At 44.8% G+C, this 72,089-nt stretch overlaps 3 protein-coding genes across 3 annotated transcripts; 1 reads left to right on the top strand and 2 right to left on the bottom strand.

Annotated features, from left to right (window-relative positions):
- Window positions 1-37,463: 37,463 nt before the first annotated feature.
- LOC138369900 (uncharacterized) lies at window positions 37,464-37,862 on the bottom strand. The gene has a single exon (XM_069333648.1). The coding sequence runs from the start codon at window positions 37,860-37,862 to the stop codon at window positions 37,464-37,466; it is 399 nt and encodes a 132-aa protein (XP_069189749.1).
- A 1,274-nt stretch (window positions 37,863-39,136) lies between these two features.
- LOC138369899 (craniofacial development protein 2-like) lies at window positions 39,137-39,832 on the bottom strand. Its single transcript, XM_069333647.1, has one exon. It carries the CDS (start codon window positions 39,830-39,832, stop codon window positions 39,137-39,139), a length of 696 nt encoding a protein of 231 aa, XP_069189748.1.
- A 21,220-nt stretch (window positions 39,833-61,052) lies between these two features.
- LOC123765587 (fibroin heavy chain-like) lies at window positions 61,053-63,733 on the top strand. Its single transcript, XM_045754265.1, has 2 exons — window positions 61,053-61,174; window positions 61,351-63,733. Exons 1-2 carry the CDS (start codon window positions 61,053-61,055, stop codon window positions 63,731-63,733), a joined length of 2,505 nt encoding a protein of 834 aa, XP_045610221.1.
- The last annotated feature ends 8,356 nt before the right edge of the window (window positions 63,734-72,089 follow it).

Raw genomic sequence — 72,089 nt, 5'->3', positions numbered from 1 at the left:
TGATGAAGATTGAGCCACCCAAGAGGTGGCATGGGTATGAATAGCCCGTAATCAAGTACACCACCCAGAGACGTACGTGCCGCCAGACTAGTACCGAGCTGAGGGGTATGAGCTACGAGGAGAGACTACGGGAACTAAACCTCACGTCGCTGGAAGATGGAAGAGTTAGAGGAGACTTGATCATCACATACAAAATACTCAGAGAAATTGATAGGGTAGATATGGAAAGTTTATTTAACACAAGGGACACACGCACAAGGGGACACAGGGGGACATTGAGTGTCCAAATGAACCATAGAGACATTAGAAAGAATTTTTTTTAGTGTCAGAGTAGTTGACAGATGGAATCCATTAAACAGTGATGTGGTGGAGGCAGACTCCATACACAGTTTTCATATGTAGATATGATAGAGTCCAGTAGGCTCAGGAATCTGTACACCAGTGATTGACAGTTGAGAGGCGGGACCAATGAGCCGAAAGTCAAACCCCCCCCCCCCCCCCCCGCAAGCACAACTAGGTGAGTACACACATTGTCACAACACACACCCCGTCATATTCTGTTCCAGTCTCTCTCTCCCTCTCTCTGCTGGTATCTCTCTCTCTCTTTCTCAGCTGGTAACCTGTTCCGTTATCTCTGTCTCGATATCCTTATCCAGCATCCTTCTCCCTCACTGTCGGCCTGCCAATTTGCCTCAACAGCCGACCGACACTGGTACCCGTTCGTGTGTGTGTGTGTCGGGTGCAGATCCGTGTGTGTCGGCCCTTCCGTGTGTGTCGGCCGCCCGTCCGCGTGTGTCGGGGGCGCTATTCACGGTAATCCCTAACTGTCAGGCCTCCTCACCGGGCTCTTCGTCTCTTACAACGATCACCACACCCTTGGGCATCACTCATCCTTCATCCATCATCATATTCATAAAATGTTCACGTGTTCAAAACGCCATCGGGTGCTGCAGCAGCTGTATGTTCCATATATATAGTGACTGCTTGAGGGTTATATTATTATGCTTGCGCTTGAGAGCTATCTTGAGGTTATCTTGAAATGATTTCGGGGCTTTAGTGTCCCAGGGCCTCCACATCTGCTTCCTGGGGGGTGGAGGCCTGGTCGAGGACCGGGCCGCGGGGACACTAAAGCCCCGAAATCATCTCAAGATAACCTCAAGATAACCTCCCCGCGGCCCCGGTCCTCGACCAGGCCTCCACCCCCAGGAAACAGCCCGTGACAGCTGACTAACTCCCAGGTACCTATTTACTGCTAGGTAACAGGGGGTATCAGGGTGAAAGAAACTGTGTCTATTGTTTCTCGCCGGCGCCCGGGATCGAACCCGGGACCATAGCATCACGCGTCCAGTGTTCTGTCCGCTCAGCCACCGGCTATATCACATATGATCAATATCATTTATTAAAAAAAATAAAAATAAAAAAAGAAAAGAAGAACATACGGGGAACAGCTGAGGGCCAATATTGACCCATTCGAGGCAACACCTACTTATGTCCACCCAAACTCATGCATATCTTTGTCTAACCTGCGCTTGAAACAATGTAGTTTCGTGTAACTTTGAGCACGCCATCACACTTTCGATTGCTTATTAAGTCTGTTATCGTATCACGCTAAAGTGACCCCGGAGTTAGGATACTGAGCCCCACCAAGTAATATGGTAAAGTGACCCCGGGGCGATGATACTGAGCCCCGCCAAGCACTATCACGCTCGCTGATGAAATAAAGTAGAGAGATATCGAGCCCAAGTCAGGTCATTGACACCGTAAATCATGCTGGGGGTCGCGGCATCAGAGTGACATCCCACATCAATCACGAAGGCCGAAGTCAACGCTAGGAAGCACATGCAGCTGGACCATGATGATTCCGGTTAATATGCTGGTGTCAGAATGAAGCCATGACGGAGTACGAACATTGGAAGATAAGAATAAAGGTAACTGCAGAAGGCCTATTGGCCCATACCAAGCAGCTCCTATTTATAACCACCTAATCCCACACATATACATGTCCAACCCACGCTTAAAACAATCAAGGGACCTTCCATAAAACCACCCAATCCCACACATATACATGTCCAACCCACGCTTGAAACAATCAAGGGACCCCCCCATATAATCACCCAATCCCACACATATACATGTCCAACCCACGTTTGAAACAATCAAGGGACCCCCCATATAACCACCCAATCAGTACTTTCTGGTTTTGGGGCAAAGTACCTGATACGGCATCATCGAATTTCGGGTCCTCTATATTTGGCATAATTGCCGACAGTTCTGAAATTTAAAAGCATAAGCACTTCTAACCTTGAGAATATGTTTTCCTTCAAGCATAGTATACCTGCAAGCAATGTGGAAGCATTATGACAGCAAGCAAGGTAATTAGGGAATATTATTCAACAACAGTGTCACCCTTCCCTTTCTCTCCTCCCCCCCCCCCTCCCCTTCCCTCCCCTTCCCTCCTCCTCTCTTCCCCCTTCCCCTTGAAATCCACAAAAAAGTCACATTAACGTGACGTATCAATGAGACTTCTCAGAGTGCAAGACAATTCCCAGAATGCAATGGGTGGGCAATGCGTGAACTTGGCCTCAGTTGAAGCCTCGTTTAGGACCCCTTTGAGGATTCAGTTGAATCCCAGATTGCATTGTTTTGACTATGTCGTGGGGTAGTGGTTTAAGGTGTGTGCTTGGGTGGAGTGACCAGAGTACAGGTTCGAGTCCTCCTCGTGGTTCTTACTGATGTTCTCATAGTGTAACAGTTTGAAATGTTCTTATATATGGTATTGAGATAGTTTAAAGCAAAATGGCAGATTAGGTGAGGGTGTGTTGGGATTAAGAGGTTGGAGGAAACTGCTTCTTTTTTCCTTATAATTATAAGAAAAAATACTTAACGTTTCGACAATTTAGACAGAAGAATGGTGACAATTCCCTGCAAACACACACAACGTAACGGTCCCTATGATTCCCTTGTTACAACTTGTAATAAAGTGGTTACAATCTCGTTATAATTTTTTTATGACGTATTGGAACGTTGTTACAACTTGTTATATTGGTTGTTACAACTTGTTAGAAGGTGTTACAACTTGTTAGAAGGTGTTAAACCTTGTTCAAACGTTGTATCAACTTCGTAGTCACGTTGTGTGGATTAAAGTGTAAGAGATCTTACATTAAAAGAAAGAACTGTGTCTGTACCTCGGTTCCAAAACAGGTTACCATGGGATAGCTGACATAGAACTCTCTATGGAACACCCTTTGGATAATGTGGTTAGCTGGTGTTAAATTATAAAAGGACAACTTGGTTCCATATGGCCAGTGAGGGATTGTAAAGTTTCGAGAGGCAGAACTTAATGCTAACTTGCGAGACTTATTATGTTCAAGATGAACATCGAAAATATATATATTTTCCCCCATTATCTATTTATCAGAAATCGTCCCGTTGAAAAAGTTTCCGTTGGGGGACGTTATTAGTCCAACAGGATCACATTTTGACCTGAATCGACCGAAACATCTCCACCATCACCAGGTTTACGACCAAGGCTCATGGCTGGTTCTGTTGGTGTCAGGACACGCACAACGTTATTTTGGCAACGAGAGTTAACTCTTAGAGGACTCCCCATCCCAGTGTACCTCAACCCCCTTGTGTCCATTCACTCTGTAACTGCTACACAGGAGTATGGTTAGAGGAAACTTGCGTGCCTTCTGACAGCCTGTCATGGCGTCCCCCTTCAACTTGGAATCGTTTTTTTCTTTTGTTTTTACGGTTCTATCCTGAGGTTTTTGGTTTTATGGTTCTTTTCTATCTTTCAAATAAGGTTTTGGAGCTTTCTGTCGTTTACCTGAGTTCGGGTCTCCTGGTTCAACGATTTGAAACGGTGCTCAATTTATCAATAACTTCACTTATCGGTCCCGAAATCCTTCATATATTCTGACTAGCACTGCCTGTCAAGATCTCCTCCCCCCCCCCCTGCCTTCCCAACTCTACCAGCCCGGGTACATAAGCAAGCGTTATACCCGATACTTTGTTACGGGCTCACCATAGCCCGTGCTACATGGAAATTTGGTTCCGGTAGCTGAATCTTAAACAGCGAAAACATGCGATACTTGTATTTTTTTGTCTTGAATTTGCTTGATTAATTCTTGGGTGCTTGGTACGAAGTCCGAAACAACTTGTTGGTTTAAAGTACTTGTAATCCTTACATTCCTCCAATGACAGTGTTAAGTAAATCTCTCACTTTCTCAGTATGCCTTTAAGCCTCTAGTGTTGAGCACCGTTTAGTAAGCCATCCAAGCAGTTCCGTCCTATTCTGGAAACTATAAAATGCCGCTCTCTTCGGCTTTTAAAACTGGCAGTTCTCTTACTCTCATCCTCATTCACTCTAGTCTGCTCTACCGTCCAGCCCAACCACTTGGGCTGGACGGTAGAGCGACGGTCTCGCTTCGTGCAGGATGGCGTTCAATCCCCGACCGTCCAAGTGGTTGGGGATTCCTGCCCCCCGTCCCATCCCAAATCTTTATCCTGACCCCCTTCTAAGTGCTATATAGTAATAATGGCTTGGCGCTTTCCCCTGATAATTCAATTCACTTCACCCTAGTCTGTCTATAATCCTACTTTACACATTGATCTATCATCCTATAAGTTAGAATCATCTGATTTTTCCTTATGCTGTATCCCGAAAGATTGATCTGGCCTCTTGTGTGCTAACCTCACAGACTCCAGTTTAAAGTAACTTTCTATTAGGAGGGCTGCTGCGTTTGCTATCCTCTCTAATGGCTTAAAATTTCGTCCGTCTTTTCTCCCCCCTCAAGTTGTAGCTTCCATCTTACCCACTCCACCTACAAGTCCTACGGTTTTGACGCTCCTTATCGAACCCTGAAACGAGAACCTGTCTTTATCCAGCAGTTTGCCATTGTTCACCTGACACCCAACACCTTTCACCTGCCACTACATCCACCAGCAGTCACCTCTGCTCCTCTCAACACCGCCACTACATCCACCAGCAGTCACCTCTGCTCCTCTCAACACCGCCACTACATCCACCAGCAGTCACCTCTGCTCCTCTCAACACCGCCACTACATCCACCAGCAGTCACCTCTGCTCCTCTCAACACCGCCACTGCTATCCGATATTTAGGACGACTCCTGCCTTAAACAGCATCAATCAGTTTGATGCTTGCCACATTTTTTACCTCTGCAGATACCCACGAAGTGCTATATGCAGTTTGCTGCTACTCTATCAGTGTACATAATCGCTGCATTTGTTGTGTTATAGAATTATCTGAATTCGTCCAATGTGCCATATTATGTGTCTCTGTGAACAAGTTTACAGCTGCTTATTCTACTCTTTGAAATTCATGACACTGTCACTTGTTTGGATCAAACGGATCAAAACAGTTATCCAGTTTTCTGTGCTGGTGCTTCCTTCCCCAGACCTGTCTGCAATGACCTCCGGCTGAGCCCTCCACGAGACCTGTGACCAGCCGGCTCAGCCCTCCACGAGACCTGTGGCCAGCCGGCTCAGACCTCCACGAGACCTGTGGCCAGCCGGCTCAGCCCTCCACGAGACCTGTGGCCAGCCGGCTCAGCCCTCCACGAGACCTGTGACCAGCCGGCTCAGACCTCCACGAGACCTGTGGCCAGCCGGCTCAGCCCTCCACGAGACCTGTGGCCAGCCGGCTCAGCCCTCCACGAGACCTGTGGCCAGCCGGCTCAGCTCTCCACGAGACCAGTGACCAGGCGGCTCAGCTCTCCACGAGACCAGTGACCAGCCGGCTCAGCCCTCCACGAGACCTGTGGCCAGCCGGCTCAGCCCTCCACGAGACCTGTGACCAGCCGGCTCAGACCTCCACGAGACCTGTGGCCAGCCGGCTCAGCCCTCCACGAGACCTGTGGCCAGCCGGCTCAGCCCTCCACGAGACCTGTGACCAGCCGGCTCAGACCTCCACGAGACCTGTGGCCAGCCGGCTCAGACCTCCACGAGACCTGTGGCCAGCCGGCTCAGCCCTCCACGAGACCTGTGGCCAGCCGGCTCAGCTCTCCACGAGACCTGTGACCAGCCGGCTCAGCCCTACACGAGACCTGTGACCAGCCGGCTCATCCCTCCACGAGACCTGTGACCAGCCGGCTCAGCCCTCCACGAGACCTGTGACCAGCCGGCTCACCTCTGGTTCCCTAGCCAGCTTGACACTACCTGCTGGGTGGCGACAAGCCGGCTATCTCAGCCGGCAAGTGCACCTCCACCCACCCAGTACACATTAGAACTGTACCCCCAGGAATCGTTCACCCAGGGGGCCCATTTTCCCTCTACAACTACGATTCCTGAGACTCGAACCCTCGGTGACCCGAATTTCCCCAGATAAAACCTAGCTGCCAATTACAGTAGTGACCAGAGACATTGTATCTGGTGACGCTGTCCCCCGGACGGTCCCACACGGCCTCACAACACCTGCCTTGGTGACTTTCCTGTCCGACTTTTCTTACGTTGTAATTGTCAGACATCGTAATATGACAGCAATGGAAACGGAAGTTAATTGTTACGTACCTTAAAAATTGGCGGATTTCTGTTCCTTCAATGAGCTATTTACCTGAAAGGGTATGGATACTAATTATTAATATATTCATTTTGATACGTTTTATACATGGAAATTATCATATAGCACATGAATAATCAGACTTTAATCCCAAAATATATATATAAGCAGCGCAGGTAAAGTTAACACTTGATGGTCGAGGCTTACCTTGGGCTGAAGGTCGCTTGGGCCAGAGTCCCTCGTCCAGTGAGGTGAGGCAGGACAAGTGGCTGAGGTGAGGCAGGGCAAGTGGCTGAGGTGAGGCAGGGCAAGTGGCTGAGGTGAGGCAGGGCAAGTGGCTGAGATGAGGCAGGACAAGTGGCTGAGGTGAGGCAGGACAAGTGGTTGAGGTGAGGCAGGACAAGTGGCTGAGGTGAAGCAGGACAAGTGGTTGAGGTGAGGCAGGACAAGTGGCTGAGGTGAAGCAGGACAAGTGGCTGAGGTGAGGCAGGACAAGTGGCTGAGGTGAGGCAGGGCAAGTGGCTGAGGTGAGGCAGGACAAGTGGCTGAGGTGAGGCAGGACAAGTGGCTGAGGTGAGGCAGGACAAGTGGCTGAGGTGAGGCAGGACAAGTGGCTGAGGTGAGGCAGGACAAGTGGCTGAGGTGAGGCAGGACAAGTGGCTGAGGTGAGGCAGGACAAGTGGCTGAGGTGAGGCAAGACAAGTGGCTGAGGTGAGACAGGACAAGTGGCTGAGGTGAGGCAGGACAAGTGGCTGAGGTGAGGCAGGACAAGTGGCTGAGGTGAGGCAGGGCAAGTGGCTGAGGTGAGGCAGGGCAAGTGGCTGAGGTGAAGCAGGACAAGTGGCTGAGGTGAGGCAGGACAAGTGGCTGAGGTGAGGCAGGACAAGTGGCTGAGGTGAGGCAGGACAAGTGGCTGAGGTGTGGCAGGACAAGTGGCTGAGGTGAGGCAGGACAAGTGGCTGAGGTGAGGCAGGACAAGTGGCTGAGGTGAGGCAGGACAAGTGGCTGACTCAACACTGCTAGCAACACACTCACACACACTTGCAACAAGACGACGTAATATTTCAGCACAAGACGAGAAACACAGCGCGGACAATTAGGGTCACCGACACTTATGTAATTTTGGAACAGCAATTAAAGTCTGTTAAGGTCAAATATTTCCTCTAAAACACTAAACTATCCGGAGTCAACACTTCGCAACGTTCAGCGACGTTTTCTGTCATGATTTATCGCACATAACACAATGAAAACTACGATACACTTTTATGAAATTGGCAGACAAGAGTCGAATAATTAAGCCTTCGAAGCATTATAAATGTACTGTACACAATCAGGTATTAACATTATAACGTAAAGTCCCAATATATCACTTTCACTAAACGATTGTTTCTATCATCCATCAGAAGCGGTGAAATATTTAGGGATAAACTTTCCGTATTTCCGCGACGCTCACCACAGCGCAACACAGCACTCACTGGCCGGACATAATGACTCAGTGACCTGACAACCATTCCTCTGGTGGCGCTGGTTCAGGCGGCGGCCCACCACTTAGACGCGTTTGTTAATTTTAACGAAGCGTGTAGTCAAAATCGGCGTTTTCTCAAATATAAATTAACATTGTTATATGTTAGTACTTGCTGTATAGTCAAGTTTAGGTTAGGTGTTTAGGTTCTATTGGAAAATGTGGGTGAAGCATTTCCAGGTGAGATTCGAACAGAAAACGGTAGCAAAGCACTGTTCGAGAAATCCTCGACCGTCATCTGTTGTGAGTCGAGTGTAAAATGCTTTACGTTCGTAAACAGGGAGTTTAACTACTAAATTAATGAGTATTTGGTCTTTGTTTATGAGGACGGCTGGGACTTGACCCGCGGAGGTAAAGGCTTCAGTTCGCCCTTTAAAGGCTATAATGAACACGCTCAAACACCCACTCGAAGACAGGCGGTGCTTCATCACAGTGTCTCCTCAGAACATTGATCAAATGCATCACTCACATCGTATTATTTTCCAAGCCCACATTCCCTAAATACTTCACCAACGGTAATTTAACGCATATAATTCAGTTCTTCCTCATAATCACGTCCTTATAAGCACCGACACACTGCTCATCCAAGCTTCACCGACCCCTAAAAACACATTCATTAATTTTAATGTATTATGAAACAATAACCGATGTTTTCGCGAATAGAAATGAACATTTATGTGTATTAAAATTTCATGTATAATTAGGCCAATGAGAGGCTATGTTGGGTATGTTAGCTCTGAAGATAATTACATGTATCTGCAGACCCCCAAGCTGAAGTAATGATGCCACCGTCTCCAAGACGTATTCAGGAAGTTTAATGTGATGTTTATTGAATATTGGCAGTTTCTCAAGCATAATAATAATAATATTATTATATATACATGTGTAAAGTGTTTTGAAGTCATAAACAGGGAAGGATCTGTAAACACAGACATTAAAGAGTTTCATTTATCGAGCAGGTCATTTGCCAGAGTCCGGAGCAGAGGACTGATCCTTGTGGAACACTTCATATCTCTTTCAATTCAGATTCCTCCTTTCTCTCTCTCACGGCGACTTTCTGCTTCCTGTCTATTAGACATTCTCTCACCAAGTATAGTGTGTTGATGTTCTACTCACGTGGAGGACAGTATCAAAGGCTCTGACAATCTCGAAGAAAATACACTCTGCTTATCCAACCTTTTTCTCGTTTTAGTTGTTTTAGTTGATAAATTATAAAATGTGGGTTAGGCAATATATTTCTTCTTTAAACGCGTGATAATGCATTCGTTTCAAATTATTTTCTACAGTTATTTATCTTGGCTGTATCGTGGTGTTATGTAATTGCAATACAGGGTACACAAGTTAAGGACACTTGTCAATAGTATAATGCTTCCTGACGCTGCATCCTGTCCTCACACTTACTGCAAAAGCAGTTTTGACGCTATTCGCAAGACGGTCAAAATGTCGATGTTTTTTTGTAATGTTTGAAGGAAAGAAAACTGACGCTGCCTCGACAGGTTAGACGGATTGCCGAGGCTCGTGCTCTTCTTCAGGGAGGGAGTGGGAGGGATGGATGGAGGGAGGGAGGGAGTAGGAGGGAGGGAGAGGGAGAGAGGGAGGGAGGGAGAGGGAGAGAGGGAGGGAGGATGATGCCCAATCACTCCTCCTATGTATCCGGACCAAAGCCATTAACATTTGAACGAATGCTCAATCAACGTCATTTACTTTGGTTCAACGGAGTTCGTGTGGATATTTGCTTCAACGTTGTTGTAAAGTACATTGGTTCAGCATTGTTCTAGAGTGCGTTTTTTTCAACTTTTCTCTAGCGTAAATTGGTTCAACGTTGCTTTAGCGTAAGTTGGTTCTACGCTCCTCAAGCATAAGCTGGTTCAACGTTGCTCTAGCGAACCCGGGTTCACAATTTCTCCCTTTTCGTTATCATATTCCCTTCCACATCCCTCCTTTCTGCGTTCCGCCTTTCCCGTCAGATTCTAACTATTCTAACACATCTCCTCTCTCCTCTCTTTCGTCCTCCCACCTCTCCCTCTTACTCTCGTTCTGTTTCTTCTTCTCTAGCTCTTCCTTCTTCCCGACCTCAGCTTGGCGGCTAGATATTGCTGTCCACTGGATACGGTGGGCATGAAATATAAGGAAAGAGGGTCGTGGGAGGCACGGGAGTGGGCTGATTATGTGAAAGGGAGGAGAAAAGCCATGTTGAGACTTGCATGGGAGTACAGGGGAGAGAGTGAGAGAGAGAGAGAGAGAGAGAGAGAGAGAGAGAGAGAGAGAGAGAGAGAGAGAGAGAGAGAGAGAGAGAGAGAGAGAGAGAGAGAGAGAATAAAGTGGACTGTTTTCCCCATCCTTCTCTCTCTCTCTTTCTCTCTCTCTTTCTCTCTCTCTGTCTCTCTCTCTCAAATACATCCCTTCCCTTCCACCATCCTACACTCCTTCTATCCCCCATTCACTCACCCACTATCCTCTCCAACCCACCCACTCACTCCACCCATCAATCCCCCCCCCCTCACACACTCCCTCAACCCCCCCCCCCTCCCCTCCCCCTCCCGGTTAAACCCTCCCTACCTCCCCCCCCCCCACACCCATCACAAGGCTGTCACAGTGTCATTTGTCTATGTCTGAAGCAGAGGCAAACACGAGTCTGTCCAAACATTCACTACCTGTTTGTTTTGTGATATCTTGTCGTTTTCTAGCACAAAAAAAAAATAAAAAATCCCATCCTTGTCAAGTGAGTTTAAAGCTGTACAAAAAAAAATTGACATATATTTTTTTTTTATTTAAGGCGTTGGTCTAATTGCCTATTGTTTACTACGTGTAAACAATTGTGTCTGTTTAACTGGCGAACGTGACGGTGTTGCCACATCCAGAGGACACATATTGCAACCCTGCTATCTTCCCGATTGTATTCTGGAGCAAATACAGCTGTTGTGTTGGCATTGTATTATGGGGCACTGGTATTGTATTGAGGTGTTAATATGTAAGACTTTGTCATTCGCAGACTTTTTTGTGTGTGTGTGAAATATGCTGTTATTACATAGATATTATTATGGTATACTTTTATTGCAACTCACTTATTGTTTATGGTACAGTGATGCTGGGTAGATATCAATGTGGTTTTATGTTATTGTAAATATATATTCCACTTTTACTACCTACTGACCCCCTACTTTCGCTATCTCACTATCTACTGACCTTCCTACCTTCTCTATCTCACTATCTACTGACGCCCCTACCTTCTCTCCCTCACTATCTATTGACGCCCCTACCTTCTCTATCTCACTATCTACCGACCTCCCTACCTTCTCTCCCTCACTATCTACTGATCTCCCTGCCTTCTCTATCTCACTATCTACTGACCCTCCACCTTCTCTCCCTCACTACCCTACCAACCCTCCACCTCCTCTCCCTCACTACACGTATGGAGAAGACAGATTTAGCGAGTGATCACCTCATGTTGCGTTAATACTGATCCCATTGTGAGTAATGGTTTCTTCCAGAGACGCTGGCATTATAAATGGTGTGTGTGTGTGTGTGTGTGTTTTACGTTCTTGCCATACTTCCTTCTTGAAGATACTCAGTATCCTTACGTTGTTTAGAATTAAGTGTTGGTCTTCCATAGGTTGTAAAATAACATTCTTATATACTTCTCTGTCTGCATATCTGAGAGCTACGAGGATATATATATTAGCTACGTTCTTATATGTATGTGTATATGTATATGTATGTGTATATGTATATGTACGTGTATATGTATGTGTGTATATATATATATATATATATATATATATATATATATATATATATATATATATATATATTTATTTTATATATATATATATTATATTTATTTTTATAGAGATATTTTACCTGCAACCCTGAGGGATTCAGCAGGAATACACGATCCTGCTTTCACTGAATGTTCAAATCAGTGGAATGTTCTTGCAGCCCCAGCAACCATTATAGAGCCAACAAAACAACACAAACAGTCCGGCTGGGACCACCCTCTAGTGGAAAAAGTAGCTGATGCCATGCTCAGCGTCGCAACATCAGACAAGGAGAAAGCCCGCCTCAGAGCAGTGCGTGCCCCCCATGCAGGAGACTTCCTCCTGGCAGTACCCATGTCAGCAATGGGCACGCGCCTAGATCCAGAATCCCTTCGTGTAGCAGTAGCCCTCCGCCTTGGTGCCCCAATTCACACTGAATACAAGTGTATTTGCAACAGGGTGGAAGCAGACCAATACGGACTGCATGGGTTGCATTGCGGAAGCACAAAGGGCTGGCATGCAAGACACAACGAGGTCAATGACATCATCAAGAGAAGCCTCGTCTCAGCTGGGTGCCCAGCGGAGAGAGAACCTCGCATCCTAGGGGTCCAAAACCCGGATTTCCCAGCACTTCGCCCTGATGGCATCACCATATACCCATGGAAGGAGGGTAGACAGTTGGTGTGGGACTACACATGTGTATCCACCCTGGCTGACACCTATGTACACTTCGGAGCTGATCAAGCAGGTGGGGCGGCCAACCACAGGGAAACAGCAAAATCACTCAAGTACAGGCGACTGGAAGGTCAATACCTCTTTGTTCCCATAGCGTCTGAGACGCATGGCCCCTGGGGCAAGAGTGCCTTGGGATTTCTCAAGGAATTGGGTTCCAGGCTCATTGACGTCACCAGAGACCCAAGGGCTTCCAGTTTTTTATTTCAGCGTCTCAGTGTGGCGATCCAGAGGGGAAATGCTTGCTGCGTCCTCGGTTCCTGTCCAGAAGCGGAGGAGCTTCAAGAGATCCATAACCTTTAGGCATTTGTCTTGTATGTTTTGTAACCTTTAAATACACAATAAAGGAAAAAAAAAAAAAGGGAAGGGGGTGGTAGGAGAAAAGCACACAGAAACTGTATTGGAGGGGACCTACATTCCCTCCAATGCGTTATGTGTGGTTTCCTCCGAGGCTATGGGTCCCCCTTCTTCCAGCCAGAGGTGGTACTCCCTTCCATATATTAAAAAAAAAAAAAAAAAAAAAAAAAAAAATATATATATATATATATATATATATATATATTTTGTGAGGGTACCACCTCTGGTGCCAATGTGGGGACCCATAGCCTCGGAGAAGAAAATAAAAAGTATTCAGAGGAGACCTTGTGGTTTCTCACTGAACACTAATATTATCTTCTCCTACCACCCCCATTCTTTTGTATGTACACATATATATTTACTTTATTTGAACTTTGTTACAAAAAAGGAGTTACATATGGGTTACAAAGATGGTTGTCATAGGATGTCGAGTTCCTCCAGCTCCTCAGATGGCGGGCAGGAACCCTGGATGCAGTGCGCATTTCCCCTCTGTATCGCCACACTGAGGCGCTGGAAAAGAAAGCTTGCAGCTCTCGGGTCCCTTGTTGTTTCAATGAGCCTAGAACCCAGTTCCTTCAAAAAACTGGTAGCACTTTTACCCCAGGCGCCGAGCGTCTCAGAAGCAATGGGGACAAAATTGTAGTGGTGATCCAGTTCTCTATACTTACGGGATTTGGCTGCTTCCCTGTGGGTGGCAGCGCCACCTGGTTGTGCAACACTGAGGTTAATGTAGGTGTTAGCCAGGGTTGATACGCACGTGTAGTCCCATACCAACTGCTTGCCATTCTTCCAGGGATTCACTGTGATACCATCCGGGCGACCAATAAGAGCATCAGAGTTACGGGGCGTTAGGTAACGGGGCTCTCTTTCAGCTGGGCATCCAGCTGCGGTGAGGCTCCTCTTGATGATGTCGTTAACTTCACTGTGCCTCGAGTGCCATCCCCCTGTGTTTTGGCAGAGTAGGCCATGGTGACCGTACCTGTCAGCCACCACCTCGCCGCAAATACACCTATATCTGGTGTGGATTGGGGCAGCAAGGCGGAGGGCCACAGCAATTCGGAGGGCGTGTGGTGTGAGACGCGTGCCAGTTGCCGACATTGGGGTTGCTAACAGGAAATCCCCTGCATGTGGTGCTGCTACTGCTGTGAGGCGAGCAATGTCGTGTTGTGTTGTTGCAGCACCCAGGCACTCTGCAGCAACTTGGTCTACAATGGGACCATCCCAGCTGGATTGCTTGTGGGATTTTGGGGATGGTGGTTGAGGTGATTGGCCTGCACGAGAGGCCCACTCTGTGGCACAGCGTGTAAAATTGGGATCATGTACACCTGCCAGCTGATGTAAGTGGGCAGGTAGAATTTCCTTCACAAGGTCGTCGGATGCTGATAAGGAGGACAGGAAGGCTGGAACAGCGATTTGCGTTGCTGTTCGAACTCCGAGGCCCCCAAGTCTTACGGGAAGAGAGGCTTGTTTCCACTGTAGGTCATCGAGAGAGAGGTTAAGGGCTTTTTCTAGCATTGATTTCAGTAACCGGTCATACTCACTTAGTTTTTGGCTACTGTAAGATGGTGAACACCTCAGAAAGTAGGTTAACCTGGGGAGGGACAGACATCTGGTGATGAGGTAGAGTGCATCATGAGCATCAATATCCTCAATCCTCCCATCCATCCTCTTAAGGTCGGCGATTTTCTTATCAAGGACCTCATCGATGGCTTTCAACCCCAGGGGAGCTCCTAGGAGTGTGCTGTCTTCAGGTTTAGTTTTATGGATATTTGGCAGAAGACCCTCTATTCTCTCTACGATGCCCTGGTTGGAACATATTATTTCACATTTAGAAGGGTTCAGGGTGAGGCCTAAAACTGCACCTTGCTCCTGGATTTTTTCTGATGTCCTCCAGGAGGGAGTCTTGGGAACCAGCTAGGGTACCATCATCCAAGAACCAGATGTTAAGCTCGCTGGACAGGACCTCTGTGACTTGTTTGATGACTAAGCAGAAAAGGAGAGGAGCGAGGGGGTCACCCTGTTGGACGCCTTCTCGCGAGTCAATTTCATGTTCGCCAAAAAGTAGCTTAAGATCCATACTGTAGCATGAATGTACAAAAGGGTAGAGGGAAGGGAAATGACTATGAACCGCACGGAGTACAGCATCCCTCCGCACCAAATTGAAGGCATTTTTGAAATCTAGCTTGATAAGGGCCTTTTCGTCTGTGATGTTGGCGATGAAGGCTCGAGCTGCATTATATATATATATATATATATATATATATATATATATATATATATATATATATATATATATATATATATATATATATATTTATATATATATATATACACACACACAAAACAAACAAGATGAACAATCAAATTCACGTTACGTTAATGTGCAAATAAAATATGGTTCTAGAATACTATGAGCCAGACTGAATAACTCTGTTACCATACCAAGATATGTCAACAGGTCTACTCAGCAGAGCACTCAGGAGTAATCATAGTGGGCTAGGTAGCCCTATATATACACACGACGATGGCCGTCCAGATGGCGCTGATGACTTAGGTAACTATGAACCGGCTCACTTTTAACTGCTTGTTTGAGATGGCGAGAGCTCCCAGCGACCCAGGTGCGAGGAGGGGGTGACGGGCAGTGGGGTAAGGGGGGACTGGAGGTACTGTCTAGACGTCTGGAAGTTGTTCTTCTTCTTCTTCTTGTGGCTGCAGTACTTTAATATATAGACGTGTTATGGGTAGAATAGGTGATGATGGAGCAAGCCGAATCTCTTCCTAGAGATTTTACTGTGGTCTATATATATATATATATATATATATATATATATATATATATATATATATATATATATATATATATATATATATATATATATATATATATATATATATATATATATATATATATATATATATATATATATACTGCAGACGTTATTAAGATGCGGGACCACAGCCATACTTCACTCAATAGACAGCTTGATGACGATGGTCGACAGTGATGAATTACCTAAAATTGGTGACAGACAGAATACGCGGATGGGCAAGAGGGGTAATCCAAAGTTCTGTCGTATCCCCTATTTGTATAGGTAGAGGGGGAAATGTAAATAACTATATAAAAGGTGAGAGAGAGAGAGAGAGAGAGAGAGAGAGAGAGAGAGAGAGAGAGAGAGAGAGAGAGAGAGAGAGAGAGAGAGAGAGAGAGAGAGAGAGAGAGAGAGAAATACAGAGAAAGACAGGGAGAGTAAGAAACAGGAACATTATGACACTTAATATAAATGACAATAGATGTGCTGATTGTTTAGCACACCTCCTCTCCCACACAGGGTGTGGGTATGGCTGTGGGTGTGGGTATGGGTGTGGGTGTCGGTGTGGGCATGGGCGTGGGTGTGGGTGTGATTCGAGGTATACCCATTTAAACTACACGGCTTCCTATTTCCTGATCATTGCTCCATCAACAGCAAATTTAATTTCCAAAGCTCACAAACTCTCAAAGGAAAAAAAATATTCAAAACTACATTGTAGCTTTTCACAAAACTAATAGTCCAAAATTGTCTAAAGAAAATTGTCACTTAGTTATGAGCAGGCAAGGCATATTTCCCGGAAACATCATGATCCACTTGCTTGTGCTTTCTAGCGTCAACCTCGCCCTTGGTGATTTATGTGGGATGTCACTCTGATGCCACGACCCCCAGGATGATTTACGGTGTCAATGACCTGGGCTCGTTATCTTTTCACTTTATTTCATCAGCGAGCGTGATATTGCTTGGTGGGGCTCGTCACCCCGGGGTCACTTTAGCGTGATAGTACTTGGTGGGGGTCAGTATCATCACCCCGGGGTCACTTTAGCATGATAGTGCTTGGTGGGGGTCAGTATCATCACCCCGGGGTCACTTTAGTATGATAGTGCTTGGTGGGGCTCAGTATATCATCACCCCGGGGACACTTTAGAGTGATAGTGCTTGGTGGGGCTCAGTATATCATCTCCCCGGGGACACTTTAGCGTGATAGTGCTTGGTGGGGCTCAGTATATCATCTCCCCGGGGACACTTTAGAGTGATAGTACTTGGTGGGGCTCAGTATATCATCACCCCGGGGACACTTTAGAGTGATAGTGCTTGGTGGGGCTCAGTATCATCACCCCGGGGTCACTTTAGAGTGATAGTGCTTGGTGGGCTCAGTATCATCACCCCGGGGTCACTTTAGAGTGATAGTGCTTGGTGGGGCTCAGTATCATCACCCCGGGGTCACTTTAGAGTGATAGTGCTTGGTGGGGCTCAGTATCATCACCCCGGGGTCACTTTAGAGTGATAGTGCTTGGTGGGGCTCAGTATCATCACCCCGGGGTCACTTTAGAGTGATAGTGCTTGGTGGGGCTCGTTATTCCACCAACCAAAGCTTTTCCCTGTTTATGACTTCAAAACACTTTACACATGTATATATATAATAATATTATTATTATGCTTGAGAAACTTCCAATATTCAATAAACATCATCATTAAGCTTCCTGAATACGTCTTGGAGACGGTGGCAGCTGGAGAGACCATCATTACTTCAGCTTGGGGGTCTGCAGATACATGTAATTACCTTCAGAACTAACACACCCAACATATAGTCTCCGTCTATACTTACCACGAAGACTTAACCAGTCTCCGTGGTGTAGTGGTAAGACACTCGCCTGGCGTTCCGCGAGCGCTATGTCATGGGTTCGTATCCTGGCCGGGGAGGATTTACTGGGCTCAAATCTTTAACTGTAGCCTCTGTTTAACGCAACAGTATAATGGGTACTTGGTTGTAACAACGATTCTTCGCGGCGGGGATCGTATTCCAGGGACCTGTCCGAAACGCTACGCGTGCTAGGGGCTGTACAAGAATGTAACAACTCTTGTATATATCTCAAAAAAATATATATATATCGCCTCTCATTGTCCCAATTGTGCATGAAATTTTAATATACATATATGTTCATTTCTATTCGCGAAAATATCGTTTTTGGTTACATAATACATTAAAATTAATGAATGTGTTTTTGGGGGTCGGTGAAGCTTGGATGAGCAGTGTGTCGGTGCTTATAAGGACGTGATTATGAGGAAGGACTGAATTATATGCGTTAAATTACCGTTGGTGAAGTATTTAGGGAATGTGGGCTTGGAAAATAATACGATGTGAGTGATGCATTTGATCAATGTTCTGAGGAGACACTGTGATGAAGCACCGCCTGTCTTCGAGTGGGTGTTGAGCGTGTTCATTAGAGCCTTTAAAGGGCGAACTGAAGCCTTTACCTCCCCGGGTCAAGTCCCAGTCGTCCTCATAAACAAAGGTCAAATACTCATCAATTTAGCCGTTAAACTCCCTGTTTACGAACGTAAAGCATTTTACACACGACTCACAACAGATGACGTTCGAAGATTTCTCGAACAGTGCTTTGTCACCGTTCTCTGTTCGAATCTCACCTGGAAATGCTTCACCCACATTTTCCAATAGAACCTAAACACCGTAACCTAAACTTGACTATACAGCAAGTACTAACATATAACAATATTAATTTACAATTGAGAAAACGCAGATTTTGACCACACGCTTCGTTAAAATTAACAAACGCGTCCAAGTGGTGGGCCGCCGCCTGAACCAGCGCCACCAGAGGAATGGTTGTCAGGTCACTGAGTCATTATGTCCGGCCAGTGAGTGCTGTGTTGCGCTGTGGTGAGCGTCGCGGAAATACGGAGAGTTTATCCCCAAATATTTCACCGCTTCTGATGGATGATAGAAACAATCGTTTAGTGAAAGTGATTTATTGGGACTTTACGTTATAATGTTAATACCTGATTGTGGACAGTACATTTATAATGCTTCGAAGGCTTAATTATTCGACTCTTGTCTGCCAATTTCATAAAAGTGTACTGTAGTTTTCATTGTGTTATGTGCGATAAATCATGACAGAAAACGTCGCTGGACGTGGCGAAGTGTTGACTCCGGATAGTTTAGTGTTTTAGAGGAAATATTTGACCTTAACAGACTTTAATTGCTGTTCCAAAATTACATAAGTGTCGGTGACTCTAATTGTCCGCGCTGTGTTTCTCGTCTTGTGCTGAAATATTACGTCGTCTTGTTGCAAGTGTGTGTGAGTGTGTTGCTAGCAGTGTTGAGTCAGCCACTTGTCCTTCCTCACCTCAGCCACTTGTCCTGCCTCACCTCAGCCACTTGTCCTGCCTCACCTCAGCCACTTGTCCTGCCTCACCTCAGCCACTTGTCCTGCCTCACCTCAGCCACTTGTCCTGCCTCACCTCAGCCACTTGTCCTGCCTCACCTCAGCCACTTGCCATGCCTCACCTCAGCCACTTGTCCTGCCACACCTCAACCACTTGTCCTGCCACACCTCAACCACTTGTCCTGCCTCACCTCAGCCACTTGTCCTGCCTCACCTCACTGGACGAGGGACTCTGGCCCAAGCGACCTTCAGCCCAAGGTAAGCCTCGACCATCAAGTGTTAACTTTACCTGCGCTGCTTATATATATATGGGGATTAAAATATGATTGTTCGTGTGGTATATGATAATTTCCATGTATAAAAACGTGTCAAAATGAATATAATAATAATTAGTGTCATTGTCATTTCAGATAAATAGCTCATCGAGGGACAGAAATCCGCCAATTTTTAAGGTACGTAACAATTAACTTCCGTTTTCATTGCTGTCATATTACGATGTCTGACAATTACAACGTAAGAAAAGTCGGACAGGAAAGTCCCAAAGGCAGGTGTTGTGAGGCGGTGTGGGACCGTCCGGGGGACAGCGTCACCAGATACAATGTCTCTGGTCACTACTGTAATTGGCAGCTATGGTTTATCTGGGGAAATTCGGGTCACCGAGGGTTCGAGTCTCAGGAATCGTAGTTGTAGAGGGAAAATGGGCCCCCTGGGTGAACGATTCCTGGGGGTACAGTTCTAATGTGTACTGGGTGGGTGGAGGTGCACTTGCCGGCTGAGATAGCCGGCTTGTCGCCACCCAGCAGGTAGTGTCAAGCTGGCTAGGGAACCAGAGGTGAGCCGGCTGGTCACAGGTCTCGCGGAGGGCTGAGCCGGCTGGTCACAGGTCTCGCGGAGAGCTGAGCCGGCTGGTCACAGGTCTCGCGGAGAGCTGAGCCGGCTGGGCACATATCTCGTGGAGGGCTGAGTCGGCTGGTCACAGGTCTCGCGGAGAGCTGAGTCGGCTGGTCACATCTCGTGGAGGGCTGAGCCGGCTGGTCACAGGTCTCGCGGAGAGCTGAGCCGGCTGGTCACATATCTCGTGGAGGGCTGAGCCGGCTGGTCACAGGTCTCGTGGAGGGCTGAGCCGGCTGGTCACAGGTCTCGCGGAGAGCTGAGCCGGCTGGTCACAGGTCTCGTGAAGGACTACGCCAGAGGTCATTGCAGACAGATCTGCTGAAAGAAGCACCAGCACTGAAAACTGGATAACCTCCTGTTTGATCCATTTGATCTCAATGACATGAATAATCCGCTTCCTCTATCATGTCCGTTTATCATTAGGAAAGAAGAGGCCCCGAGAGTCTATATATACCCTCTCAGCTCTTCCCTTGTTGACTCTCTCCCCTCTGTCTATACCCAAGTTTCTTAAGACTCCCTCGTCTTAGAATGAAAGACACTCCTTTATCCCGTCTTCATGAAGTAAATAATTATCATTAGAAAGCCTTAAACCAGCATTATCAATATAGTCTTGGGGTACTTCGCAAGTTAAAAGACAACAGCAATTTATAGATATTATTTTCGATTGGGATATGAAAGACCTGATTCAGAAATTTAACTACGTACAAGGAATTGGATTCATTGAAGGATTTTAGCGAGAGGTATTTACTATGAAGGAATAGTTAGGGGAGGAAAGTTTCATCCCATCCGGAAAATCCTGCTTGTTTTTCAGCTTTGAATTGAGAAATCTTTTCGAACTGAACGATGTTGAACTCTCTCTCTCTCTCTGACATTCTAGAAATAGTCTCGATATCTCATTGCATTTCTTGGTAAATACCAAGAAATCCAATACTGGTACAAATACCATTCCAGTGTTTGTGTGTGTGTGTGTGTGTGTGTGTGTGTGTGTGTGTGTGTGTGTGTGTGTGTGTGTGTGTGTGTGTGTGTGTGTGTGTGTGTGTACTCGCTTAATTGTGCTTGTGTGGGGGTTGAGCTTTGGCACTTTGGTCCCGCCTCTGATCTGTCAATCAACTGGTGTACAGGTTCCTGAGTCTATTGGGATAAATCATATCTACATTTGAAACTGTGTATGGAGTCAGTCTCCTCTATATCACTTCCTAATGCATACCATAATGTGTGTGTGTGTGTGTGTGTGTGTGTTCTCACCTAGTACTCCCCTAGTTATGTGTGTATTTACAATTTATATTTACTATTTATGTCTGCAGGATCGAGCTAATAGCTCTTGGACCCCGCCTTTCTAACCTTTGTGTGTGTGTGCATGTTGCTTGCACATACATGAAACATTGCGTTTAATTCTCACAGATGCCTGTTATATTTACATATGTTTGAATATGTTTGAGCACTTCCTCGCACATATTTTCGTAAACACTCGCGCGTACTAACACCTGTGCGTTCGTGGTCATGTGTTTGAGTGCTTCTGTGTGCATAACCCTCCCTTTAAATCATTAAAATTCATGCGGTTCAGCGTTCCAATGAAGTCAATTCAATATCATTCCCTCCAAAGAGTGTAAATATCGTTATCAAACGCGCTCTTCGTTAGCGACATCGATAAAATCCCATCAAACTCTCTCTCTCTCCTTACATTTGTTGCATACGAAATGTGCTTGATTAAAGTGATTCGCGCAATATAAGGAAGCGAGATGGTAAATTTTGCCGCTGTGTATCCCAGATATGGAGAGAGAAAGAGAGAGAGAAAGAGAGAGAGAGAGGAAGGGGTTGACTTGAGGGGTACGTGTCTCTGTGCCAACAATCATAGGGTCCGCATAGTCGAAATCCCTTGCCAAATCCTTTGCCGACGATCGTATTCGGATAATTGTTTATACGAGAACAGTGTCGGGAAGATGTTCTGTACAACTGTGTCTTTGACTTTGGTTTAGAAATGCCAATGTTGACTCGTGTGTGTGTGTGTGTGTGTGTGTGTGTGTGTGTGTGTGTGTGTGTGTGTGTGTGTGTGTGTGTGTGTGTGTGTGTGTGTGTGTGAGTGAGTGTACTCACCTAGTAGTACTCACCTAGTTGTGCTTGAGGGGGTTGAGCTTTGTCTCTTTGGTCCCGTCTCTCAACTGTCAATCAACTGGTGTACAGATTCCTGAGCCTACTGGGCTCTATCATACTTATATTTGAATCTGTGTATGGAGTCAGCCTCCACCACATCACTGCCTAATGTATTCCATTTATTAACTACTCTGAGTGAAAAAATTCTTTCTAACGTCTCTGTGGCTCATCTGGGTACTAAGTTTCTACCTGTGTCCCCTTGTTCGTGTTCCACCCGTGCTGAAGATTTTGTCTTTGTCCACCCTGTCAATTCCCCTGAGAATTTTGTAGGTGGTTATCATGTCTCCCCTTACTCTTCTGTCTTCCAGGGACGTGAGGTTCAGCTTCTTTAGCCTTTCCTTGTAGCTCATTCCTATCAGTTCCGGGATGAGTCTGGTGGCATACCGCTGAATCTTCTCTAACTTTGTCTTGTGTTTAACTAGGTATGGACTTCTGGCTGGAGCTGCATATTCCAGGATTGGTCTGACATAAGTGGTATACAAGCTCCTGAACGATTCCTTACACAAGTTTCTAAAGGTAGTTCTTATGTTGGCCAACCTAGCATATGCCGCTGATGATATCCTTTTGATGTGGACCTCTGGGGACATGTTCGGTGTGATATCAACCCCCAGATCTTTCTCTCTATTTGACTCTTGCAGGATTTCACCTCCCAGATGGTACCTTGTGTTCAGCCTTCTGCTCCCTTCGCCTAATTTCCTTACTTTACACTTTCCTGAGTTGAACTTTAGCAGCCATTTTCTAGATCATTCCTCCAGTTTGTCCAGGTCATCTTGTAGTCTCTGTCTATCTTCATCTGTTTTGAGTCGTCTCATAATTTTTGCATCATCAGCAAACATTGAGAGGAATGAGTCTATTCCCTCCAGAAGATCGTTTACATATATTAGAAACGGGATGGGACCAAGTACTGAGCCCTGTGGGACTCCGATGGTGACATCTCGCCACTCTGATGTTTCCCCCCTCACAGTTACTCGCTGTTTCCTGTTGCTTAAATACTCCCTTATCCACTGGAGAACCTTCCCTTTTACTCCTGCCTGTTGCTCCAACTTTTTTTTAACAGCCATTTATTGGATACTGTGTCAAAGGCTTTCTGGCAGTTCAAGAAAATGCAGTCTGCCCACCCTTCTCTTTCTTGCCTAATTTTTGTTGCCTGGTCATAGAATTCTATTAAACCTGTGAGGCACGATTTACCATCTCTGAACCCATGTTTGCGGTGCGTTACAAAGCTGTTTCCCTCCAGATGCTCTACGAACCTTTTCCTCAAGATCTTCTCCATCACCTTGCATGGTATACAAGTTACGGAAACTGGCTTGTAGTTTAGTGCCTCTTGCCTGTCACCCTTCTTGCATATTGGGACTACGTTAGCTGTCTTCCATCTTTCCTGTAGGTTTCCTGTTTCCAGTGACCTGTTATACACCATAGAGAGTGGCACACTTAGTGCTTCTGCACCTTTCTTTAGTATCCATGGTGAGATTCTGTAAGGCCCAACAGTCTTTGTCCCATTCAGCTTCAGCAGACATCTTTTGACCTCATCACTGGTGAGGTCAAATTCCTCCAAGGTTGCTTGGTTTGCCTCCTCCTCATTTAGTGCAGTGGCTTCTCCTTGTTCCAATGTGAAGACCTCGTGGAATATCTTGTTGAGTTCTTCACGCACTTCCTTGTCATTCTCTGTGTATCTGTTCTCCCCTTTCCACAGCTTCATCACTTGTTCCTTCACTATTGTTTTCCTCCTGATGTGGCTGTGGAGCAGCTTTGGTTGGGTCTTGGCTTTACTCGCTATGTCATTTTCATACTACATGCTTCCCTCCTCACTTTAAGATACTCTTTTCTGGCCCTCTAGTATCTCTCCCTGCTCTCCAGTGTTCTGTTATTTCTGTAGTTCCTCCATGTTCTTTTACTCAGTTGCTTCGCTACCTTACATTCCTGGTTGAACCATGGATTCTTATGTTGCTTTTCGTTTTTCTCCTTTTTTGGGACCGGGATAAACCTGTCTGCAACTTCCTGGCACTTCTGGGTGACATAATCCATCATATCCTGTACAGTCTTGTCTCTAAGTTCTGTTTGCCATGGTATTTCCCTTAGGAAGTTCCTCATCTGTGTGTGTGTGTGTGTGTGTGTGTGTGTGTGTGTGTGTGTACTCACCTATTTGTAATCACCTATTAGTGCCTGCAGACTCGAGCTCTAGCTCCGGGACCCCGCTTTCTAGCCGTTGGTTGTCTAATGCAATGATTCCCGGCTTATCTCTCTATCATCTCTGCTTTTACAGTTATGAATGGAGTTAGCCTCTACAACCTGCTCCTTTAGGTCATTCCATTTACTCACTTCCCTCACGCTAAAAGAAAACTTCCTAACATCTCTATGACACATCTGAGTCTCAAGCTTTCATCCGTGTCCCTCTTGTTCTATTGTTATTCATTGTAAACATTTCCTTTGTTTCCACCTTGTCAATCTTTCTAAGTATTTTAGACGTCTGAAAAATGTCCCCCATTCTTGCTCCTCATTTCCAACGTCGTCAGGTTTAGTTCCTTCAGTCTGTCTTCGTACCTCATCCCTCGCAGCTCTAGGACGAGTCTCGTTGCAAACCTCTGCACCTTTTCGAGCTTCCTTATGTGTTTTTTTTTTAAGATGGGGGCTCCACGATGGTGCGGCATACTCTAAGACTGGCCTCACATAGGCGGTATATAGTAATCTAAAAGCTTCCTTATTCAAGTTTCTGAAGGATGTTCTGACTTTCGCCAGCGTAGAGTATGCGGCTGACGTTATTCTATTTGTATTAGCCTCTGAAGTTAGATTTGGTGTCATGTCCACTCCCAGGTCTTTTTCTCTAGACGTTATAGAGAGGTAGTTTCCGTTCATCGTACACTGGCCTTTCGGTCTCCTGGCTCCTGTCCCTATTTTCATCACCTTGCACTTGTTAGTTTTGAACTCTAGCAGCCATTTCTTGGGCCAGCTCTGCAACCTTTTCAAGTCATCCTGGTGAATCTTACGTTCCTCATCTGTCTCAATCCTACTCATGAGTTTTGCATCATCTGCAAACATTGACATAAGATTCAACTCCTGCAGTTAAGTCATTTACATAAATGAAGAATAGTATGGGACCCAGGAGTGATCCTTGAGGCACCCCGCTTGTTACTCTACGCCAGTCCGACTCCTGGCCTCTCACTGTCACTCTCTGACACCTGTCTGTCAGGTAATTCCTTACCCATGATAGTGCGTTTTCGTCTACTCCCGCCGGCCTCTCAAGTTTGAATAGTAGCCTCATGTGTGGTACTGTACCAAAGGCTTTTTGGCAGTCCAGAAATATGCAATCTGTCCACCCTTCTGTCTTGCCTAGTTTAAAATTTCAGGAGGTTCGTCAGGCATGATTTTCCTGCTCTAAAGCCGTGTTGTTGTTTACTAACAAACCAAATTCTTTCTAGGTGTGCAACTTGTCTTGACCTCATAATTCCTTCAAGTACTTTGCAAGGGATGCTTGTGAGTGACACTGGTCTGTAGTTAAGTGTCTCTTCTCTATCGCCTTTCTTGTAGATTGGCACCACATTTGCCTTCTTCTAGCATCTGGGCAATTCCCCCCTGTGTAAGTGACTCACTATAGATTAGTGCTAGAGGTATGCTGAGGAACTGTGCTGCTTCTTTTAACACCCATGGTGATACTTTATCTGGCCCGGTAGCTTTAATTACATCCAGTGATGCTAGCTGTAGTGTGTACTCGGCTAGTTTTACTCACCTAGTTGTGCTTGCGGGGGTTGAGCTTTGGCTCTTTGGTCCCGCCTCTCAACCGTCAAGAAAGACAGTTTCAGACAGTATGAGCAGTTTCTTTCACCCTGGTGCCCCCGTTCAACTAGCAGTAAATAGGTACCTGGGAGTTAGGCAGCTGCTACGGGCAGCTGCCTAGGGATGTGTGGGTGCGTGTGTAAGAGAAATATGTGTAGTAGACATAATAGAGGAAAAATAAATTGGTTAGAAAGGCGGGGTCCAAGAGCTAATATCTCGATTCTGCAGACACAAATAGTAAATACACACCCCCCCCCCACACACACATCCATACATGGGTTCTTATCTCCCAATATAGGTTAGCGAGAAATGTTTTTAATGGTAGTGGCGCCTCGGGGAATATTATGGGTGTGTTGGCGTTGGTGATCTCTGGCGATAAGAGCAGGGAATGGCGAGAGGAGGTGATAACGCCAGGAAGTAGGTGGGATGGGGGGGGAAGGAGCTGCCTTATCACACACACACACACACACACACACACACACACACACACACACACACACACACACATATATATATATATATATATATATATATATATATATATATATATATATATTTTAGCACGCCAATAATAAACAATGTGTTAAAAATCAACAAATCCCGACAGCATGAGCACTATATGTACTGCACAATAACAGCTCAACTCATTAAGTAACATTCCACCCATTGCAAGAATGTAGCAACTTTCCTGGATTGACTTCCCTCCAGTGGAATGTGCATCGCCCACACTGGTCCACAGTGTAAACAAACACGGGGCACGTGCTTGGGGCTCGAACCCGCATCAATGTCAAGAGTAAATAGACCATACTGATGGGAAGTATTAGGAAGGAGAGAGAGAGAGAGACAGAGAGCGTGAGAGACACAGAGAGAGAGAGAGCAAAAGAGTGTGTGATGTGGGATAAACAGCAGCATCCCAAGCAGCAGCAGCAGCTTGGAGCAGCATCCCAGATCCTCCGAAATGTTTTCGTTCGATACCCCCTCTCCTCAGTGTGTGTGTGTGGGGGGGGGGGGGGACTGGAGATGTTTACGAGTGGAATATGGGATGGGAAGTTAGGGGGAGAGACATCCCTTTTACCCCCCTCCCCCTCCCCCTCCCCGCCCCCCTCACACACACACACACACACACACACACACACACACACACACACACACACACACACACACACACACACACACACACACCATCACCACACAGTCACAAACTTACATCGATTGCAACATCCCTTTTAGAGATGCATCTTGCACCACCACGAGCCAAACAACACAATAATTCCCCCCTAACCTCACCTGCAGCTCTGGTTCCCCTCGACCGTCAGCGTTTACCCACTTCCCCCCCATCTCTCTACCTCGATCCCACCCCCTAAACCCCTTCCCCAACCTTCCCACCATCTCCCCCCCAACTCCCCATAGATAGATCCAAGATGGCGCAGCCACCCAAACATCTCGTTGCAGGTGGCGGTGGTCAGTACGAATTGTCCAACCACCCTCATTGAGCTCCTTCAAGACGCGTGAAAGAGACAGCCACCATGAACAAATCCAAGTTCAGTAGAACTTCGGTTTCAACCCTTTTAACCCTGTCGTAGCTCAGTCAATTAAGGCAGTGTCTGGGATGCTCCCGGACGCAGGTTTGAATCCTCGTCACGGCCCTTGTGGATTTGTTCATTTGATGCATCACGTTAGTGTGATCTCTGTGTGAGACAGCCACCATCTTTTTAACATGTATCCATCCCTCTGCTTCGTCGCAAAGAACTATCAAAGTTTGGACCATTTTTCTGTCTATATATTTTTCGTCTCTCTGAACAACGTCTTGTTTGATAATTTGAATGATAACAGAACAGGAAATATTTAACCCGCTGGGCATTATTTCTTACGGTTTTCCCATTCTCGAATAAGGCATTAGGAGGACTGGCTTGGTGTTCTATAGCAACACTTCTGCCACGGTGTTGAGAGAGAGAGAAAACACTACACCCCCCCCCCCCCCACAGAGTCTCTGAGAGAGGAGTTATCTCTGTGTGGAGAACAACTCGTTCTCAAATAGAATTTTCAAGTCCTTGTTCGCAAGATGTGCTTCAGCAGGAGAGAAAGAGACAGACGGACGGAGACAGAGACGGAGAGACCGAGACGAGGAGACAGAAAAGTGGCGGCACAAATAAACGAGTCGTCGGGAAATAAGGACAACAAAAACAAAACAAAGTAGATGAAGTAGATAAGTGAAGGAGATATATACAATTTCGTAGATCCGATCTGGGTGTGTTTGGAGTATGAGGAGATCTGGGTGTGTTTGGAGTATGAGGAGATCTGGGTGTGTTTGGAGTATGAGGAGAAGATCTGGGTGTGTGTTTGGAGTATGAGGAGAGGATCTGGGTGTGTTTGGAGTATGAGGAGAAGATCTGGGTGTGTTTGGAGTATGAGGAGAGGATCAGGGTGTGTTTGGAGTATGAGGAGAAGATCTGGGTGTGTTTGGAGTATGAGGAGAGGATCTGGGTGTGTTTGGAGTATGAGGAGATCTGGGTGTGTTTGGAGTATGAGGAGATCTGGGTGTGTTTGGAGTATGAGGAGAAGATCTGGGTGTGTGTTTGGAGTATGAGGAGAGGATCTGGGTGTGTTTGGAGTATGAGGAGAAGATCTGGGTGTGTTTGGAGTATGAGGAGAGGATCAGGGTGTGTTTGGAGTATGAGGAGAAGATCTGGGTGTGTTTGGAGTATGAGGAGAGGATCTGGGTGTGTTTGGAGTATGAGGAGATCTGGGTGTGTTTGGAGTATGAGGAGAAGATCTGGATGTGTTTGGAGTATGAGGACAGGATCTGGGTGTGTTTGGAGTATGAGGACAGGATCTGGGTGTGTTTGGAGTATGAGAACAGGATCTGGGTGTGTTTGGAGTATGAGGACAGGATCTGGGTGTGTTTGGAGTATGAGGACAGGATCTGGATGTGTTTGGAGTATGAGGAGAGGATCTGGGTGTGTTTGGAGTATGAGGACAGGATCTGGGTGTGTTTGGAGTATGAGGAGAGGATCTGGATGTGTTTGGAGTATGAGGAGAAGAGCTGGGTGTGTTTGGAGTATGAGGAGAGGATCTGGATGTGTTTGGAGTATGAGGAGAAGAGCTGGGTGTGTTTGAAGTATCAGGAGGAGGATCAGAACAATTAAGCCAGCGAAATTGATGGCCATTACACCAGGACGACTGAATCCCTTGATCGTCAGATCTCTTCCCTCTGGTGATACTTTAAAAAAAAAGCTTCCAGTTTAAGCGTTTATTGAATCGATTATTTGATCCGTCGCTGCACCTCCCCCCACCCCCCCGGCGTAAAAAAATGGGGGGGGGCCTCCGGGGCTTATTTTTAAAGCATTTGGAAATCGTTTTGATTGAATGAGATCGATCAATCGTCCACATTTCTTCCACATTATGCACATAACTATTCTTAAATCCACAATGTTGATTTGGGAATAGTTATGTGATATATATACATACATACATACATACATACATACATACATACATACATACATACATACATACATTCATCACAAATGTAATATAGAAATATATTTTTTTTGTTTGTAAAAGATTTGGACTTTCAATGAGTCCCAATTAACGGGGATGGTGATATATGTATAATGATAATTTGTTTAATTAAACGGTAAAAATTCAACTCTTTTTAGTATATAGCTTATTTATTCAGAGGAATTTTCTAAAGGTGAATTTGTTAACATTGAGATATTTGTTTAAATGAGAAAGACTCGTAGAAAAAAGATAAAAAAATATATTATCCGTATAGAACGTTCGTAAAACAGCTAAAGGTTCTTTTTCGTCGTTTCAATGAGGAAGTCAAAAATTCTCGAGAGAGAGAGAGATGAAGAAGATTAAACTAATTTAATTGCAAAGTGGAGACTCCGTTAAGCTATTGACTCCTGCATTCGTCCTCCCAAAAAACAAATTTCATTTCCTTGTGTTTTGGTCTCTTCCATCAGCGTTCACACACTCGTGACGCACTTGTGTAGTTACCCCTCGGGGGAGGGAGGGGGGGGGGGGTGTGAGGATATTTTGTCGAATGTCTTGGAAGATCTTTCATCAGACGCAGGCTGGAGTGAGAGTTGCAGCAGGGAAGTGTATGCTCATCTATTTGTGTCTGCAGGATCGAGCATTGACTCTTGGATCCCGCCTTTCGAGCCATCGGTTGTTTACAGCAATGACTCCGGTCCTATTTCCCTATCATATCTAGTTTTAAAATTTATGAATAGTATTTGTTTCCACAACCTGCTCCTTAAGTGGATTCCATTTTTCCACTACTCTCACGCTTAAAGAATGTGTGTGTGTGTGTGTGTGTGTGTGTGTGTACTCACCTAGTTGTGTTTGCGGGGAGAAGTTGAGCTTCAACTCCTTGGTCCGGCCTCTCAACTGTCAATCAACCGGTGTACAGATTCTGGAGCCTAGTGAGCTCTATCATATCTACATTTGAAACTGTGTATGGAGTCAGCCTCCACCAGTGTGTGTTTGCTTGTATTTTTATATAATTGCTCTTATCTATCCTCGTAAATAAAGTTGGCTACCACTATCAATATCCCTGAAATGCATCAAAGTATTTCCGTATATATGTCCCCTTTCTTCTCTCTCCATTCTCATTGCCTTACATTTATTGGGACTGAATTCTATTTGCCACTTCGATGACCACTCCTAGAACGTGTCCTTATTCGTGTCATCAACATGGCTTCATCTGCAAACATAGACATTAAAGAGTTTCATTTATCGAGCAGGTCATTTGCCCAAGTTCGGAGCAGAGGACTGATCCTTGTGGAATACTTATTTCTTTCCATTCAGATTCCTCCTCTCTCTCTCACGGCGACTTTCTGCTTCCTGTCTATTAGACATTCTCTCACCAAGTATAGTGTGTTGATGTTCTACTCACGTGGAGAACAGTATCAAAGGCTCTGACAATCTCGAAGAAAATACATTCTGCTTATCCAACCTTTTTCCTGTTTTAGTTGTTTTAGTTGATAAATTATAAAATGTGGGTTAGGCAATATATTTCCTCTTTAAACTCGTGATAATGCATTCGTTTCAAATTATTTTCTACAGTTAATTGTCTGTATATATTATTGTCTACAGTTATCTTGGCTGTATCGTGGGGTTATGTACTTGTAATACAGGGTACACAGGTCAAGGACACTTGTCAATAGTATAATGCTTCCGGTCGCTGCATCCTGTCCTCACACTTACTGCAAAAGCAGTTTTGACGCTATCCGGAAGAGCGTCAAAATATCGGTGGTTGTTTGGTGCTTGAAGCAACCAATATTATCACGCTGCCTCGATAGGTTAGGCGGATGGCCTAGGCTCGTACACTTCTGGTTAGGCAGAAACCATTGCAAGTGCAACACATGGCAACTCATGAGGGGAGGGTGACCTTTGACCTCATAAGGCAATAAAGTTCATAGATGCAGTTGCCTAAAGACGATGAGGTTGTTGATGAAAGTTGCAGAAAAACGCTACAAAATTGCTCATTGTTGATCAACCAAACTGTCAATCAACCAGTTGGTTGACAGTTGAGAGGCAGGACCAAAGAGCCAAAGCTCAACCCCCCGCAAGCACATTCAGGTGAGTACATTGTTCTATAAACATATGCATACGAGATATAATTACATTTCTGCGAGGAAATGCATGAAATATTTTGTTGTTAATGTGTCGATTGTGTTCAATATTAGCCTCTAAGCACCTGTCAAATCGCAATTCAGATTGCATTTGAATATTAATATAAAGCGCAGGAACATATACAATATTTTTATAAACAGTTGCAAATAATAAATGGCGATATATATATATATATATACATTGACGGGTATAACCCGTTTCTCGGTGTATATACAGAGAGTATATTCTAGCCCTGAACTGTGTTCACGACCAGAGTATACTTGCTGATTGGTTAGTAAGCTATTAGGGAGGCTATAATTACCCCACCAGAGGTTAATAGGCTTTCAGCTCAACGCCAGACCAAAGCCGCACTGTTTGGTCCAACACGGGAATAAATAAACACACTTTCATCGACGAAATAAGAAAGTATAAACGCCAGAATGCCCCCCAGGCAGCACATGTTGTTGTCTCGCGATCGTCAAAACAAAAGAACCATTGTTTTATGTGTAGGTTCTCCGCACCTTCTCTGAACCCCCAACCCTGTATTGTCCCGGTAACCTGAATAGCAGGGCTTGGTTTGACTTCAGAATAACCTAAATAGCAGGACTTGGTTTTGACTTCAGAATAAACTAAATAACAGGACTTAGTTTTGACTTCAGAATAACTTAAATAACAGGACTTAGTTTTGACTTCAGAATAACTTAAATAACAGGACTTGGGTTTGACTTCAGAATAACTATTGTGTGCCACACTGGTGTGAAAATATATGCACCTCCCTTGTGTAGTGTGTAATTAGGGTACGTAAGCAACTAATTCACCATTAGTATCATGTTAATAAAATTAATCAATTAGCTATGGAATTTAAAAAACATATCTACACATGCTGAGGTTCAATCGTATTCAAGTACGTGTAATAATGGAGGGAAAAAAATAATAGGCTGTTTAACACTATATATGTTAAACTCCCAGTCCAGTAAAATAGTGAACATATGAAAACAAATTTTGGGTAGGTTTTGGTAGTGAACATTAAACATATGAGAACAATCTTCCCTATCAACTAGGATATCAAATATTTTTGTTAGTAATTTCAGTCCCTATAAGAAAATTTCACAGAGGTGACTTAATCATAAAGTTCACCTAAAAAAAACTTATTTCTAAAAATTAAAAAAACAAAATGTATAAAAAAATGTGATGTTAAATGCACACAGGATATCATCAACATTCCTGAACCGTGAAATGATTCCACGGAAATTTTACAAACAAATTTCGTTACCCACAAATTTTTTTTTCATGGATTGCACTTTTTGATAATGTGTTGAACACTACAGCGCTCAGGAACACGAAAGCGCTCAAGTCATTTTTTTTTCATTTTTTTTTTACCCCCATCGTGGTTAACATTTCCAGATAATACATGAATATGTTCTCATTTTCTTGAACCACGACCTCATTACTCTCATGTCCGTGACGTGAGGAGCAGCATGAGGCTTCATATTAACTTGCGGGTTTTCTGTGATATATTGATTTACGGAGTATGGGTGATGGAGAGAAGGAGGAGGAGTGAGGGTGAGGGAGAGAAGGGAGAAATGAGGATGAGGGAGAAGTGAGGGAGGGGAAGGAGAAGTGAGGGGTGAGAGAGAGAGGGGAGATAAGTAGGAGAATGACAAGACCATAAATTGAATGATGATAAAAGAGGAAAGCTCGGCTGATCTTGACTAATGCTTATAGCCTCATGGAACTTAATCATCATCCTCCTCGCTCTCATCTGGTGAGGATGATGAGTTACACGTGTCATCTCTCCCAGTCTCTCCTTCCACTCCCATTCTCTCTTCCTCTCTCTCTCCAATTCTCTCTCCCAGTTGGAAAAAAAAGTCGATAACAGCTGAAAAAAATGGTAAATATTCTATGCATAATCGAACTCAAACATTTCAGACTTAATAGGAGTTGTTTGTTGACGCAATAGGAGCCAGTCCAACTTAAGGAGGGGGCATGGGGATGAGGGGGGTCGATCCCCACACCACTCTATGACACTCCCCATACGAACACTTTTCACCGTGACAAGTTGTGTGGGGCTAACCGTAACCGTCTGGCCTCGAACTTCGAACACACATACGGATAGACACACACCCGAACACCACAACGACACACTCCTAATACTCTCCCAACACCACAACGACGACCACCACGACCATCACCAATATGCACAACACGAACGTCGTCACAGGACGACCTTGTCGTCTCTGGCGACAGGAATCCAATGTTGGGAGGATCGAGAACCCAAATAAATAGTGACCAAGTCCAATGAATCGCGAAACTCTTTAACCAATGTTGCCAGGATTCCCCCCCCCCCCTTCTCTCAAAGGCTGATTGTGTTGGCCAAGTTGGTGAATTGGGTAGTTGGGAGCTGATTACAGTGCGGTGGTCTGGAATTGGCAGTTAGTAGAGCATTAACCCATTTAACGGTATGGAATTGAGCTCGGATACGGATTTAAATAAGTATAACCTTGGCTATTTAGCTGCTCCTTTGAATGGACGCCATGAAGGACATTCGATTGATAAAGATGATTTGTTGGGATTAATACAAGATAACCAATATTCTCTGAAGTACTCAGGTGGTGGGGCTTTGGTGGACAGACAGACAGGCTGGTATAGACAGGATGACAGACACACGACAGGTAGACAGTCAAGCAGACAGACTCTTCGACACATCTCTGTCAGAACGACAGACACAAATTCGACACATCTCTATGAACACAGATTCCCTCAAAAACCGTCAATGAATTAAAGGTAAATACTTCAATTATTTCATCAAAAAAGACATTATTATATTTGTATTTTGTTCATGTTTTTAGCATTTATCTAAACATAATAAGAGTTTAGTAAAAATATATCTATTGTCAGTGCCACAGGAAAAATACAGCAATTACTCAGATTTTTTTTGTGTGTGTGCTAAAGGATTCATTTTTTTTTCATGGTGCGTTGAGGTAGTGTGGCTTGGAGATATTTTCCCGTGCTACAACCATCACCACCACCACCACCAGCCACAACTACCACCACAACCACCAGTTACAACCATGCATAATCAACCATATAACCAGTCTCAGCCCACCACAACCACTCAGCGTTACCCTTGTCCCACCACCAACAGCCCCCTTTAACGACAGGTACTCTCAACCCACCAAGCCCCCCCCTTCCTGTCCCAACCCACCAAACCCAACCCCCCTCCCTCCCGTCTCAACCCACCAAGTCCAACCCCCCCCCCCCTCCCGTCCCAACCCACCAAGCCACCCTCCCCTCCCACCCCCAATCCACCTTCCTACTCTTGCACCAATATTTCCTATCACCCGTCCAATCTGAATTTCCAAAGATACCAAATATTTTATCAATATCGTAATCAATGTGAAACGTCCAGGTATAATTCCCTCTGATTTCGGGCCACATCGACCGCGTCCCGAACCACATTCTCGCTAGTTATAACTTGCCAAATAACGTCGAATTCTATAATTGATGTAATTATTCTGGTATATTTTTTGCGCGACTGGCCGTCGTGCGCTGAGAATTGAGGGAGAAATTGTTAGGTGGTTTGTGGGGGGGGGGGGTGTCAGGTGGTTTGGGGGGGGTGTCAGGTGGTTTGTGGGGGTGTCAAATGGTTTGTGTGGGGGGAGGGGAAGTGTCGTAGTTTGACGGCTGCGTGTTATATATATGACAAACTAGTTGTGGCGGCGTTTGCTTTAATGTTTGGCACTACGGTCCTCTCACCATCTCGGCTGTGATGGAGCGAGAGTGGATGGCACGATAAGGAGACAACGAGAGACGGAGGCAGATACTTAAGAGATAGAGAGAAGTAGCGGGAAGCAGAGAGATGCGGAAGTGTGTGTATGTGTGTGTGTGTGTGTGTGTGTGTGTGTGTGTGTGTGTGTGTGTGTGTGTGTGTGTGTGTGTGTATTCACCTAGTTGTGTTTGCGGGGGGTTGAGCTTTGCTCTTTCGGCCCACCTCTCAACTGTCAATCAACTGTTTACTAACTACTTTTTTTCACACTACACACACACACACCAGGAAGCAGCCCGTGACAGCTGACTAACTCCCAGGTACCTATTTACTGCTAGGTAACAGGGGCATTCAGGGTGAAAGGATCTTTGCTCATTTGTTTCTGCCTGGTGCGGGAATCGAACCCGCGCCACAGAATTACGAGTCCTGCGCGCTATCCACCAGGCTACCAGGTCTCCCTGGGTGTGTGTGTGTGTGTGTGTGTGTGTGTGTGTGTGTGTGTGTGTGTGTGTGTGTGTGTGTGTGTGTGTGTGTGTGTGTGTGCTCACCTATTTGTGCCTGAAGGATCGAGATTTAGCTCTTGAACCCCCGATTTGCTAGCCACCGCTTGTGTACTGCAATGATTCCTGACTCATATTAGGTAGGTTAGGTTTGATCTAAATAACTAATTCAGTAATTTATGTTGCAAATGTAATGAAATAATATTGTTAGGAAAAAAAACACTTTGGAAAGAAAAATATTTGAAAAATAACGAAAACCGCTCTGTTAGGCAAATTGGGCCTTGCTTACTAGGCCAAGTATTGCGGTTCTGGCTATTAGGTAAATATGCATATACATATATTTCATTCACTTGGGCATTAGGAGACTCTAGGTTGTTGTTGTTTTTGATTCAGCTACTCAGAACAAAAGTTCCAAGTAGCACGGGCTATGGTGAGCCCGTAGTGGACTTACCTGGCACAGGAGCAAGGCTGTGTCAGACTCTAGGGATCCACGCCCACTGATATAGCTCATTGGAAGAGCTTCCGCCTCACACCGTGGGGCCTGTGGTTCGAGTACTCTAGGGTCCAAGTGAATGAAATGTTATTATCATGATAGTGTGATTGAGAACTGATATGCATATATAATATAATATATATAGTAGGCATCCGTCAGTTCCGTGGGGTTATGGAGTTGTGTCCTGGGTGTCTGGTTGGGTGCAACGTCTGCTGTGAACGGCAGACCCGGCTGCTGCGAGTGCAGATAAACGACGTCAGTGGTCGAGACTTCCTCTGAAGTCTCTCTCTTCCTCCGCCTGCCTCTTCAGTTCACGCTCGAATTGCTGGAGTCTCTTTTGCACTTTACATCTCCAGGCAGATCTGTCCGCAGCTGCTGCCTCCCAAGTGTTGATGGGATGTCGATGTTCAGCTGCTTGAGGTCGCGTTTGCAGGCGTCTTTGAAACGCAGCTGAGGTCTTCCGGTGGAGCTCTTTCTCAATATTAGAGGTTCATCGGTATGCGGCCATCGACCATGCGTGTGACATGTCCCAGGCATCACATGCGTCTCTGCTTCAGGAGAGTGAACATTGAAGCAATTCCTGTTCTCTCGAGCACTGCGTCGTTGGTGACGTGGTCTCTCCGCGTGATGTCAAGGATGCGTCTCAGGTTCCGCATGTGAAAGGTATTGAGCCGTCTCTCCTGGCGAGAACGCAGGGTCCAGGATTCCGAGCCGTAGAGAAGTGTACTCACCACACATGCCACGTAGACTTGTGCCTTGGTGTGCACTGTCAGTTTGACATTTGTCCAAACGCGCTTTGTGAGCCTGGACAGTGTTGTTGCGGCCTTCCTGATACGCCTGTTGAGCTCAGTGTCCAGGGAAAGGGTGTCTGAGATTGTGGAGCCCAGGTACACAAACTCGTGAACTGCCTCCAGCACATAGTCTGTGATGTTTATACAGGGTAGCTCATTGACGTCTTGTCTCATCACCTGTGTCTTCTTCAGGCTGATTGTTAGGCCGAATGCGGAGCACGCTGCGGCATAGCGGTTGAGTAGCTGCTGCAGGCCTTCTGCTGTGTGTGTGGTGATCGCTGCGTCGTCGGCGAAGAGGAACTCCCTGAGTATTCTCATCTGTACTTTCGTCTTTGCTCAGAGTCTGGATAGATTGAAGACCTTTCTATCAGATCTTATACGGAGATAGATGCCTTCTGTGGTTTGTTCCAAAGTCTCGCGAAGATGTCGAACAGGGTTGGAGCAAGGACGCATTCCTGTTTAACACCACTGTTGATGTTGAAGGGTTCAGAAGTTGAGCCGTTGTGCACGATTGTGCCCTTCGTGTCCTCGTGGAACGATTGTATCATGCTGAGTAGGGTGGGTGGGCAGCCAATTTTGGCGGAGATCTTGAAGAGTCCGTCCCTGCTCCCGAAGTCGAAGGCTTTCGTAAGGTCAGTGAAGGCAATGTACAGGGATTTTCTCTGCTCTCTGCACTTTTCCTGAAGCTGTCTCAGGGAGAACACCATGTCAGTAGTCGACCTCTCTGCTCGGAAACTGCACTGTGACTCTGGGTACACTCTTTTAGCAAGCATAGGGAGCCTGATCAAGACGACCTTTGCGAAGAGTTTGCCGACGACGCTGAGGCAGGAGATGCCGCGTGGATGCCTTTACATATATAAAGGGCATTTTTCTTACGCGCGATTGTTGTTGCAATCTCTTCTGTCACCTTTATTTTTTTTAGAGTGATGAAGTTCGCATCTCTCATGTTGATGTGGCACCGAGCCCTCTTTACAGCACTGGCACAGAAGTTTATGAAGCTCAGTTTTAAGTGTTCCTCGAGCACACTTGAGAATCTCAGGCGAAAGGCCGTCGCCTCCTGGGACCTTCCCTGAGGAAAGTGAATCCAGTGCTTTCTCAACTTCCACAGCCGGTTCAAGGTCAAGTTCTTCCATGATGGGCAGGCAATCGATTGCATCCAGGGCCTCTACGCTGACCAAGTTCTCTCTGAAGTAGAGTTCGGAGTAATGTTCCACCCAGCGATTCATCTGGTGATCACGGTCTTTAATGATCTCTCCAGTGGCGCTCAGCTGATGAGACCCACAATCGACTTGATAATGGTCCAGGATGGACCGAAATGTCGTCTCTTCACTTTATAGTGTGTGGTTTGGTCAACATTTTTCAGCCACGTTATTGTGACTCCTCATCTGCATCGCAGTGGCTAACTTCAGAGGAGCTGACTTGTTTTGTATAAGGCCTGTTGCCTGTTTGATCCCTTCGTACATGCCTCTTATGTTGCCGACGGTGGCCGCGGTCTGGATGCTGAAACAGAGTCGGAGCCAGTAATCGTTAGCACAGCGCCTTGCAGCTTGTTGAACTCTACTGAAGGCTGTTGGTTCCTTTCTGAGGGCAGGTTCTTGTAGGATGAGAGAGCTCGTCTCATTTCCTCTACGAGGGGTAACAGTTCCTCTGCACTGGCCTCGAACCAATCTGCTGACTTGTCCTACCACTTACCGAAGGTGAACATGGCAGCGTTGAAAATGGTGTCCCTGAGGTGTGACCACCTCTCACTTGCGCTATCGCAGGGTGGTTCAGGAAGGGCATTTGCCACCGCAACAGTGAACTCCTCCACCTTGTGAAGATCACGGGTCTTGTTTACGTTAATGCGTAGTCTTCCCTCCTCCCTTGCTCTGTAGAAATTCCTGGGTTGGAACTTTACTTTGCAAACGCCGAGAGAGTGGTCGGAGTCACAATCTGCGCTCTGGAAGCTGCGGGTCAGTTTGACGCTTCTCAGATTGCTCTGCCCTGTAAGCACCAGGTCAAGTTGGTGCCAATGCTTAGATCTGGGATGTCTGCAGGAAACCTTGTGCTATTGCTTAGACCTGGTGTCTCCAGGAAAAATGGTGTCGAAGAAGGAATTGGCGACACAGAGGTCATGACGACAACAGAACTCCAGGAGGCGCTGCCCATTCTCATTCATCTTCCCAAATCCAAACGGGCCCAGGCAGGAAGGCCAAGAGCTGTGATCAGAACCAACTCTTGCATTAAAGTCTCTCAGGAGGAAGACCGGCTCCTGTTGAGGTATGTCTCTAAGAGTTAGGCCGAGGTCATCATAGAACTCGTCCTTCGCTTCAGTAGAGAAGGTTAGTGTTGGTGCGTAGGCGTTGATAAGGTTGACGGCTCCTGCTGCTTTGTGATGCAGAAGTTTGAGGATCCTTCCAGATCCCTCCATGGGCGGTACTATGGACCCTAACAACCTGTTCCTGACGGCGAAGCACACTCCATGCTCCCTTACCTCTTCTGGTAGTGTGCCCTTCCAGAAGGTAAAGTCCTCCCTTATGCTGGCGGTCGCGGGCAGACGTGTCTCCTGCAGGGCGACTACGTCAATTTGGAGCCTGTGTAGTTCATTGTTGATCACAACTGTCATGTGGGCGCCGTTCACTCTCAGTAGATCTTCCGAGAGACCCGGTGTCATGTTCCTTACGTTCCACGTGCCCAGTTTGAGAGTTGGGTGGCTCTGTGTTTTCTTTTGTCTGGTGCATGGTTGACGATCCGCTTGTTGCATCATGGCAACATTTTATATGTTGCCATGATCAATGGGACAGCATTTTACTGGCTGAGGGCTGCCCAGCTTCATGGGATATATATATATATATATATATATATATATATATATATATATATATATATATATATATATATATATATATATATATATATATTGGTGTATACTGGCAGCAGGTTTTCTTTCAAACATGTTTCATTGAATATGACCGCATATTCTGTATTTATTATTTTCTGGTTTAGGGCTTCTATCCCTCTAACTATTTTCTTAGCATCAGGGCTTAATTGGAATAGGAGTTCTCCAAAACTCATTTTCGTACTTTTAAGGTGAAGAAAAGAAGTGATTTACTATAGAGTGTATTACACTTATTTGTATAATTTGCACGACGTTTCGAACCTCCATGGTTCATTCTCAAGTGAACAGATCTTACAATACTAGTTGATTTTATACCCGCATTAGGTCAGGTGATAATACAATGAAGGTGAAAAACATGGGGGGATACATAAGGGATAAACATAGGGGCTGCAGAAGGCTTATTGGCCCATACGAGGCATCTCCTATCTAAACACAAAGATTAATCCAGTGTAATTGGCCTGTTATGTTGGACATTGTCTTCTGTGTTGGCATCGATATGTTCTTGTCTTGTCCTTACTCTCATGGTGGGTAGAGTAAATAGTTCCGTGATTTGGGTGTTCATGGTAGGTCGCTCTATTCTTATGTGAATTGCCTCAAGAATTTGTAATCTTCTTGAATCTTGGGTTTTGTCTATTATGCAAGTATTCTTGTTCAACATTTCTCTTGTTAGAGTAATGTCATGGGCTTGTCTCATGTGATTCCTAGGGGCACCAGATTGAAGATGGCATGTCAAACGCCTCGTCAGCTTGGTCGACGTCATACCTATGTACTTACATTGAAGGTTACATCCTTCGTGGGGGCAAGTGTACATGTATACAACGCTTGACTGCTGTAGAGGGTTCTCCGTCGGCTTCGGGCTGTTTTTGATAAGGAGTTCGGAAGTCTTCTTGGTTTTGTAGAATATTATCAGGTTTATGTTTTGGTTAGGAGTAGTGCTTTTTACTCCTTTACGGATTATTTCTTTCATTATTCTTTCCTCTTTTATATGTTCACTGTGCATGGTTGATTTGTAATATAATTTTATTGGGGGTGTTGTGGTTTCTGTTCTAGGTTCTGAATTATACCAACGGTCCAAGTGTCTTCTTATAGCAGCGTTTATTTCCGCGTTGCTATATCCGTTGTTCACCAATACCTGAGTTACTCTTTCAAACTCTCTACTCACGTTGCTCCATTCAGAGCAGTGGGTAAGCGCTCGACGAATATAAGCATTGAGAACACTGGCTTTGTATCTTTGGGGGCACTCACTTCTACCGTTCAGGCATAATCCTATGTTGGTGGGCTTGGTATATACGTTGGTGCTTAAAGAGGTTCCTGTTTTTGTTATTAGTACATCCAAGAATGGCAGACTGTTATTTTCACTATTTTCATGTGTAAATCGGAGTACTGACTCTCTCTCTAGGTGTCTTTTTAGGTCAATTAGTTCATCTGAGTCTTTTACTATTACGAATATGTCATCTACATAACGGCAGTATACAGTTGGTTTTTGTCTGCTACTGAAGACCCTATCTTCGATGGTTCCCATATAAAAATTAGCAAATAAAACTCCTAAGGGGGAGCCCATTGCTACTCCGTCTATTTGTAAATACATGTCTCCTTGTGGACTGATGAAAGGGGCTTCCTTTGTAAGGAAGAGGGGGCTTCCTTTATTAATTTCATCCTTTATTAATTTCATCAACATGTTGTTGATGAAATTAATACCTTATTAAATACCACCTCACCCCATCCACCTCACTCAAATGTAGATATAAACAAAACCGGAGATATGTAAGTTCTATTCAGTTGTGTATGTGTTAACTAAAGTCTTTGAAAATGTAATAAGTTTTACGAAACGCGCTCAAGTGTCGCGTCAGACTAGAAATAAAAATGAATTTTGGAGAATTGATTTTTGAATTACCTCCAACAGTGAAAAGAAATGTACGAAAGATTGAATAATATAATGTATATATATAATGTTGTTGAATATGACCGAAAAGGTAAGATTAATAATTCTAACACGAATTTTTTTCAATATTTCTTATGTTTTTCTTCACTGTAGGTGGTAATGGAAATATCAATTCTCCAAAATTCATTTCTATTAATGGTCTGACGCCTAGAAGCGTTTCGTAAGGGCTTCTTACACTCTCAAAGACTTGTTTACACTTAACCCTACTTATGATACACTGTGTATGAAACATTTGACATAACTCTTGCATAAAACACACACACACACACACACACACACACACACACACACACATCCACACACATATATATGTGTGTGTGCGTGTGTGTAATGTGTGTGTGTAATATAAAGATTCATTAATATTAATTAAGCCATAAGCAACCAATCCTGTTCCGCTCCCGTTGTCCAATTACACAGACAAGGCTTCACACACACACACACACACACACACACACACACACACACACACACACACACACACACACACACACACACACACACACACACACACACATCCTGTTTTAGTTCGACCTTGAGAGGCTGGCGGCGGCCGCTGGTCTAATGGTCTCAGCAATCTCAGTCATTAAGGTTGACCTTCTTGCAGAATTAAAAGGTTCAGTATGCTAATTGAGCGATTTCAAGGGGTTACAAGACTGTCCAAACAGAAGAGTAATTAATTTTTGAGGAGAAAATAATGCAATTGGAATCGAGTAAACTCAATTTCTCTTGAGAAAAATGAACCGAACTCTCCAATTAAATTTATGTTAACTATTCTCTATATTTAAACGTAAGAAATTACCTTATTCTACCATGTAATTAGGCCAAAGGGTGAATTTTATCACGATCATCTGAGCAACAATCTTCTTGTGTATATAGAAAATATTTATACACATTCAGAGAAAGGTACATTACAGGTGGACGATCATATATACACACGCGCTTGCAGTGAAGGTGGATATCAGGAATCGAACGAGGGAAATAATGTTGAAAATGAGATTGCAAACTCTCCTAGAGATGGTGATTATCAGGAGTGAGCACAAAGCCAGGGTGACTAAACTGTATACGAGGACAGGATACAGTCTTTCTCACACACACACACACACACACGCACACACACACACATACACACACACACACACACACACACACACACACACACACATGGGGGGCCTCGTAGCCTGGTGGATAGCGCGCAGGACTCGTAATTCTGTGGCGCGGATTCGATTCCCGCACGAGGCAGAAACAAATGGGCAAAGTTTCTTTCACCCTAAGTGCCCCTGTTACCTAACAGTAAATAGGTACCTGGGAGTTAGTCAGCTGTCACGGGCTGCTTCCTGGGGTGTGTGTGTGTGTGTGTGTGTGGTGTGGGAAAAAAAAAAGCAGTTAGTAAACAGTTGATTGACAGTTGAGAGGCGGGCCGAAAGAGCAAAGCTCAACCCCCGCAAAAACACAACTAGTAAACACACACACACACACACACACACACACACACACACACACACACACACACACACACACACACACACACACGGGATACACAGGGAACTTCTACAATGCAACCTTCATTTGCAAAATTGTTTAAAAAGAGCCCTGAAGCTAGGTCTGCAGTAAGGGAAGTTGCCATAGAAATGGCCTCTTCTCAGGAAGCAGTTAGATGTACTAGCCGGCTGATAGAGAGAAAAAGAGCAGTAGTAGTAGCAGGTATTAAGAAGCAAACAGAGACCAGCCCAGCAGAGAGGAGAGACAAGGACAAAAACGCATTTACTGAGATCCTTAAAGAGATAAGGATGGAGAGGGCTGACCAGAATATGAGGAGGATTAAAACAGAGGATGATAGTAGGAGGCTACAAGATGACCTAGACAGACTGAATGAATGGTCCAACAAATGGCTACTAAAGTTCAACCCGAGTAAATGCAAGGTCATGAAACTAGACAGTGACAACAGGAGGTTAAACACAGAATACCGAATCGGAAATGAAGTACTTCATGAAACGGACATAGAGAAAGCTCTAGGAGTTGATATCACACCAAACCTGTCTCCTGAAGCCCACATAAAAAGAATTTCATCTGCGGCATACGCGAGGCTGGCTAACATCAGAACAGCCTTCAGGAACCTGTGCAAGGAATCATTCAGAACCTTGTACACAGCATATGTAAGACCAATCCTGGACATGGACCGTACCTTGTCAAGCACAAGACGAAGCTGGAAAAAGTTCAGAGTTATGCCACTAGGCTAGTTCCAGAACTAAGAGGCATGAGTTACAAGGAAAGGCTGCGTGAAATGCACCCACGACACTGGAAGACAGAAGAGTAAGAGGAGACATGATCACTACCTACAAAATTCTCAGAGGAATTGACAGGGTTGATAAGGATAAACTTTTTAAGGGTGTACGCGAACATAGGGACACAGGGTAAGTAACTGAGTAACCAAATGAGCCACAGGGTCGTTAGAAAGAACTTTTTCAGTGTCAGAGTAGTTAACGGATTGAATGCATTAGGCAGTGATGTGGTGGAGGCTGACTCCATACACAGTTTCAAATGTAGATATGATAGAGCCCAGTAGGCTCAGGAATCTGTACACTAGTTGATTGACAGTTGAGAGGCGGGACCAAAGAGCCAAAGCTCACCCCCCGCAAGCACAAATAAATGAGTACAAATAGATGAATATACACACACACACACACACAGCAGCTCCCATTGTTGGAAGGGGTTACCCTAGATGAAAGACTATCAGATATAGAGGTGACAGCAAAGGAGGTAATGAAACAGTTGACAACTCTAGATGCAACTAAAGCAGTTGGACCAGACAAAGTATCACCGTGGATACTAAAAGAAGCAGCGCAGGCCCTCACCGTGCCTCTGGCAATGATCTTTAATGAGTCACTTATGTTGGGAGAATTGCCCAGTTGCTGGAAGAAGGCTAATGTCGTGCCGATCTTCAAGAAAGGTGATAGGGAGGAGGCACTTAACTATAGACCTGTATCACTGACAAGCATCCCCTGTAAAATGCTGGAAAGAATAATTAGGCTACGACTGGTTGCACACCTGGAGAACATTAGGTTTGTGAACAATCATCAACATGGGTTCTGGACAGGGAAATCGTGCCTAACAAACCTTCTGGAATTCTATGATAAAATAACGAGGATAAGACAGGACAGAGATGGTTGGGCAGACTGCATATTTCTGGACTGCCAAAAAGCCTTTGATACAGTACCGCACATGAGACTGCTGTTCAAGCTCGAGAGGCAGGCGGGGGTGGGGGGAAAGGTCCTAGCATGGATAAGGAACTACCTAACAGGAAGGAGCCAAAGAGTTACGGTAAGGAACGAGAAGTCGGACTGGCGAACAGTAACAAGTGGAGTACCTCAAGGATCGGTGCTGGGACCAATTCTATTTCTTGTATATGTTAACGACATGTTTACAGGCGTAGAGTCCTACATGTCGATGTTTGCGGATGACGCAAAGTTGATGAGAAGAGTTGTGACAGATGAGGATTGCAGGATCCTCCAAAAGGACCTGAACAGGTTGCAGAGATGGTCAGAGAAATGGCTACTGAAATTCAACACGAGCAAATGTAAAGTTATGGAAATGGGACTAGGAGATAGGAGACCAAAGGGACAGTACACAATGAAGGGGAACAGCCTACCTGTGACGACGCGTGAAAGAGACCTGGCGGTGGACTAACACCTAATCTATCTCCTGAGGCACATATAAATAGGATAACGACAGCAGCGTACTCTACACTGGCAAAAGTTAGAACATCATTCAGAAACCTAAGTAAGGAGGCATTTAGGGCGCTTTACACTGCCTACGTGAGGCCAGTCTTAGAGTATGCCGCCTCATCATGGAGTCCCCATCTGAAGAAGCATATAATGAAACTGGAAAAGGTTCAGAGGTTTGCAACGAGACTCGTCCCAGAGCTACGAGGGATGGGGTATGAGGAGCGCCTGAGGGAACTGTGCCTTACGACACTAGAAAGAAGAAGGGAGAGGGGGGACATGATAGGAACGTATAAGATACTCAGAGGGATTGATAGAGTGGACATAGACGAAATGTTCACACGGAATAGTAACAGAACGAGGGGACATGGATGGAAGCATGAAACTCAGATGAGTCACAGAGATGTTAGGAAGTTTTCTTTTAGCGTGAGAGTAGTGGGAAAATGGAATGCACTTCAGGAACAGGTTGTGGAAGCAAATACTATTCATAATTTTAAAACCAGGTATGATAGGGAAATGGGACAGGAGTCATTGCTGTAAACAACCGATGCTCGAAAGGCGAGATCCAAGAGTCAATGCTCGATCCTGCAGACACAACTAGGTGAGTACAACTAGGTGAGTACACACACACACACACACACACACACACACACACACACACACACACACACACACACACAGGCACCTGGTGACTGGACGAGAACAAACACCAACCCCCTGCAAGAAGCAAGGCCACTGCTCTACCGAGCAGCCCAAGTGATCAGCCTTGATGGAGATCGAGATAGAAAAAGAACAAACCTCTTGGGCACACATTAAATCAAAATAATTGTAAATGCGAGATTATGGAACAACTTCAGCCATTCGAACAAACTGAACCATTCAGAATAGTGTACCATACATGTGTGTGTCCCATTCTGAAATATTCCATAAGGAAATCAGTAAGAGCCGTGGGAAGGATACGAACCCACACACTTAGTACTCCCAAGCCGCCCCATGGCTCCTACTAATTTTTTTTTTCAATTAATACACCATATTAATGTGATTTCATTGTGCAAATACCCATCGGTAGCACAATGTCTGTATCTCGTCAAAATCACAATTATTCTAACGCAAATTTAGAAACCGGAGATGAGAGGCAGGAATTGACTGGAATAGGTTAAAAAGGCTTTAATATTTATAAGGGATTAACATTAGGGCTGGATAATGTATATCTTTTGGTGTAAAAAAGTTCAACTCGATAGTTCTATCTAAGTTCTATCTATAAGTCAAATAAAGTTTATAAATAAATCTAGTTCTAAAGTTCTATAAATAAATCAGTTCTATAAAAGTTCTATCTATAAATAAATCAGAATGTTTGTAACTCTGCATCTATGTACCTTAATTAAATAAAATATTATTATTATTATTATTATTATTATTATTATTATTATTATTATTAAAATCTCATAAGCCGCTTGGGAAGAGAGAGTCAACATATTCGGTCACCTGAGGGCGCATAATATGACCTCAGAGAGAATATTTGAGGCGGTGGCAAGGACCCAAAATATAGCTCCAAAATTTACCCTTATTTTTCCTTTAAGTATATTTTCAAGTTTTAATTTTTTGGGGGGGAGGGAGGGGTGGGGGTGTTCAGAGTGTGTGTGTGTGTGTGTGTGTGTGTGTGTGTCTCTGTAGGCAAGACTGGGATCTAATTTGTCTTCAGATTTAAGATAACAGACCCCCCAACCCTCTCCCACATCACTTTAATTTAAGGTTTAAGGCAATTTAAGGATTAAAGTTAGGGCTGGATAAAATATATTTTTCGATGTACAATTTCCTACACCACTTGGGTAGGGAGAGTCAATACATTCTGTTACCCGAGGGTACTTTATTTACCTGAAGAAATAAAGGATAAAGGAAGAAATAAAGGAACATGTAGAGCAAGCTTTTAATAGTGGGAAATAGAATAACAAGTTTATTGGGGGGAAGAGAGTAGATAGAATCCAGAGAAACAAACGAGTCTATATATATATATATATATATATATATATATATATATATATATATATATATATATATATATATATATATATATAACTGAAAACTCACACCCCAGAAGTGACTCGAACCCATACTCCCAGATGCCACGCAACTGGTATGTACAAGACGCCTTAATCCACTTGACCATCACGACCGGACAAAATGAGGTGATAGCCGAGGCTATATGAACCACCCCACCGCCGGCACTCGGATAGTAATCTTGGGCATAGCATTTTACCAAATCACCTCATTCTTTGGGGCACACGTGAGGAACACAAATGCGAACAAGCCTGAATGGTCCCCAGGACAATATGCAACTGAAAACTCACACCCCAGAAGTGACTCGAACCCATACTCCCAGATGCCACGCAACTGGTATGTACAAGACGCCTTAATCCACTTGACCATCACGACCGGACAAAATGAGGTGATAGCCGAGGCTATATGAACCACCCCACCGCCGGCACTCGGATAGTAATCTTGGGCATAGCATTTTACCAAATCACCTCATTCTTTGGGGCACACGTGAGGAACACAAATGCGAACAAGCCTGAATGGTCCCCAGGACAATATGCAACTGAAAACTCACACCCCAGAAGTGACTCGAACCCATACTCCCAGATGCCACGCAACTGGTATGTACAAGACGCCTTAATCCACTTGACCATCACGACCGGACAAAATGAGGTGATAGCCGAGGCTATATGAACCACCCCACCGCCGGCACTCGGATAGTAATCTTGGGCATAGCATTTTACCAAATCACCTCATTCTTTGGGGCACACGTGAGGAACACAAATGCGAACAAGCCTGAATGGTCCCCAGGACAATATGCAACTGAAAACTCACACCCCAGAAGTGACTCGAACCCATACTCCCAGATGCCACGCAACTGGTATGTACAAGACGCCTTAATCCACTTGACCATCACGACCGGACAAAATGAGGTGATAGCCGAGGCTATATGAACCTCGGCTATACCAGTTGCGTGGCATCTGGGAGTATGGGTTCGAGTCACTTCTGGGGTGTGAGTTTTCAGTTGCATATTGTCCTGGGGACCATTCAGGCTTGTTCGCATTTGTGTTCCTCACGTGTGCCCCAAAGAATGAGGTGATTTGGTAAAATGCTATGCCCAAGATTACTATCCGAGTGCCGGCGGTGGGGTGGTTCATATAGCCTCGGCTATCACCTCATTTTGTCCGGTCGTGATGGTCAAGTGGATTAAGGCGTCTTGTACATACCAGTTGCGTGGCATCTGGGAGTATGGGTTCGAGTCACTTCTGGGGTGTGAGTTTTCAGTTGCATATTGTCTTGGGGACCATTCAGGCTTGTTCGCATATATATATATATATATATATATATATATATATATATATATATATATATATATATATATATATATATATATATATATATATATATAGTCGTAATGACATTGAACTTTATCCTGATAGACTATGTGACACACACACACACACACACACACACACACTCCATACACAGTTTCAAATGTAGATATGATAGAGCCCAACTCAAAAATCTGTACACCAGTTTGACAGTTGAGAGGCGGGACCAAAGAGCCGAAGCTCAACCCCCGCAAGCACAACTACACACACATACGCCAGCACACGATAGCACCAATTTCCATAATGATTTCCTAAAAATACATATAATTAAGACACTAACAGTAAACACATTAGCGCAAATTGTCTCCTTAATCTCACGAGAGTGTCTCTGGCGCAGGGGAGCCCAGCTTGTATGCTCCTTATAGGCTCCTTATGCTCCTTGTAGGCTCTTTATGCTCCTTGTAGGCTCCTTGTAGCTCCTTGTATGCTCCTTATATGCTCCTTATGCTCCTTTTGCTCCGTTTATGCTTCTTATGCCCCTGTGATGTTTGTCGGTCCTTAAATGGGTGTAAGTAAAGCTAATTTTCGTATTTTCATTTTCTCGTATAACAAATAATTAATTTTGTGATTTTTTTTTTATTTACATGGTAGAGGAGGGGTGAGGATACATATAATGGGGTTTACTAGCTGTTCATATGTATACATATTTGAATGAATATACACTGGTATATAAACAGGGGACACGGACCACAAAAACAACACACAGGGGGCAGTATCAAACGAAGACACACATACCACGTACGTGAGACCAATCCTAAAGTGTGCAACACCCCATCCTAAAGCACCTATTCCTCAACATTAAGCAGACAGGGAATCTTAACACGGTCATTAAGGACGTTTGCAACTTCCTTGAATGACAAAGGACAATGAATGACTGAAGGAGCTAGAGATAATCTTGATCAATGGAAGAGAGAAGAGAGAGAGAGAGAAGCGAGAGAGAGAGAGAGAGAGAGAGAGAGAGAGAGAGAGAGAGAGAGAGAGAGAGAGAGAGAGAGAGAGAGAGAGATGATAGCACTTCGGGGGTATTGACAGCGTGGAAAAGAGGAAACGTTTGCAATAAATAGCAACACAACAGAAGGGAAAGGAGGGAAGCTTGAGACACAAAAGAGCCAAAATGAAGTGAGAAAGATTTCCCTCCACACACTCTCCCTTGCCCCTCTCCCTTCCCACCACCTTCCCTCCCCCCACCTTCCCTCCCCCCACCTTCCCTCCCCCCACCTTCCCTCCCCCCACCTTCCCTCCCCCCACCTTCCCTCCCCCCACCTTCCCTCCCCCCACCTTCCCTCCCCCCACCTTCCCTCCCCCCACCTTCCCTCCACCCAACTTCCCTCCCCCCACCTTCCCTCCCCCCACCTTCCCTCCCCCCACCTTCCCTCCCCCCACCTTCCCTCCCCCCACCTTCCCTCCCACCACCTTCCCTCCCACAAGATCATTAATTCCCGCCTTCTTTAAGCATGAACAATACCCAATACCCACTATAACTAAGAGCCTTCCTCTTGCCCCATTAAGTCCTATAAAGGCTCGCTCCAATATTGCGGCGAATACTGACTTGTGAGAATTATTTATTTAGCAAATTTATATTAATTCTAATTTATAATGTATATTCAATTTATATAGTAATTTATTTCTAACGTTAATTTGTTTCGATAGCGGAGTGTATCGAATAGTGATAACGAATTTGTTCGACTGTATGATGTTTAAGATAGATTGTATGATTTTTATTCCAAGAAAAATCTTTTCGTACACAAGATGGAGTTTTATATTGTCTATAAAACAGGGTTTATATTTAATCTGTTTTAATACTGATAATTAAGTTCATTCAGGGGAAATGTTTTGATGATGACTACAGTCCAGGGGCCAGATTCACGAAGCAGTTAATACGCAAGCACTTACGAACCTGTACATCTTTTCTCAATCTTTGGCGGCTTTGTTTACAATTATTAAACAGTTAATGAACTCCGAAGCACCAGGAGGCTGTTTATAACAATAACAACAGTTGATTGAGAAGTTTTCATGCTTGTAAACTGTTAAATAAATGTAACCAAAGCCGTCACAGATCGAGGAAAGATGTACACGTTCGTAAGTGCTTGCGTAACTGCTTCGTGAATCTATCCCCAGGAACTGATGTTTTAAGTAGAATTTCCAATAATATTACCTGGTGAATTTAATGGCTACATGGCAATGATTCTCCCATTTTCTTTCGAGGAGAATTCCACTGGAGCCTCGTCTTCTATGAATAATTAAAACACTATTTTTTAGAGTTAGTCTCTAAGTACAAAACAGCAGCATTATTAACGAAATGTTGTATTGAAAGTTTGTAAATGATGTCGATTTTTTCCGACAAATATCCAATCCTGCCCGTCAGCCCTTCCCCCCCCTTTTTACCCCTCACAAAAGCATTCCGTTTTCCATTCATGCAGAATATTCGGAAGGCAAATGCTGCCTCCAATAGTCTCTTAGATCATGGGGGGTGGCAAGTGACTGTGATCTTAAAGGTCTATTCCGTTGGGCTTATTGTTTGGGGTTGTCAGTCTTGGAGGAGGCGAGTGGTTGAGGCGGGAACCAGCCTCTTGGAACCATCGTTTAAGACTCACCCATCAGTTGCTTCTAGGGGAGGCAAGTTATGGTTGGGTGGGTTCTCCTGTGTGTGTGTTGTGCTGGGACTTGCGCTGGTGGCATGGGTGTTTGGTGGTGGTGGTGGTGGTGGTGGTGGTTGTGGGGGTGTTTGGTGGTGGTTGTGGTGGTGGTGGTGGTGGTTGTGGGGGTGTTTGGTGGTGGTGGTGGTGGTGGTGGTGGTGGTGGTTGTGGTGGTGGTGGTGGTTGTGGTTGTGGTGGTGGTGGTGATGGTTGTAGTGGTTGTGGTGGTGGTTGTGGTGGTTGATGTTGTTGTGGTTGTTCTGTTGGTGGCTGTTATTGTGGAGGCTGAATTGCTGCCGTGGTGGTTATTATGGTGGTTATTGATGTAGTTATGATGGTGGTAGTGGTTCTTTCTGTGGTGGTTTGGGCTATATAGTGCTTGTTGTTGTGGTTGTTGATTGTCAGTGGTAGTTGTTGCTGGCAGTGTAGTACTCACCTAGCTGTACTTGCGAGTGTTGGGCACCAGCTGGTGGGCCCCGCCTCCTCTCCACGCTGGGTCCACTGGGGGCTAGGTTCCCCCCCCCCCCCAGGCCTCTAGGACCCCCCTGTCACAACATCTTGAGGTTGTGAGTGTTGAGTCGACTTCCACCTCCTCACAACCTTAACAATGATTCCTTCCTCTTTGTGTCTCAGTGGCTCATTAAGGTAATTAGTGTGAGGCTTTGCTTAATTATTATAACCTCTTTTTTGTAGTTCAAATTAGCGGTAGTTTAAATGATCTTGAAGGTTTTTTCATTTCCAAAATATTATCGTTTTGTATTAAATGTTTTCTAATATTCTTTCGATTGATTTTGATTTTGGGATGATTGATTTTGTACATATATTCTCTAGTTTTAGCAGGACGGAGAAAATATACATTAATCATCTTTAACCCTGTCAGTATTTTGTATGTGGTAATCATGTCCTCACGTTTCCGTTTTATGTCAGTTTAGGAACTCTCAGGACGTGGGCATAGTCGATCCGGTTCATCCTGGGATGATTTTGTGTTTTATCAGTGTGGGAGTGCAACAGTACAGCTCATTCTATTTTCGGAATAAAAATTCCCCTAGCGCGTCATCCTTGAGTGTGTGGAAATAACAGCTGAACGTTGCATAGGTCATGTAATGTTGAAACCTTGCACGGGGGGTAGCCATTCTAAAGATAACGCAATGTTGAAGCATTCCATAGATGGCATTGTGTAGGAAATGAATGATGCGATATTGAATATTGGGAGCATTTGATATAGGTATTTGAAAATTGCAATATATGAGGGCCACCTGTTTTCGCAGACTAAGCTTGCACCCCCTCCTCCCCCTCCTCCCCCCTTCCCTGTGACTTGTTGACTGTCAGAATGCAACAGTCAGTCCAGTTTACCCAGCACACGTGGGAGCAATGTAAACTCAACATAAAATCAACATAGGTTCAATGTAGGATCAAGATTAATTTGGACCAACATTGGATAAAAGTTAAAACGAGGATGGACGTTAAATTAACGAGGATCAGTATTGGGTTATCCTTAGATCAACGAAAGATCAATTTAGGGTCAACATTAGATCAATTTAGGCTCAACTTAGGGTCAATGTTGGATCTATGTAGAGTCAATGTTAAATCAACGTAAGATCAATGTTGACGTTTATAACGTTTATCTAACGTTTATAAATTAACGTTAGATAAACGTTAAATTTATTTAGGAATGCAACAACGTCGTTTGCTGGGATTTTTCCCAGAAAGAGGAACAGGAGAAGCTTGCACTCCTGTTGTCAACTGTGAGGGAACAAACACGTTTGGAATCATCTTGAGCTGTTATCTCTCACATGTGGCTTCATCATCCTGGTAATTATTATTTGACTTCCTCGCTGTCCTTATCATTCTTGCAGACCGTATTTATTCTCTCGTCAGATGAACAAATCCACAAGGGCCGTGACGAGGATTCGAACCTGCGTCCGGGAGCATCCCAGACACTGCCTTAATCGACTGAGCTACGACAGGGTAAAAGGGTTGAAACCGAAGTTTTACTGAACTTACTGGATCCCGTAGCCTCTCCGAGGCACAAACCAGGATTTTACACAATATCTCTCGTCAGATATTCCTTTATATTTTTATTCTCTATTTTTGTTTTTGTATTTAGTTTCATTGTTTATCATGGACCTTCAATGATGGGCCATGAAGTGTTATACAAAGTATTATATTAATGTAACTCTAACGTTTTCAGGACCAGTGAAAAATGTATATCTGAGGGCTGAATGAATGAATATGCAAATGAAATGCATATATCATTTATATAAAAATAACAAAAACAATCCAGTCGAGAGGAAAAAATCAACCACTTTCCTTTGAGGATATATATATAGCTACCAATTTCACTTATATATTAAAAACTAAACTATAGTATTTTTAGTCCCGTTGCGTGAAACTTTTTTTTTTTTATCTCTCTTGACAGTATTATTGTTTCTGGTTCATATAATCATATATATTTATCGAAATTTATATATTCTTGCTTAAGAATTAATGATCAGGGTTTTTCTGATAAAATATGAGTTATTTTCCACTATACACATTCATAGGTTAATGACAGGTGATAGAGTTCCTCCAGCTCCTCAGATGGCGGGCAGAAACCATTTATGCAGTGAGCATTTCCTCTCTGGATCGCCACACTAAGGCGTTTAAAGAGGAAACTGGCAGCTCTAGGGTCTCTAGTTGTTTCAATTAGCTTAGAACCCAGTTCCTTAAAAAAAAAAAACTTGCAGCACTTGTGTCTCTGAGGCAATGGGGACAAAATTGTAGTGGTGATCAAGATCTCTGTATTTACGAGACTTGGCTGCTTCCCGGTGAGTGGCAGCTCCTCCTGCTTGTGCAGCACTGAAGTCAACATAGATGTTGGCCAAAGTTGAAACGCAAGTGTAGTCCCACACCAACTATCTACCATTCTTCCAGGGGTTCACCGTGATCCCGCCTGGGCGACCGACAGAATCATCAGAGTTGCGAGGCATTAGGTAACGGGGTTCTCGCTCTGCTGGACAATTGGCTGGGGTAAGGCTTCTCTTAATAATGTCATTAACCTCGCTGTGTCTTGCATGCCATCCTCCTGTCCTTTGGCAGAGAAGGCCATATATATATATATGTCGTACCTAATAGCCAGAACGCACTTCTCAGCCTACTATTCAAGGCCCGATTTGCCTAATAAGCCAAGTTTTCATGAATTAATGTTTTTTCGTCTACCTAACCTACCTAACCTAACCTAACCTAGCTTTTTTTGGCTACCTAACCTAACCTTACCTATAAATATAGGTTAGGTTAGGTTAGGTAGGGTTGGTTAGGTTCGGTCATATATCTACGTTAATTTTAACTCCAATAAAAAAAAATTGACCTCATACATAATGAAATGGGTAGCTTTATCATTTCATAAGAAAAAAATTAGAGAAAATATATTAATTCAGGAAAACTTGGCTTATTAGGCAAATCGGGCCTTGCATAGTAGGCTGAGAAGTGCGTTCTGGCTACTAGGTACGACATATATATATATATATATATATATATATATATATATATATATATATATATATATATATATATATATATATATATATATATATATATATATATATATATGCGAACAAGCCTGAATGGTCCCCAGGACAATATGCAACTGAAAACTCACACCCCAGAAGTGACTCGAACCCATACTCCCAGATGCCACGCAACTGGTATGTACAAGACGCCTTAATCCACTTGACCATCACGACCGGACAAAATGAGGTGATAGCCGAGGCTATTTGAACCACCCCACCGCCGGCACTCGGATAGTAATCTTGGGCATAGCATTTTACCAAATCACCTCATTCTTTGGGGCACACGTGAGGAACACAAATGCGAACAAGCCTGAATGGTCCCCAGGACAATATGCAACTGAAAACTCACACCCCAGAAGTGACTCGAACCCATACTCCCAGATGCCACGCAACTGGTATGTACAAGACGCCTTAATCCACTTGACCATCACGACCGGACAAAATGAGGTGATAGCCGAGGCTATTTGAACCACCCCACCGCCGGCACTCGGATAGTAATCTTGGGCATAGCATTTTACCAAATCACCTCATTCTTTGGGGCACACGTGAGGAACACAAATGCGAACAAGCCTGAATGGTCCCCAGGACAATATGCAACTGAAAACTCACACCCCAGAAGTGACTCGAACCCATACTCCCAGATGCCACGCAACTGGTATGTACAAGACGCCTTAATCCACTTGACCATCACGACCGGACAAAATGAGGTGATAGCCGAGGCTATTTGAACCACCCCACCGCCGGCACTCGGATAGTAATCTTGGGCATAGCATTTTACCAAATCACCTCATTCTTTGGGGCACACGTGAGGAACACAAATGCGAACAAGCCTGAATGGTCCCCAGGACAATATGCAACTGAAAACTCACACCCCAGAAGTGACTCGAACCCATACTCCCAGATGCCACGCAACTGGTATGTACAAGACGCCTTAATCCACTTGACCATCACGACCGGACAAAATGAGGTGATAGCCGAGGCTATTTGAACCACCCCACCGCCGGCACTCGGATAGTAATCTTGGGCATAGCATTTTACCAAATCACCTCATTCTTTGGGGCACACGTGAGGAACACAAATGCGAACAAGCCTGAATGGTCCCCAGGACAATATGCAACTGAAAACTCACACCCCAGAAGTGACTCGAACCCATACTCCCAGATGCCACGCAACTGGTATGTACAAGACGCCTTAATCCACTTGACCATCACGACCGGACAAAATGAGGTGATAGCCGAGGCTATTTGAACCACCCCACCGCCGGCACTCGGATAGTAATCTTGGGCATAGCATTTTACCAAATCACCTCATTCTTTGGGGCACACGTGAGGAACACAAATGCGAACAAGCCTGAATGGTCCCCAGGACAATATGCAACTGAAAACTCACACCCCAGAAGTGACTCGAACCCATACTCCCAGATGCCACGCAACTGGTATGTACAAGACGCCTTAATCCACTTGACCATCACGACCGGACAAAATGAGGTGATAGCCGAGGCTATTTGAACCACCCCACCGCCGGCACTCGGATAGTAATCTTGGGCATAGCATTTTACCAAATCACCTCATTCTTTGGGGCACACGTGAGGAACACAAATGCGAACAAGCCTGAATGGTCCCCAGGACAATATGCAACTGAAAACTCACACCCCAGAAGTGACTCGAACCCATACTCCCAGATGCCACGCAACTGGTATGTACAAGACGCCTTAATCCACTTGACCATCACGACCGGACAAAATGAGGTGATAGCCGAGGCTATTTGAACCACCCCACCGCCGGCACTCGGATAGTAATCTTGGGCATAGCATTTTACCAAATCACCTCATTCTTTGGGGCACACGTGAGGAACACAAATGCGAACAAGCCTGAATGGTCCCCAGGACCTGGGGTCCATTCAGGCTTGTTCGCATTTGTGTTCCTCACGTGTGCCCCAAAGAATGAGGTGATTTGGTAAAATGCTATGCCCAAGATTACTATTCGAGTGCCGGCGGTGGGGTGGTTCAAATAGCCTCGGCTATCACCTCATTTTGTCCGGTCGTGATGGTCAAGTGGATTAAGGCGTCTTGTACATACCAGTTGCGTGGCATCTGGGAGTATGGGTTCGAGTCACTTCTGGGGTGTGAGTTTTCAGTTGCATATTGTCCTGGGGACCATTCAGGCTTGTTCGCATTTGTGTTCCTCACGTGTGCCCCAAAGAATGAGGTGATTTGGTAAAATGCTATGCCCAAGATTACTATCCGAGTGCCGGCGGTGGGGTGGTTCAAATAGCCTCGGCTATCACCTCATTTTGTCCGGTCGTGATGGTCAAGTGGATTAAGGCGTCTTGTACATACCAGTTGCGTGGCATCTGGGAGTATGGGTTCGAGTCACTTCTGGGGTGTGAGTTTTCAGTTGCATATTGTCCTGGGGACCATTCAGGCTTGTTCGCATTTGTGTTCCTCACGTGTGCCCCAAAGAATGAGGTGATTTGGTAAAATGCTATGCCCAAGATTACTATCCGAGTGCCGGCGGTGGGGTGGTTCAAATAGCCTCGGCTATCACCTCATTTTGTCCGGTCGTGATGGTCAAGTGGATTAAGGCGTCTTGTACATACCAGTTGCGTGGCATCTGGGAGTATGGGTTCGAGTCACTTCTGGGGTGTGAGTTTTCAGTTGCATATTGTCCTGGGGACCATTCAGGCTTGTTCGCATTTGTGTTCCTCACGTGTGCCCCAAAGAATGAGGTGATTTGGTAAAATGCTATGCCCAAGATTACTATCCGAGTGCCGGCGGTGGGGTGGTTCAAATAGCCTCGGCTATCACCTCATTTTGTCCGGTCGTGATGGTCAAGTGGATTAAGGCGTCTTGTACATACCAGTTGCGTGGCATCTGGGAGTATGGGTTCGAGTCACTTCTGGGGTGTGAGTTTTCAGTTGCATATTGTCCTGGGGACCATTCAGGCTTGTTCGCATTTGTGTTCCTCACGTGTGCCCCAAAGAATGAGGTGATTTGGTAAAATGCTATGCCCAAGATTACTATCCGAGTGCCGGCGGTGGGGTGGTTCAAATAGCCTCGGCTATCACCTCATTTTGTCCGGTCGTGATGGTCAAGTGGATTAAGGCGTCTTGTACATACCAGTTGCGTGGCATCTGGGAGTATGGGTTCGAGTCACTTCTGGGGTGTGAGTTTTCAGTTGCATATTGTCCTGGGGACCATTCAGGCTTGTTCGCATTTGTGTTCCTCACGTGTGCCCCAAAGAATGAGGTGATTTGGTAAAATGCTATGCCCAAGATTACTATCCGAGTGCCGGCGGTGGGGTGGTTCAAATAGCCTCGGCTATCACCTCATTTTGTCCGGTCGTGATGGTCAAGTGGATTAAGGCGTCTTGTACATACCAGTTGCGTGGCATCTGGGAGTATGGGTTCGAGTCACTTCTGGGGTGTGAGTTTTCAGTTTTATATATATATATATATATATATATATATATATATATATATATATATATATATATATATATATTATAAACATGTAGTATTGAACTCGACTCTCCAGTTGGCTGCTCAGCACTTTGATAGTTTTTGATGGACAATGCTTTACAAATTAAATGATATTTATATGTATGTGTGTGTGAAAATGTTTGTGTGTATGTATGCATGTAAGAGTGTATTTGCGTGTGTTCGTGTGAACGTCAGTGAGGGTGAAGGGTCATTGTGTGTATTTACTATTTGTTCTTGCAGGGTCGAGCTGTTAGCTCCTGGACCCAGGCTTTCTAACCGTCGGTTGTCTAATGTACTGACTCCTGATCTGTTCTCTTCTGTCATATGAACTACACATATTTCTCTCTATAACAAATACACACATACACACCCCAGGAAGCAGTCCGTAGCAGCCGTCTAACTCCCAGGTACCTATTTACTGCTGCTAGGTGAACAGGGGCACCAGGATAAAATAAACTCAGCTCATTTGTTTCTGTCTCGGCTGGATTTCGAACCCGGGCCCTTAGGACTACGACCCCGACCGCTGTCCAGTCGTAGGTGTGTGTGTGGGTGGGGGGGGGGGGTTAACCTCTCCTGAGACTAAGATCGCTTTTTCTCAATTATATTTTAGACAACTTTTCTCACACTCTTTCATAACTCATAACTTTCGTAACTTTCATCAAATATAACTAATGTAATATGTGACTTGAATTGTGAACTAAACTTGATTCAACACTTCAACATTCTGCTCATTTCAAATGTTCACTATACTTACATACTGAATATGTAGTTTATGTTGATTTATGTGGCTAATTTGGGGTCTCCAATTCCCATTAATAGTTCCATATTCTGTTTTGTAACAATCTATCTGTTTCCGTTTAGTCTATATTCCTCGGTATTTTATACAGCTAGATCATATCTCCTCATTTCTAGTGATATTTCTAATTATTATCTTTATTTCATAAGGTGAGGGATTCACATCGGTCCAGCATAATTCAGTACAATTGCTATATAAGCTGTGTCCATTGTTATGAAGAATTCCTTGTTTTTGACTCAAAAAAATCATATAATTCCCTTTGTCGGGGGACCGGAAACCTGTATTTAGGCACGTATTAAAAGCTTATATTATAAAAAGCTTATAATCTCATAGGTCTGCAAATATTATGTATTTAGTTATTATATATCAACTCGTCTTCCTGTTTAAATAGTCATTTTAGTGTTTTTTTACTATGTGAATCATCGTACAATATATGTACATAAGTACATAAGATATATGTACATAAGTACATATATCTTCTTGAAAGGTTATTTTGAGATGATTTCGGGGCTTAGCGTCCCCTTGGCCCGGTCCTCAACCAGGCCTAGTCCTTTTTGTTTCACGCCTCTCCTCCTGGGGATCGAACCTAGAACTTCAGGACTACGAATCCGAAGCGCTGTCCGCTCAGCTGTCAGGCCCCTGCCAGCCTCTGCACTTGCAAGAGCAACCGTTACATAGTTGTAATAGACAATTAGATAGTAGAGTTTGGTACTATTCACTTTATATAGTCCGAAAAAGAAACATTAAAAAAACAATCTTAAATATTCCTAGTATAGCACATATATGTACTATATTAGGCCTCAGATAGCATGCATTAGGCCTAGGCTGGACTTGTGATCCTGTGGTCCTGGGTTCGATCCCAGGTGCCGGCGAGAAACAATGGGCAGAGTTTCTTTCACCCTATGCCCCTGTTACCTAGCAGTAAAATAGGTACCTGGGTGTTAGTCAGCTGTCACGGGCTGCTTCCTGGGGGTGGAGGCCTGGTCGAGGACCGGGCCGCGGGGACGCTAAAAGCCCCGAAATCATCTCAAGATAACCTCAAGATAGGGAGATTAGGTTAAGTTTTGTTTGCAACATCACTACAAAAACTTTTCCGGTTTGTCCAAATTTAAGTTACTACCGATTTCTACTTTCCAACTGCCTCTTACGTCAATATACGTACTATGGACCTCCTCGTCGTGAGAAGTACTAGCTAAACACGAGGATGGGATGTACATACATCATGTTTTATGTATATATATATACCAAAATAATGAGAGCGAATATACAAGCATACAGACAATACTGAAGGAGCGAGGCTGATGAGAAGCAAGTATACACCTTATGTCTACCTTGAGGTTACCTTGAGGTGTTTCCGGGGCTTAGCATCCCCGCGGCCCGGTCCTCGACCAGGCCTCACTAAATCAAATACATCCCGTTTAAATTCAATAGATATTCTATTTAAAATATAAATAACCAGCTAATAGACAAAAAAAAACAAGAAAGTTCAAGAGAGGAGCAGCAGATCTCTCATCTGGGAACTGAATACCTTCAAGCAGATGCAGATATCCTGCTACGCGGTGCTTGATCCCTTTAGGGAGGCGCCTAAACGCTCTCAAATCCTCTATGAGGATGGTCTACGGCCAAGATGGCGGACAACTGCTGGAGTAGAGCCAGGCAGGTGAGTTTGTTATTAGGTCTCTTGGGGGACGGACTCTCGCAGGCTGTTTCAGTGGTGCTTAATGCAAGGAAATGGAGAGAGAGAGAGAGAGAAGGAGCTCTCTCATTCTCTCTCTTGGGACTTCTTGTATTTGGACCTCTTGTAGTGGGGGCTCTTGTAGTTGGGACCTCTTGTAGTGGAGTAGCTAGTGGAGTGGCTAGTGGAGTGGCTAGTGGAGTGGCTAGTGGAGTGGCTAGTGGAGTGGCTAGTGGAGTGGCTAGTGGCGTGGCTAGTGGAGTGGCTAGTGGCGTGGCTAGTGGCGTGGCTAGTGGCGTGGCTAGTGGAGTGGCTAGTGGAGTGGCTAGTGGAGTGGCTAGTGGAGTGGCTAGTGGAGTGGCTAGTGGCGTGGCTAGTGGAGTGGCTAGTGGAGTGGCTAGTGGCGTGGCTAGTGGCGTGGCTAGTGGAGTGGCTAGTGGCGTGGCTAGTTGCGTGGCTAGTGGCGTGGCTAGTGGAGTGGCTAGTGGCGTGGCTAGTGGCGTGGCTAGTTGCGTGGCTAGTGGCGTGGCTAGTGGAGTGGCTAGTGGAGTGGCTAGTGGAGTGGCTAGTGGAGTGGCTAGTGGAGTGGCTAGAGGCGTGGCTAGTGGAGTGGCTAGTGGAGTGGCTAGTGGTGTGGCTAGTGGAGTGGCTAGTGGCGTGGCTAGTGGCGTGGCTAGAGGCGTGGCTAGTGGAGTGGCTAGTGGAGTGGCTAGTGGAGTGGCTAGTGGCGTGGCTAGAGGCGTGGCTAGTGGAGTGGCTAGTGGCGTGGCTAGTGGAGTGGCTAGTGGCGTGGCTAGTGGAGTGGCTAGAGGCGTGGCTAGTGGAGTGGCTAGTGGAGTGGCTAGTGGAGTGGCTAGTGGAGTGGCTAGTGGAGTGGCTAGTGGCGTGGCTAGTGGCGTGGCTAGTGGCGTGGCTAGAGGCGTGGCTAGTGGAGTGGCTCGTGGAGTGGCTAGTGGAGTGGCTAGTGGAGTGGCTAGTGGAGTGGCTAGTGGAGTGGCTAGTGGCGTGGCTAGAGGCGTGGCTAGTGGAGTGGCTAGTGGAGTGGCTAGTGGAGTGGCTAGTGGCGTGGCTAGAGGCGTGGCTAGTGGAGTGGCTAGTGGCGTGGCTAGTGGAGTGGCTAGTGGAGTGGCTAGTGGAGTGGCTAGTGGAGTGGCTAGTGGCGTGGCTAGTGGCGTGGCTAGAGGCGTGGCTAGAGGCGTGGCTAGTGGCGTGGCTAGTGGCGTGGCTAGTGGCGTGGCTAGAGGCGTGGCTAGTGGAGTGGCTAGTGGAGTGGCTAGTGGAGTGGCTAGTGGAGTGGCTAGTGGAGTGGCTAGTGGAGTGGCTAGTGGCGTGGCTAGTGGCGTGGCTAGTGGAGTGGCTAGTGGCGTGGCTAGTGGAGTGGCTAGTGGCGTGGCTAGTTGCGTGGCTAGTGGCGTGGCTAGTGGAGTGGCTAGTGGAGTGGCTAGTGGAGTGGCTAGTGGCGTGGCTAGAGGCGTGGCTAGTGGAGTGGCTAGTGGCGTGGCTAGTGGAGTGGCTAGTGGCGTGGCTAGTGGAGTGGCTAGTGGCGTGGCTAGTGGAGTGGCTAGTGGCGTGGCTAGTGGCGTGGTTAGAGGCGTGGCTAGTGGAGTGGCTAGTGGCGTGGCTAGTGGAGTGGCTAGTGGCGTGGCTAGTGGCGTGGCTAGTGGCGTGGCTAGTGGCGTGGCTAGAGGCGTGGCTAGTGGCGTGGCTAGTGGCGTGGCTAGTGACGTGGCTAGAGTGGCTAGTGGAGTGGCTAGTGGAGTGGCTAGTGGCGTGGCTAGTGGAGTGGCTAGTGGAGTGGCTAGTGGCGTGGCTAGTGGAGTGGCTAGTGGCGTGGCTAGTGGAGTGGCTAGTGGCGTGGCTAGTGGAGTGGCTAGTGGCGTGGCTAGTGGAGTGGCTAGTGGCGTGGCTAGTGGAGTGGCTAGTGGCGTGGCTAGTGGCGTGGCTAGTTGCGTGGCTAGTGGCGTGGCTAGTGGAGTGGCTAGTGGAGTGGCTAGTGGAGTGGCTAGTGGCGTGGCTAGAGGCGTGGCTAGTGGAGTGGCTAGTGGCGTGGCTAGTGGAGTGGCTAGTGGAGTGGCTAGTGGAGTGGCTAGTGGAGTGGCTAGTGGCGTGGCTAGTGGCGTGGCTAGAGGCGTGGCTAGTGGAGTGGCTAGTGGCGTGGCTAGTGGAGTGGCTAGTGGCGTGGCTAGTGGCGTGGCTAGTGGCGTGGCTAGTGGCGTGGCTAGAGGCGTGGCTAGTGGCGTGGCTAGTGGCGTGGCTAGTGGCGTGGCTAGAGGCGTGGCTAGTGGCGTGGCTAGTGGCGTGGCTAGTGACGTGGCTAGAGTGGCTAGTGGAGTGGCTAGTGGAGTGGCTAGTGGAGTGGCTAGTGGCGTGGCTAGTGGCGTGGCTAGTGGCGTGGCTAGTGGAGTGGCTAGTGGCGTGGCTAGTGGAGTGGCTAGTGGCGTGGCTAGTGGAGTGGCTAGTGGCGTGGCTAGTGGAGTGGCTAGTGGCGTGGCTAGTGGAGTGGCTAGTGGCGTGGCTAGTGGCGTGGCTAGTGGTGAACTATAGGGACTGTTTCACGCCTTTAGTGAGTGTACTCTAGTAAAGATTCCTGCAATAATACAGGTATTGTAACAGTGACTCTTGCAATAATACAGTTGCTGTAGCAGTGACTCCTGCAACAATACAGTTGTTGTAGCAGTGACTCCTGCAACAATACAGTTGCTGTAGCAGTGACTCCTGCAACAATACAGTTGCTGTAACAGTGACTCCTGCAATAATACAGCTGCTGTAACAGTGACTCTTGCAATAATACAGTTGCTGTAGCAGTGACTCCTGCAACAATACAGTTGCTGTAACAGTGACTCCTGCAATAATACAGCTCCTGTAGCAGTGACTCCTGCAATAATACAGCTGCTGTAACAGTGACTCTTGCAATAATACAGTTGCTGTAGCACTGACTCCTGCAATAATACAGCAGTTCCTGTAGTTATGAATTGGGAAAATACACCATTTACTGTATTTGCGACTCCTTTCTTAATACAAAATGTTCATTTAGTAGTGTGATGAACACAACCCAATTCAGACTTCACCAAAATATTACAGACGAGGACTGTAAATGTAGATTTCATTTGAAAGTTGATTACAGTAGACAGCGACAACCTTTATCAATTCAAACCGAATAGCATCTTGGTGTTTCAGAGCACTGTTGTTGTTAGCATTGGGTATGTTCTCCACGACAATTCCGTGTGTATAGTCATTCTTTGTCTTTGGACCCCTCAGTTCCTTCCCCGGCAGGTTCCGGCCAAGTCGGCGTCACGTAATGTCGTCGTCGTGTGACGTAGTGTCGTCGACGTGTGACGTAGTGTCGACGTCACACCGTTTACGTCGTGTGGTGTGACGTCGTGACGTGAGGCGGTGGACCAGGATGTAAGCGTCATTTGTTTGATGTCGAGATATCCGCCAGCATCCGGCCCCGATGTGCGCAGATGACAGATGCGTTGGTGTGATGCGTTGTAAGTGATTCATTTCTGGACTGCGTTCTGTCGGTATGGGCAGCGAGAAGGACCTCTGAACCTTGCGTTCTGTTGGTATGGCCTACGAGAAGGACCTCTGAACCTTGCGTTCTGTCGATATGGCTAGCGAGAAGGACCTCTGAACCTTGCGTTCTGTCGATATGGGCAGCGAGAAGGACCTCTGAACCTTGCGTTCTGTCGGTATGGCCTACGAGAAGGACCTCTGGACCTTGCGTTCTGTCGGTATGGCTAGCGAGAAGGACCTCTGGACCTCGCGTTCTGTCGATATGGCCAGCGAGAATACTTGTCATAATGGGACCACCATCGCTATACAATACTTGAGCACCTGCCAACGGATCCAGCAGTTAGTATGGAGTAACGAGGCAGTTCGCTATAGTGGTGCACTACTTTGCCAGTGAAAGCCTCGCAGGTGTCAGTGAATATATCTGCTACATAGCCAGTGAAAGGCTCTTAGTGTTTAGTGAAGGCTTATCTGCTACATAGGCTGTAGTATGTAGTACATACACATATTAATACATATCAAGACAATATTGAAATGAAAGTAGCCGTTAAGGGTCATCTTTGTTTTCTCTGTACTAAAGTGACGTGCGCTGTAACAGTGGGATGCTTACAGTCCTGTAAGTATATGTACTGGTACAGTGGCTCCTGAAGTAGTGTAGTGGCTCCTACAGTAGTGTAGTGGCTCCTACAGTAGTGTAGTGGCTCCTGCAGTAGTGTAGTGGCTCCTGCAGTAGTGTAGTGGCTCCTTGCAGTAGTGTAGGGGCGCCTGCAGTATTGTGTAGTGGCTCCTACAGTAGTGTAGTGGCTCCTACAGTAGTGTAGTGGCTCCTATAGTAGTGTAGTGGCTCCTACAGTAGTGTAGTGGCTCCTGCAGTAGTGTAGTGGCTCCTACAGTAGTGTAGTGGCTCCTACAGTAGTGTAGTGGCTCCTACAGTAGTGTAGTGGCTCCTGCAGGTATTGGAGTGATGGTTCCCATGCGTCCTGAAGACCCCCACTGGTGCCAATAATATTAACGTCTTAAAATAGTGGGAAGGTTAATGATTTTCGGTGACCTAGTTAAGAGCCTGTTGCCGGAGGGTTCAAAAACCTTAGCAAATAGGGAAGATTGAGTTGGGGCAGGAACCTTGTCAAGAGGTACAGGGCGTACTAGGTACAGAGGTACTGGGTACAGAGGTACTGGGTCTGGGATAGTGTCTCATTATATATATATATATATATATATATATATATATATATATATATATATATATATATATATATATATATATATATATATATATATATATATGCTGACCTTTTACAAAAAGTTTAAGAGGCGACGTCCCCAATTTACAATAGTAGTCTCTTTCATTTACATAATTACCCAATTACCCTGAGAGACTTTATCCCGTCTCTAATTCCTCCCTCACAAAGGTCGCCTGAGAGGCAGTGGACTCATTAACCACACGGGGCTCATTTAAGAAAGCCTCGCCAACTGCTTTCAAAAGAACAAATAACAGTTGGTTTCTTTCATATCAAATTCAAATAAGTTTTTCCACCTTAACAAATTTTTGTCTACTTTTTTTTTTTTTAATTCTGCTGTATGACTTATGTTTATTTTTCGAATGTTTATGTGTTTCTTTTTCTATTCAGGAGTGATTAATTTATTTATTTATTTATTTATTTATTTATTTATTTATTTATTTATTTATTTATTTATTTATTGAGAGTGTTGAAACATAGAACATTTCTCGATCCTCAAATACTCTTTGTAAAATGTCCGTCCTTAAAGAAATATTATTAATCCTAATTCATTAAAAAATTTAATTACCTCACACCATCTACACCTATTAGTTAACATCAGAGGGTTCTATTACGAGTCTACCAGGCTCCTTATATCATTTAGGGAGGCTTGAGGCTTCCCCCTTGTATTTTGGGCCATCACAAATACCACAGAGGCTCAGGAACGAGTCTTTGGAAGATAAATGCCTTCCATGGCTAATTGTCGTACATGTCTTATCTTCCCTAGCCCAACTATTTTGACCTGGATGGGTGAGCGATAATGTCTGATTGAGCACCATTCGTTTGGCGTTGTCCTGTCCTTAAATGCCTTCCACTATAAGCTTTTACAATATAATTGATTTACATACTGAAGTGTGGAGCCATTTTTAACTCAACATACCAACGTAAAATATAATGCTTAATAAATGTAAATGAATATTGTCTGGAGGCATAGCTGTCTCCCTCTCTTAGCCTTCAAGCTGCCACTTGAAATTTTTATTCATTTAAAACAATACAAATTTCATGTAAATTAAAAATATTGTGTGACAGCTTCTCCATGTAAACCAGTTATTACAATTATTTTTCGTATATTTAAAGGTATGACGTCTATTGCATTTTCAGGGTTTTATTTTGTAGTGGTTTTGTCTAAATATGTTGTACTTGTATTTTGTATTTTATGATTTCAGTAAAAATTTCACCAGGTTGAGGTGTTTCAGACGAGGAGGTGAAGAAAGTAATCTTTAACAGACAGGTAATAAGAAACTCTCCTTGGCCGGTGTGAAGCAATATATCAACACGAGAGTTACGAGGAAAGTTGGACTATCCTTGGCGAGCTCAACTTAAAGCTTGACTCTTGAACCTTAATCTCAGACCCCTGACCTCTCTTTTTTTTCCTCTTTATCATGTCTAAGACTCTGGCGACTCTTTGCCCTTGTCATCTCACGGTCTCTTGACATTTCTCTGAGACTCTGATATCTCTCTTTTTCCCCTTAGTGTCGTTTCTCCTTCATCTCTGCTATCCTGTAACTGTTCTTTCTTGTCTCCATTGCCGACATTCTGGCCCGCTAAAACGTTATACCCCTCACCTGCATCTCGCTATCCTTCACATTCCTCCATTGCTATCATCTTCTTCGTCATCTTTGTCTTTCCAAATCTCTCACTTTTCTTACACATTCCTTTCTTCTTTTACTTTATATTCCCCTATTTCCCTTCTTTCCTCCCTCCTTTTCTCTCTCCTCCACCTCTTTCTCCACCTTTTTCTCCACCTCTCCCTCCTAACCCTTCCTCACTCACAGCGTCGTCTGTCACTCATAAATCTTCTCACACATGAGAATAATTACCCAATATCTCCTTCTCAAAAGAACCTTTATTAAAACCGTTTAATAACCGCATACAAATGGCTCCAAGCACTATGGCCACTTCCTGGAACAAGGAATAGACCTCATTACCCGAATTCACTTCCAACGAGCACAACATTTCCTAATGGAACATCAAATATTGACTACGGAATCGTGTCTAGAACGTCTTGGAAGTTGGCGGAACTTCTCGAGTTTTAAATAAATCCCCAAAATGCGATTTACGGACACAGAAAATCTCATTTAGAAGTTATTAAACGCGACGAGCGTTACGTTTGATGATTTCTTTCAACGCAAGATTCTTAAAATTCGATTAAATAGTTGTTTGTGTATATTGGATGACGTTGATGAGCGAAATTAGAATGTAATTAGGAGTAGGATGTGAAGGGTAGTGTTAACAGGACATGGGAGTAGCCTGCGTAGCGTTATAGGACATGGGAGTAGCCTGCGTAGTGTTAACAGGACATGGGAGTAGCCTGCGTAGTGTTACAGGACATGGGAGTAGCCTGCGTAGCGTTACAGGACATGGGAGTATAGCCTGCGTAGTGTTACAGGACATGGGAGTAGCCTGCGTAGTGTTAACAGGACATGGGAGTAGCCTGCGTAGTGTTAACAGGACATGGGAGTAGCCTGCGTAGCGTTACAGGACATGGGAGTATAGCCTGCGTAGTGTTACAGGACATGGGAGTAGCCTGCGTAGTGTTAACAGGACATGGGAGTAGCCTGCGTAGTGTTAACAGGACATGGGAGTAGCCTGCGTAGTGTTACAGGACATGGGAGTAGCCTGCGTAGTGTTAACAGGACATGGGAGTAGCCTGCGTAGCGTTACAGGACATGGGAGTAGCCTGCGTAGTGTTAACAGGACATGGGAGTAGCCTACGTAGCGTTACAGGACATGGGAGTATAGCCTGCGTAGTGTTACAGGACATGGGAGTAGCCTGCGTAGTGTAAACAGGACATGGGAGTAGCCTGCGTAGTGTTAACAGGACATGGGAGTAGCCTGCGTAGCGTTACAGGACATGGGAGTATAGCCTGTGAAGGCAAAACATTATATATATATATATATATATATATATATATATATATGTCGTACCTAGTAGCCAGAACTCACTTCTCAGCCTACTATTCAAGGCCCGATTTGCCTAATAAGCCAAGTTTTCCTGAATTAATATATTTACTATAATTTTTTTCTTATGAAATGATAAAGCTACCCTTTTCACTATGTATGAGGTAAATTTTTTTTTATTGGAGTTAAAATTAACGTAGATATATGACCGAACCTAACCAACCCTACCTAACCTAACCTAACCTATATATATAGGTAAGGTTAGGTTAGGTAGCCAAAAAAGCTAGGTTAGGTTAGGTTAGGTAGGTTAGGTAGACGAAAAAACATTAATTCATGAAAACTTGGCTTATTAGGCAAATCGGGCCTTGCATAGTAGGCTGAGAAGTGAGTTCTGGCTACTAGGTACGACATATATATATATATATATATATATATATATATATATATATATATATATATATATATATATATATATATATATATATATATATATATATATATACTAGGGGAGTGTAAGTAGATAATTCTTCCATCAACATAGGAGTATTAAGGACCGAGTGACCGAGATATACCCGGTACAGGAGAAATCACCACCGGGTTAGACTCGGTATTGACAGAAACTGACAGTAACGAGAAAAAATAAACGATAATTACAGACAATGCCGAAAATAAACGGAAGATACTCCATCAGCTTGGCACGCTCTCCTCATATAGCTTAATTTGTAAATAAACAAACTACTTTGACAGCTGTAAATTAACACATCCGTTGATGCAAGATTAATCTCTAATGACAAAAATAAAATTTTAATTGCGGAAATACTCAAGTTTTATTGGAAGAGAAAACATGTAGTTTGTAACATGAATTTATTTCCAAACACGAGTTTCTAATGCATGTTTTTGCTTCTAGTGAATATGTTTTATTTAAAACTTTTATAAGAGTTGCATATTCAAGCTGAGGATTTATCTCTCACTAAAACGTACACTAAAACCTCTCATCTCACTCTCACATCTTTATCTCTCACTAAAACCCCCTTAAATCCTTCTTCCACACCTCTTATGAATCACGAATCTTGTAGTCAACAACCATACGACACAGCCAGCTTGAACAACCAGCTAACTGCTAGCCCACCCCAACTACTCTCCATCCTAACTACCGGACACACGCGTTCCTGGAGGATGAGGGAATAAAAAGAGGACATCATTAGAGAGGGTGAAGACAGAGGACCCTGGCAAGCGGACACATTTACACTGAGTTACGCCCCGCGAACAAGCCATCTCGATGGGGGATAGGGAGGTGGATGCTGGGGGCCCAGAAATTGTTTCCTGGTTGCTATTTTCCATACAGGAGGGACTGAAGGTGGTGGGCAAGATGTTCTTGCCGGACCGTAGCACCATGGAGAGAGAGAGAGAGAGAGAGAGAGAGAGAGAGACGGGGGGAAGGGAGTGAGATATGGGTGAATAAGGCAGGGAGAGAGAGAGACGGGTGACGGGGGAGAGAGGTAGAAGGTAGATAGAGATATGGACGTTGTGATAAAGTGGAAAGAAGAGAGAGAGAGAGAGAGAGAGAGAGAGAGAGAGAGAGAGAGAGAGAGAGAGAGAGAGAGAGAGAGAGAGGCGAGGTAAGAAAGAGTGAAGGATGGATGCCATCTACTATACGAATATACCTGTCAAATGACAGGTATATACATATAGACAGATCCCTCCGCGTCACTCCAGTAGTCAATCTAATTTTATCGAGCAGTTAGGGAACTGACAGTAACGAACGCGGCTGTTGTATGTGTAATACTTGGCTATTGACGGGTCCTGATTGTTCCTGTTTTGTATCTGACGGTTCTAAAGCTTCGGGATTTTCACTGCCTTTGTCGATGTTTTAATCCAATTTTCACCAATAATTTTTTTTAATTCTGTCTTTTTTTGTTGCTTATGCTTAGTGCTGGTTTCCTTCTTTAACTTTTATTTAATTTTTTAAATCCCTTAATGAACCTCTTGATGGGTTAGTTAGACCGCAGCAGACCAAAAAGGTAAAACAATTATTTTTATTTAAAGATAATTTACTTACTCTGCATTTCCTAATACTCCACTCGAAGTTACTACTACTAACTAATACTAATACCTACTAGTACCTACTAGTACCTACTACTACAACTTCTGCAATGAACGAGGCTAAAGACCTCTGGACCTTAGCCCTGAGGTGCTAGTGGGACGTTGCCCTCCATGCAACAGAAAACATTCTCTTATACCTTTTGCAATTCTGTTGCATCAGAAATATTCTAGAGACTGATATATTTATCTCTCTCAGTCTGATCCCAACAACGCAGAGGAACTACAAAACACGTAATAACCTCAGAACACGCATAGGTAGAGGGAATACAAAACACATACAGATAGAGGGAATACAAAACACATATAGAGGGAATACAAAACACATACAGATAGAGGGAATACAAAATGTGGAAAAAAAACTGCCGGGATTGATATGAGAGGAGAACTACTAGGAACTTGTACTGTACTAAATTAAAAATTACTGTATGCAAAATTAATTCAACTAAAGTCTCTAGCTAGGGTCGTAAATCCTAGCTCCTCTTTTCCTAATGACAGACTGTGGGCTGTAAGGGGCAGGTGGGGGTGAATCTAGAGGTTGATTGAAGCTCCATAATCCACCTGCAGGCAATTATCTCCCATTAGCTTGTATTGTTTATACAAGGATAAGATTTTCAATAAATTCCGTTCTATGACTGAACACGGGTTCTGTTTAAATCAGGGATTTAAACATGTACATAGTCCAGCCTAGCACCATAACTATCAACAGCCAATATTCATTTACTATAAACACAACAATTTAAATTGTGGAAGTATATTAAAGGACCTTAAATGTGGTCTAAGTATTGTTAACTAAGTACTAAAGATTATATTCAATTAGATAAACTTATATTACAAATTGAAGATAACTAAGCAAGCAATTGTTAACTTAATTTATATGATCAAGTATATATATATATATATATATATATATATATATATATATATATATATATATATATATTCAATTTATATGAAGAGGTTCAGTCAGCCTGACTGAAACTCTGCCCAGACTAGGGACACTTATGAAGCGGTGAACCTCATGAGTGTCCAGGGTCCTGGAAAAGATTCAGCTGCTGCAACGTTAATGAATACTCACTGAAATATGAGGCGTTGCCTCACTCTAT

Source organism: Procambarus clarkii, chromosome 30, assembly GCF_040958095.1.
Source record: "Procambarus clarkii isolate CNS0578487 chromosome 30, FALCON_Pclarkii_2.0, whole genome shotgun sequence".
Classification (NCBI taxonomy): Eukaryota; Metazoa; Arthropoda; class Malacostraca; order Decapoda; family Cambaridae; genus Procambarus; species Procambarus clarkii.
The sequence above is the reverse complement of the archived record's forward strand: the minus strand, read 5'-3'. Positions and strand labels throughout refer to the sequence as shown.

Bases quoted from the DNA above. Each gene is read 5' to 3' on its own strand.
- LOC138369900 (XM_069333648.1), bottom strand. From the start codon at position 37,862: ATGCTTGCTAAAAGAGTGTACCCAGAGTCACAGTGCAGTTTCCGAGCA.
- LOC138369899 (XM_069333647.1), bottom strand. From the start codon at position 39,832: ATGCAACAAGCGGATCGTCAACCATGCACCAGACAAAAGAAAACACAG.
- LOC123765587 (XM_045754265.1), top strand. From the start codon at position 61,053: ATGCAGATATCCTGCTACGCGGTGCTTGATCCCTTTAGGGAGGCGCCT. The intron at 61,175-61,350 runs GTGAGTTTGTTA...GACCTCTTGTAG, and splicing joins GCTGGAGTAGAGCCAGGCAG to TGGAGTAGCTAGTGGAGTGG.